The sequence below is a fragment of the Erigeron canadensis genome, chromosome 6 (assembly GCF_010389155.1).
Source record: "Erigeron canadensis isolate Cc75 chromosome 6, C_canadensis_v1, whole genome shotgun sequence".
In the NCBI taxonomy this organism is placed as follows: domain Eukaryota; kingdom Viridiplantae; phylum Streptophyta; class Magnoliopsida; order Asterales; family Asteraceae; genus Erigeron; species Erigeron canadensis.
The window spans coordinates 40688807-40749754 of NC_057766.1; the positions used below are offsets into that span (position 1 = coordinate 40688807).

At 33.0% G+C, this 60948-nt stretch overlaps 7 protein-coding genes across 8 annotated transcripts; 3 read left to right on the forward strand and 4 right to left on the reverse strand.

Moving 5' to 3' along the window:
* Positions 1 to 847: 847 nt before the first annotated feature.
* On the forward strand, positions 848 to 1582 carry LOC122604897 (zinc finger protein 10-like). Its single transcript, XM_043777756.1, has one exon. The coding sequence runs from the start codon at positions 848 to 850 to the stop codon at positions 1580 to 1582; it is 735 nt and encodes a 244-aa protein (XP_043633691.1).
* A 19024-nt stretch (positions 1583 to 20606) lies between these two features.
* LOC122604089 (protein phosphatase 2C 37-like) lies at positions 20607 to 22391 on the forward strand. Its single transcript, XM_043776989.1, has 4 exons — positions 20607 to 21191; positions 21295 to 21609; positions 21686 to 21791; positions 21914 to 22391. The coding sequence occupies exons 1-4, from the start codon at positions 20736 to 20738 to the stop codon at positions 22243 to 22245; spliced, it is 1209 nt and encodes a 402-aa protein (XP_043632924.1). The 5' UTR covers positions 20607 to 20735; the 3' UTR covers positions 22246 to 22391.
* Positions 22392 to 28118: 5727 nt separating this feature from the next.
* LOC122603909 (probable methyltransferase PMT11) lies at positions 28119 to 34318 on the reverse strand. Its single transcript, XM_043776763.1, has 9 exons — positions 33431 to 34318; positions 32944 to 33093; positions 32550 to 32820; positions 32286 to 32396; positions 31828 to 31987; positions 29101 to 29358; positions 28886 to 29008; positions 28723 to 28800; positions 28119 to 28621 (listed from the first exon to the last, which is right to left on the reverse strand). The coding sequence occupies exons 1-9, from the start codon at positions 34064 to 34066 to the stop codon at positions 28420 to 28422; spliced, it is 1989 nt and encodes a 662-aa protein (XP_043632698.1). The 5' UTR covers positions 34067 to 34318; the 3' UTR covers positions 28119 to 28419.
* A 579-nt stretch (positions 34319 to 34897) lies between these two features.
* LOC122604898 (wall-associated receptor kinase-like 20) lies at positions 34898 to 37327 on the reverse strand. Its single transcript, XM_043777757.1, has 3 exons — positions 37243 to 37327; positions 36083 to 36832; positions 34898 to 36006 (listed from the first exon to the last, which is right to left on the reverse strand). The coding sequence occupies exons 1-3, from the start codon at positions 37325 to 37327 to the stop codon at positions 34898 to 34900; spliced, it is 1944 nt and encodes a 647-aa protein (XP_043633692.1).
* A 101-nt stretch (positions 37328 to 37428) lies between these two features.
* On the reverse strand, positions 37429 to 39415 carry LOC122604899 (wall-associated receptor kinase-like 20). The gene is made up of 2 exons (XM_043777758.1): positions 38797 to 39415; positions 37429 to 38724 (listed from the first exon to the last, which is right to left on the reverse strand). The coding sequence occupies exons 1-2, from the start codon at positions 39413 to 39415 to the stop codon at positions 37637 to 37639; spliced, it is 1707 nt and encodes a 568-aa protein (XP_043633693.1). The 3' UTR covers positions 37429 to 37636.
* A 469-nt stretch (positions 39416 to 39884) lies between these two features.
* On the reverse strand, positions 39885 to 44326 carry LOC122603702 (ultraviolet-B receptor UVR8-like). Of its 2 annotated transcripts, none has more exons than XM_043776476.1 (10): positions 44017 to 44326; positions 42951 to 43024; positions 42772 to 42856; positions 42537 to 42668; positions 42227 to 42463; positions 41907 to 42146; positions 41738 to 41781; positions 41015 to 41197; positions 40410 to 40500; positions 39885 to 40291 (listed from the first exon to the last, which is right to left on the reverse strand). In XM_043776476.1, exons 1-10 carry the CDS (start codon positions 44231 to 44233, stop codon positions 40128 to 40130), a joined length of 1467 nt encoding a protein of 488 aa, XP_043632411.1. In that variant the 5' UTR covers positions 44234 to 44326; the 3' UTR covers positions 39885 to 40127. The 2 variants fall into 2 exon arrangements, with proteins under 2 accessions (XP_043632411.1, XP_043632410.1); XM_043776475.1 differs by having other exon boundaries at positions 41907 to 42152.
* A 10341-nt stretch (positions 44327 to 54667) lies between these two features.
* LOC122605947 (wall-associated receptor kinase-like 20) lies at positions 54668 to 59465 on the forward strand. Its single transcript, XM_043778915.1, has 3 exons — positions 54668 to 55491; positions 55595 to 55654; positions 58262 to 59465. The coding sequence occupies exons 1-3, from the start codon at positions 54708 to 54710 to the stop codon at positions 59308 to 59310; spliced, it is 1893 nt and encodes a 630-aa protein (XP_043634850.1). The 5' UTR covers positions 54668 to 54707; the 3' UTR covers positions 59311 to 59465.
* The last annotated feature ends 1483 nt before the right edge of the window (positions 59466 to 60948 follow it).

Consider the following 60948-nt stretch of genomic DNA (forward strand, 5'->3'; position numbering starts at 1 on the left):
TGATAGATTAAGGAATAAACATCATATTAATCTAATTAAATTAGTAAAATGTATTATAGAAAAATATAGATAGATGTTAATTAGATTAGGAATAAAACTAATTATTATAAAAGAAAACATTCTTTTTCTTATATTTGTATAACCATTTTTTAGATGTACACTCTTAAACATGTTTCAAGATGTTGTAGCTGTATTATATATACAATAATGCGAAATACGTACGTATGGTAGTGCACCGTTGAAAAAATATGGTATGCAGATCAAGTCCGGTCCCGTTGTAGAATAATGATGACCAGTAGTGACTTTATGAAACTAACCTTGATTTGGTACTTAATCTTTAGATCTGTGTAGAACTTCTTTTTGGTAAACTAGATCTATAGAATTAATGACTTGTAGCAGTAGTTCTATCTTTGCATGAGCTAGCTAGGAATATATATGATATATAGTTCCATGAGATGACCATAAATGCAGAACCCTATATATGATATGTAGAGGTGAAGGTTTTAAATTAGTTATTGGACAGTGACTGTTTATCAACCTTAACTAATTAATGTTAAAAAAGAAAAAAAGAACTCAAGTATAGTAGTATCATCCATTGAAACAGCCAAAGTATACTCGATCCATTTCTAAAATCCAACGTATTATGGCGTTTCCTTGACACCCTTATTCTTTTCCTTTTAGATTCTCTTGTAGCTTTCATGCATTCAATATATTATCCAGCACTATAATAAGTACACCACGATTATATATATACCAATTATATACCATCTTATTGACCAGTACGTCTCTGTATTGGTCTTTTTTCAAATCTCTTTGAACAAGTTTGAAAATTATAATATATTAATTAATGGAGCAATATTCTCAATACTTGATGTCGGTAAAGAGCAATAATAATAACAGCAATAATATTCTCCTCATGAATCCGTCATATTCCGCCAGCCAGTACTCATGGGAAGAGCAGGCGTTTGCAGAAGATATAGCTAAAGGGCCTCTCGGGGGTTTCTCATGGCCGCCGAGGTCTTATTCGTGTAGCTTTTGTAGAAGAGAGTTCAGGTCAGCTCAAGCACTTGGTGGTCACATGAATGTCCATAGGAGAGAAAAGGCCAAACTCAAGCAAACTCATCATCATCATCATAATGTAAATACTACTAGTAGTGATCATACTACGACTATTACCACAAATAATAATAATGATATTGCACCACAAAATAAACATCATAATAATAATAATAATAAGCTGAGTAGTAGTAGTAGTCTTTGTAAGAAGACTTCATCAGCTGGTCTCGGTCGTCGTTCACCACCTTCCAGGGTTTCTTCAATACCAACATTATTATTACCTCATCATCAAGAAAGTCTTGATAGCATTTCTGACACAAAGAGTTGTGTGTATGATGATGATTTTGCACTACTAGCTCATGGCAATAATGGCGATGCTGAAACAAAGTTGCTTATAGGATTTGACTTGGATTCATGTTCAAATGTAGCGGCCAGTCGTTCGTGTTGTAAGAAGCAGAAGACAGGTGCGAAACAACCGTCCAGCATGGTCGACGGGTTAGATCTTGAGTTGAGGTTGGCTAGCTAACTTGCATGGATCGGGAGTAGTAGTCATTATTCATCAATAATTAAGCCGGTTTTTAAAACTAGCTAGCTAGTAAACGTTTTCTAATTAATTACCTAAGAGATTTAAATCCGTGAAGTAGAAATTTGACATGTCTAATTAGCTTCAATATATTTCAGTCAATTTTCTTATTACGTATATGTTAACCATCTAATGTACGTTTTCAGATTACCAAGAGTACCTTTAATGATCAAAGCATTTGTGTTCACCATATTTAGTTCTTCAATTCTGGTGTCCGGCCACTTGATTAATTATTATATGAAATATAAAAAAAAAAAGTTACATTTATAAATTAGCTGTACATTTTCCTAATAAAGGCCTTTGACTCATGTGATCTAGCTAGGTACGAAACAACACGTTTTTGGTTTGACTCATGATCGATACTTTTTTGATGGTTGATTTGTTAATATCTCCTCAATATTCAACGGTACGTCAATTAATCTGCATTTTCTATATTGAGAGTGCTTTCATCGCCTTTCGGTCATTAATTTCCATGTAATTATACATAAGTTAATTCCCGGGATAGCAATCGCCTTTGTGCCATTTAATTACCATATTCTTAGACTATGGATCACGAATTCATTATGGGACGTACTTGACTATATCGTTTCCACAATGTTGCTCGTCTATTTAATTATTTCCCCATGTTTTTGGAAGAAAATTAAATTATCGATCATTCCATGATATGAATTTGTTTAGAAACAATGTCACTCTTTGACTTTGGAACAGTACGTAAATGTTGGCTTGATCGAGTTCATTGCACTTGGTTAGCAAGTAAAATAAAAAATAACACTACTCACTTAAGGAATTGTAGTTAATTAATTGCCATGATATTTGTGATATTTAAAAGGTGTGGATCGTTTGCTTGCAACAGGGTATCCAGTTTACATTGTTTTAACCGGGCTTGTGCTAGAGAGTCCCCTCACCCTCAATACTTAGTTGGAGAAGAAACTCACAACTAAACCGTCTGAAGACACGACATTTAATTGGAATAAAATATTGCCCTTCTGCAAGACTCAAACTTGCTTCATTAAAATACTTTATTGTGAAATTCCTTCAAATGTCATTCTCATATCTCGAAGTCAAAACATCAAATTGTTTGGTTTTAGCAATAAACGAATACTAGAGAGCAACGATTACAATTAAGATCCCCGGTGTACAACCAAGTCCAACATTGGAAATTAAATAAATCTAAGTGAGTGGAAATTAAATAAATCTACTTGGTTTTAAATTAAACCCATAACTGGACATGATGAATTAGCCTATCAACGCTCGTACTAACAAGTGGTTATTTTTTTATTAATCAATTTACATATTGTTAATTAAACTGTGGTAACTTTGAACAAACCTAATTAGTAGACAACGCAAGGTCTTACTTTTTAGTCATGTAAAAAAGTCCTAGCTTAGGTCAGCAGAATATTGTTTGAGTCGGTCATATATAGTTTTGTATCAAGGCTAGAATTCGGTATATTTCTCATCCTCACTATATATATATATATATATAATATATATATAATATATATAATATATAATATATATATATATATATTAAAACAATAGTTATCCTAGCATTTTAAAACCTTCTACAATTTAAAGCTATTTTTAAAAATTGTCACATAGGTCTTTATCCTATGTGGCATCTCTATATTTTTTTACAATATATAAATCTATAAAATTATATTATCTAAAACTATTAAATTAAATAAAATAAAAATAAAATCTATATATAAACAAAATCTTACAAAAATAAAAGTAAAAAATAACATTCTATATCATAATAAAAACCGTATGAATTTAAAATCTATTTTTAAAATTAGAAAATATTTTGTTTTTAAATTATTTATTTCTTAATTTTACTATCCAATATAACCAATATTATATATCACATTGTAATATAGTTTTTTATCCTTTTCGTGGTGGTGATTTTACGTTTTATAAAAACTATTATCAATTACTAGGTGAATTCAACGTAATTTGAATCATAGGTTTGTTCTTTGTAATCTAAATATAATTTGAATTTGGTTTCTAACTATATCTAATTAAAGCTTTTCAACTTTTACGAATTTTATTATTTGATGAAGTAAGTTTTATGAAACTATTTTCTTTAAAAGAGTGTGATGAAATTCTAATAAGTCACATATCACTTTGCAAAAAATAAAAGATCGTTATGATTTTACATTATATTTACATTTTAACGTCATTTTATGTTCATTAGTATTGCATGAAGTATAACATGTGATAGTTAATATGAATATTTGATAACGTATGTTTTATATAAATGCAAAGATTTTCATAAATAATAAGAGTTATATTGTGAATTTATCTATTTCAATAAATGTAAAAATTTTCATTTAATGATAATATAGATTTATATGTACATGCCTAAATAATGTATAGTTGTTAAAAGTTATTATAAATATTCATATAACTTAAACAACATTTTTAAATAACCGTACATCGTGCGGGTAAAAGACCTAATACTATATATATACAGAGGGCGTGGCTAGCATGCATATAAAAGGTATCCCGAAAAATCGCCAAGCAGATTAATATTCTCTTTTATAATTAATAAATGTTATTAATTTTGTTTGATTTTAGGCGGGAATAATATCACTAGTTGTCTAACAAAGATGTTGGACAGGATATATTAAGGCTAGAAGTCCATTTGAAGTTTGCCTTTTTTATTGCAGAGCCGGATTTCAGCATGTGCAACTCGTGCAAACGAGCAGTGCCTAACGTTTTATAAGGGCCTAAAATTTTGTTGGTTCAATTATATATATATGAATAAACAGAAAATGATATTACAAAAGTTATATTTAGCCTATTGATAATGTTTTTCTTCTTTCAATTTCTAAGTACATACTTTCGAACCTAGCATAACTAGTGTGATTTTTTTTAATTACATAGTCTTTTCATTTTGTTTCTAATAAAGTTTCTAATAAACTGTCAAGAGTGTTTTGTTATTATTTATTTATTTTTGTTTATTTATCATTATTATCTTTACTTTATTTTTAGTTTATCATTATTATGAAATGATTTCTTATCACTCTAAATAAAAAGAAGAGTATGAACAATCATGGCTTACGTTTTATAGATTGTTAAAATATGGGGCATATTTTAGTATAGAATAAATCCTTTGAAAATCATAATATGTACGTTGACTTGATAATTAATTAGAGAAATTTAGAGGGGGAAAATGTTTAGCAAAAAGTCCTAGATGAAGAGAAGGCGTGTCGATCTTATATTTGTTCACATATATATACTTTCTTTGTGTGTAATAAAAAAACTCAACACATAAAACTATTCTGGTTGAAAATTCTAAATATCGATGCCATTTATTTTTTCAAACTAATTAAGTGTAATTTCGATATTTTGTGTTTGTTTTCACGATATAAGTTTTAAGTTTTAACCTACACCCAGAATATTTATATGTGGCCGAGATTTGCAAACGATTAGCTAGTTCAATTCGAGAATGATTCACTCGATCGATAATTTTTTAAGTTTGTAAAACTGCCTAGATAATTTTGTGAACAATAATAGAATGCATGAGTTTCTAGTTGATAAAAAGGCACAATTTCACAACGTATTTTTTTTTTAGTTCAATGCTTACACAAACTCACATACAGAAGTAGTCTCTCTTAATTAAAGATTGATCTTCTCTCCTTTTTTCAGATTAAAAGAATTGAAAAAAGAAGAAGAGATGATATGCACTTAGGCAGATGATCCCAAATTAAGTTATGTTTTAGTATAAGTTTCATTTTCTTGGGAATATGCTATTTTGGTGATACATTATAGTGTTATAAGATCCTTTTTTGGACAATACTACATACAGCCAAGAAGACCATGGGTTATTTTAACTTTCTCACAGAGGATCATGAATGATTAAAAAAAGTGACGGTATGGTGAGCAACATACCATGGACCTTTAGTAGAATGCACAAATTAAAGTTATCTGTATAATCACTATTCTACCTTCATTCCTGTTCATCTTAATATTATCTTTAAATGTCCATCAGTTTTTCCACACATATCACTTGTAACCATACTAATATAAAACTGATTGAATAAAATACATAACACAAAGGTACCTTCGTATACCAATTAATATGCATCCAACAATTAAGATATATTAATTCTCCATGTTTGTTAGACATATACGAGTATATAACAACAATTTTTTTATAAAACATATTTCCAAATCTCCTCATTAGTACTTCAAAAAACATCCACTACTATCCACCAACTTGTAAAAGGATATTATATATAGTACATGCACAAATTCTATTAGCCTATAAACGAAATAGATAATGATAAAATAACAATATTCTTTTTTTAAGCAGCAAAATTTTATTTGCGCATGGCACATCCGCAAAACGCCGAAAAATTACTTCAAGTATTACGAGATAATAAGACAAAATTGCCACACAAATTGGTCTTTTAAAAGATTATATTATACAGAGGAAAAATTCATAAAAGGTACTAATTTACACAAATTTTTTATTAAAGATAATTTATTTTGTTTTCATCTATTTAAAGAACTGTATTTTCAAAAATTTCCTAATAGAGGGTATCTCGTTAGTTTTGACGGACGACGCCCGTTAAGTGTAAGGTCACCGATGCTACGTCATCATTTTTGCTGACGTGGAAGTTGAATTTGACTAACTTATATATATATATATATATATATATATATATATATATATATATATATAATCAGTTTTTATATATAAAATTTCCACATCAGCAAAACTGATAACGTGGCATCGATGACGTGACATTTAACAGGCATCGTCTGCCAAAAACTAATCAATTATAACTTTTTTGTCGACCGAGATCCGCAAATCATTAACAGCAGCAAGGATATCAGTAGGACCACTGCATGATATTGGAGGAATTTGCAACCAAGAAGAAGCCAAAGACCACACTTTAGAAGCTACGGAGCCAAAAACATGGTTGCAACATTCCACAAATTGAGAACACAACAGACATAAAAGAGACGAAATATCAATTCCTTTATTTTCCAAATTGCTCCTCGTTGGAAGTCTATCTAAAAGGATCGATACGGCAAGCGAGAATATTGACCTTGCGCGGAACTACTTTAACCCATCTGGTAGCATTGAGATTGACAGGAAGTCTATCATTATCAATCAAGTTTCGAACTCCTTTGACAGAAAACTCGTTTAGCCTTGTAGTCGAGAAGGTCCAGCCATCAGGTATGTCATTTAACTCAACATTTCCCAAGCAATTCATGAGGTTATTAAATTCGCACAATTCCGCCCCACCTCTAATCTCTCTTCTCCAGTTTGAGATGAAAACCTTGTCCTTCCAACGCTCAAGAACAGTAGCCATTTTCACAAGATCCAATCTAAAAAGTCGAGGAAATATAATTAGAAGCCAAACTTAACAAATGTTCTATCCAGCTTAACAAAGCTTTTCCATCTTTTTAGATATTCGATTATATGATAGTTAAAAAGATACAAATATTAAAAAATCGTTGATTAACTGAAGTAAAATAGAGTGATTATAAAAATAATGCAAAAATATGTAGTTACTTTAGATCATTTCCCTTAAACAAAACTGAAAAGGAATCAAATTTGACTCAAATGGAGCCAAACAACTACTAACGGTTGACACTTTTGTTTAATAATATGAACATCCAAATTTAAATCCAAAGATTAATTAGGTATTGATTAATGATCGAAATATGTTACTAGTTTAGTTAAAAGTGCGTTTTTGGAACTTCTTTAATATCATATTTCAAACCTTGCTAACATACATTACATATAATGTCCTCTGGCCAGAAACGGTAACTAAGTGAATCTAAATAAGCTATGTTATTTACCGACGGTTCTTGGTTAGTTGCAGATATGATAATGTGTCATGAAACCAATTATAGTTTCCTGATCTCGACAAGTTCAGTTCCGCCAAAGTGGAAAACAATTAAAGTGTAACACATGTTGTTCTTAATGGATATAGCAGAGATACTAATGAGAATATGTCCATTTATGGTGAGAATTTAATGATGTAAGGTGACCCATCAAATTTATTCCATTCTAGCAATCTTTTCTACATGGGTTTGTTAGGGATTGTGGTCTAGCTTCAGTTCTTAATATGTCTTCATATATATAGGTGATCTAGCTATGCGTTATTAACATCTTTTCATATCAAAGTTGTGTAAGAGATATACACAGTGGCATGTCATAGTAATTTAACTTTTACTTTAAAATAAGCCCTAGATATCCCAAGAAGCAACGCAACATTCTTTTATTTTTTTTAACGACCTACTATTAAACTAACTCGAATTGCCTATGATAAAACTTAAGACTTCTCGAAATACCCCCCTCCCTAAGACTTAAACTCAGGTGGAAAACCCCAAGGTATCCAACCCCATTGGCGCAACATTCTTCTTTTCAATTCTATTGTCAATTATTATATACTTGCCATATTAATAAAGTTAGGAAATCTAGAAATTTTTTAGATCAGTGGATTAAAAACAATCTTCTAACTTTGCGTTCGTCTTTAACTTCCATTTGAACCTTTATCAATTTGTTAATCGAATTTGCTGTTTTTAATAAAAGGCCCAGGTAACAACAAAAATAAATGTATAGACGATATATAATTGGTTTACATATATCTAGTTTAAAATAGCGAAGTTCCAACCACATGGGGCTCCTTATAAGGCCTAAAAGATACGCACCATCAATAATTAATTTGCCTCTTATGTCTAACTATATGACATGGGCCGACCTTATTAGCCCATGAATACAAGTTAATTGAGACATGTATGACACGGGCTTGGACCATAACAACCACCATAATTTTATCATTCGTAAACAATATAATTGGAAAATGCATTTTTTTTTACTACAAAAATCTACCAATATATATATATATATAACTAGATTAAACTCGCACGTTGTGCGGGACTGACTGAGAACGTAAACTAAATTAACTGATAATTACATTATTATTCATAGTTTATGATAATATAAAAAAATAATCAATTTACAACTGATGCAAATAATAAAGTTATAATCTATAAATATATAATATATATTTAGCAAATATGTTAAAGCATGAATAATGAAACGTAATAATTATTTTTTTATAATTATTTTAGAATGGCACACTGATAATCATCATTGAATTAATAATAAGACGCAATATAAAGCATATATAGACATCTTTGCGCTCGTATATTATCAAAATACGGAATCTTAGTTTTATGAAGATAAGTTACAAATATATATTTAAATATCAAAAATATATGTGTGAAATTGATAAAGTAAATATCCAATTTAACATTGATAATATAATCGGTTAGTAAAATATTAGATGTAATTGTCAATATAATCTAGTTTTATATTATATTAAAATATATTATATTTCACGTATAAAGATAATTAAATACAAAAGAAAATAGAAATAGATAAGTTCAAAGATTGACAATATATTATCAATATCTTTTAGTTAGTTTAATATTCAATGAATATCTACCATAGTTTGTAAAATATAAACAAATATTAAGTTAGATCAAGTGGTTTGTGCATAATATTAAAAGTTAGAGGTTATAAATTATAATCTTGTATTTCACTTTTTATTTGCTATTTAAGATTAATTATAAAAAAAAGTCCACATAAGCAAATGATGACGTGACAAATGAAGTACTACATAAGCATTAAAAAATAAAAATCTAAATGTCAATATATATAAGAAAAACATTAAAATTATTAGAGAATGACACCTAAGAAAAAAGCTTAGTTGGCACAAAAGGAAAAGTGACACCTAAGGAAAAATCTATCATCTCTGAGTTTTATAGAGAGACAAGGTCTTAAATTAATTCATAAACAAATAAGAACCCTTGAATAAATTCCATTTTTGATTTAGAACCATTAGATCAAATTAATTATTTCATCTTTTATCAAATGACAATATTAATACTTATACTTTATATGATTAGACAAAATGTATCACTTCTAGATAAATATTAGTGATAAAAAGTGTAAATTAGTAGTGGAAAACAAAAAAGCGTAAATTATGATTTTCAAAATACACCCTCTTAGTTATCTATAATATAACTAAAAGAGAAGGTTGGTGGTACACCTGACACCCCTAATCCCTATCATTTAGCCTAATACTCTCTCCTTATTAATCCTCTATTTGTTTAATATTTATTTAATAAAAAATGACCAACCTTTAATAATAAAAAAAAAATCTTATAAGCCAACACATGTTAACCATCATCTACGACTACGTGTTGTGAAAAACTCGAAAAAAATCAAAACGTTCGAGATGGTCTTTGTTGATAAATTGTTATGTATTTTTCAAATTATATATTATACACTTTTTGTTTATCTTTTTATTTAACTAAACTTGAAAAAAAAAGTAAACTGAAATTAATATTTATATGAAGTTAATTTTCATATGTTTGTTTTTTAATTTTCGTATTAATTAAATTGTTATATTGGCCATACAATTTTTGTTTTTCTTTTAATTTAATTAATGTTGAAAAAAGAATGGTAAATTATAATCAATATTTATATAGAGTTAATTTTCATATGTTTTTTCTTTAACTTTCGTATTCATTAAGTTGTGATATTGGTCATACATTTTTTGTTTCACAATTATTATAAGATTTATATATTTTTAAATTACCCGTCAAATAGACGGGTCGGGGCACTATTTAATGATACGGTAAAATGTTAAATTAGAAAAAGTTAACGGTGCAAATATATCATACCATAATTTGGATGCATTAATCAACGTATTTATGTAATATAAAATCATATCTGACCAATTGATCGTAGATCAATTATAGATTATTAGCATCGTCACTTTGTGATCATATGGACCCATAAAATAATGTTGCAACTCACATATTCAAATCTTATTAAAGATAAATTGATAACTATATTGTGATGAATATATGATAATGGTAAGTCATCGGACATGAGTTTTACGCGATGTGCGTTCTGAGTAACAAGACCGTACATAAGACAGAGGATTCCCATTCATTTACCATTTTTTTTTAATCATACTTGCTAAAAAAATTTTGTGAACCTGAAAACCATTTTCGTAACTTTCAAAACTATGTGGACTTAAAGTTAAACTTTCAGAAACCACAAGGTCCGTTTTGGTATGGAATCCAAGGTTGGGTGTGTACGTGTTATCGTTTGGTTCCTTTAGGCTTTCTTTTTCTACTTTTTGATGGGAAGAAGTCGTTTAGGTTGGAGACAGGTGAGTGTACTTTTCAATTTTGAAGCATCAATCACGTGTGGTGTTCGGTCACGCAGTAGGAGTGATGAATATTTATAAATGTTAAATTTTAACAAAAGGGTTGGGTGGACAGCACACACCAAAAGGCACCAACGTGTCACTTGGTAGATAAACGTGTTACCTAAAATTGGGTTGGGTAAAGGTAGGGTCCAAAACCTCTCGTTAAACATACAAGTGCCCGTCCTTTTAATCAACCATTAATCATTTACGGGTATTTAATTAATACCCAAAACAAAAACCATTGCCTTTTCCCCACCTTCCATACTTTGTACTTCTTAACTCGTCCTGCTTTCCGTAAATGATATTTAAACATGTAAGTTGTGCTAGGGTTGCATTTGTTACGGGACTTAACTCTATATTTAAAGACACGAGGCCGACGACAACCATGCACCCATCTGCGCAACGTTTCTGAAGGTGCCCTCCTTTTCAAAAGGAATCGCTGGACACTTTAAGATATATATGCAAAATCATTATTAGATTCAAACTAATTAGAATGTCTAAGTCAAAACCAAATAAATAATTGTAATCAACAGAAACCCCAAATTCCTTTACTTTTTACTCGTTTTCATTTGTGTCACATTGTTTAAAGTGTATATAATATACGGGTGCATATTTGATTATCAATCGATGGGATTATTTCTTGATCAAAGATTATTATATGGGAAATGATTAATCCTCCTAATCAAATAGCCTAAAAATTCTTCTAATCATGAGATGGTGACACGTGGAAAAATCAAGGGCAAGATTTGGAAAGAGAATTAGTTGATATCACATGTTACCTTCTTAATGTTTTAGGAAGATTATTAGGGCTATTTGGTTAAGATTATTTAACATTTTCCTTATTATATATATATTCTTCTAAGTCAAGGCATTAAGACAACGACAAATCATCAATATTAATATACTCTTATATAATATGCGCAAACCATAAGTCTAAACACGCCATCTGTGAAGCTGTTATGATGTAGTTAATGATAACTAAAGTTTACGTGGCTTGAAACTAATAATACCCCAATATGACTAATCATGTTCTTCCAAAATTATATTATTAGACTTGTATCATTGAATGATTATTATAATCTTAATCTAATTTTATTGTGATGACTTAGAGAAATTTATTTGGTGTTATCTTTCTATTTATTTATATTTATCAACAAGATATGTCACCCGGGCGTTGCTCCGGGAGACATTACGTTTGTAGGTGTCTTTCTTTTTAAAAAAATTATATAATTTATTAAGAAATTGTTATTAGGAGAAATGACGAAATATGATACAGAAATGACGCTCTTATAAGAATGACAAGATGTGTTGCGATCATAATACAAATAATAATAATAGAAAAAAGATGACGTTGATATATTAATTTCTTTCTATCATTTTATAACCAAAATATTACCAATTATAAAATAATTGACATGTGGGGCCTACAAAAAAATAAAAGAAAAAGTTACTATTCTTTACACAAATCCCAATACTCTCGGGCGTTGCCCCATGAGACATTACGTATGTGGATGATGTTTTAAAATAAAATTACTTAAATTTATTAAGATAATTACATTAAGAAAAATAACGAAATACATCTATAAATAAATATATTAATACCGAGACGACGCTCTTAAAATAATGACAAAATGTGTTACGAACATAATACAAACAATAACAGAAAAATGACATTGAAATATTTTTACATATAAATCCAAAGTTTTGAATTAACCTGACATACTCGAATGTCAGCACAAGGCCCAAAATTAAATATAAATAAGTAGCCTAAAAGTTTAAATATGGAATAGCAAAGTCCATTACTTAGCCCATCACTATTCCTTGCATCTGAAAAGACAGAGTTTACCCTTATTAAGCGTTGTGTCTTCGGACGGATTAGTAGGGGGTTTTCCCCTCATCGGCTATTTTGAAATAAACATTTCTATTTCAAGGAAATTCTCTAGCTCGGACCCGGTTAAGACAACGTACGCTAGACCTCCCGCTGTCAAATCGCGACACGAATAATTTTGCGTAAATGATTTTAAAAAAAAATAAAATTAAGAAAATTAAAAACAAAAGTCTTAAAAAATTATAAATATGTAGTGAAAAAAAAATAGAGAGATAAAAAAAACCAAAAATAAAGTTAGAGAAAAAAAATAGATATGTGGACCCATAAAAAAATTACCCCAATATAAATAATTATAAAACATTAAATATGTGGGACCCACCAAAAATTTTAAAAAAATTATTATCGGATTACGAGACTTTGTTTTTAATATATATATATATATAAGACAGAGGGTAACACCACCAGACAAAAGTCAACCCGACCAAGGTATTAGCGGCGACGTCGCCACTAATACTCTGACACTGACAGGGGTCCCGCTAATTTCTCGTTCAGACTTACCATTACAGTCATGGGGCTCGCAGTATATGCGGCGACATCACCGCTAATACCCTCTGTGGTGAAGTTACACATTTTCCCATGGTGGGTTACACATCCCGGTATATAATAGCCTACAAACTTACGTTAAAAAAGCAAGAATCTTATTAACTTTGGTTCTATTTTTGAGTGAGAACAATCACGCTTTATATCAACTACAACTGGGAGATTGATGAAAATTTGAAATCACTGAATTTCGACCTATAATATATTTAGGACATAATAAAGCTTTGTTTAAAATGTGTAACAAAACCATTTTAACTTCGATGCAAGATGCAACCAAAAATTTACTTCACGTATACCCGCATCCTTTCATGTGTATGGTGTGTGACATCGTAAAGAAATTGCAACCTCAAGTACAGTGGTTTCGTATACAAATCATAACAATAGCAATATACAGTATGTAAGATATAAGAGAAAAGTGAGTATGAGGTTATAATGTACTCAATTTTAGAGGTGCAAGGAAAAACCGATTAACCGAACCGAACCGATTTGTAACCGGTAACCGAAATCGGTTAGTAACCGGAATAGTAAAAACCGATTATAGGTTAACAGAAACCGTCGGTTACTAACCGATTACTCTTTTCAAAACGAAAACCGATTATTAACCGGTTAATTATTCCAAATAATAACCGACCGGTTAATCACATACTATATATACATATAATATATATATATATATATATATATCATACTATATACAAAAACTGATATATATAACCGGAAAGGTCGCACCAGATGATTTCGTAAGCTTTCAATATATCTATACTTTATATAAATGAATGCTTCTTTCATCAGATTCAACATCAATTTTTGGTTGTTTTTGAGATTTAGGATGATAAATTTTGTTTTGTGTTTAGAAACTGATGTTTATTTGGAATATGTTTTTTTTTGGAATATGGGTTCGTCGCTCAGACTTGTCGGAAATGATTGTTTTTCCAATTGTTCACCACTTTCTCAATATTATAATGGGCGGTTAAAAAAACAAATAGGCGGTTAACCGGTTATTATTAATCGAAATCGGTTAGATAAGTTCCACTTTTAAAACCTAAAAACCGGTAATTAACCCGTACAAGTTAACCGTAACCGGTTATTACTGTTTCAAAAAATAACCAAAACCGGTTAACCGATTCTTGCACCTCTACTCAACTTTGGTGAAAAAACCTTCGCATACCAATATTTTAATATTTTGAATAAGTGTTTGACCTCCCATGATTTTTATGGTTTAAAAAAAAAAGTATGTAAGGGGTTTTTTACCCAATATAGGTGCCTAACAGTCTCATATTCCCTTTCCCCCTATATATAAATCGAATACCAGTCTTACACAAACTCTAGAATAAATATTGTCGTACATTATTGGTTCATAAGACAATGCACAAATTCTCGTATTGTGATTCGGTAACGAGTGGAATACTTACAATGCCTCAACCATAACATCCCAAAATAACATCCCAAAGGTTATTATAGTTTATCATGTTATTAAGTTGGAGTATTACTTAACGATTTGTTAGATAAGTCGTTTCAGCTGAAATGCGACGGTACTCGTGCAATGCGACGATGGTTGTAACGACGACGATGGTGTTGGGGGACGACTGTTGGTGGTGGAAACGACGTCAAATAGTGTAGATAATTAATGTAAATGGTTAATAAAGATATTTTAAAAGATAAAGTAATGATGGTGTAATTAATTATTAAGGGTATTTGTATTTTAGACAATCTTCCCCACGTAACTTTTAATATGAACGGTTATTTTTATAAGATTATATGATAAGACCATGACAGTTATGTTATAGATGGAGGGAATAAATTGCGAAACTGCCCAAACATTGGGTTCGTGCCAACAAATATTTAGCAAGCAGTAGTGATAAATCTACAACAAAATTTTACCATCTACAACAAATATATAACTTTTATTGCACAGAGTACAACTGTATATTGTATGCATTGTTGTAGATGGATAAATATCGTTGTAGATTTATTAATTCTCTTTAGCAAGAGGCTAGAGTCTCGAAGCTAGTGTAGTGGATTCAGATGTTCAATTCTTCGATGTAAAAAAGATGTGTGTTTTTTTTTTTACTGAGAGAGACTAAAATGACAAATAATAAATAACTAAAATCATTATAAACTCATGATCCATCAACTTAAAACAAAAAAGAAAAAAAAACATAAATTTTGATATGATTGGTCCATCTCATTTTTCATGACATTTTATAAAATAAATATAACATTTCTCTTTAAAAAGAAAGACGTGTGTTTTTCTCTATCCGGAAAATGGTCAGAAATATCAAAAGAAAGAGTTGGAAATTAAGATAGATGATCAAAGTAACATGATGATAGCTTCAACTACTAAACCTTCCTTCCGTTTTTGATTTTGTAAATACCCAAAAGGTATAACATGACGTGTGGAATTGTGATTGGAGTGGGGTCATAAATTCCATTCTCATTGATCTAATGAATTTAAAATGTGCATGATTTAAACAATAGCGAAAGTTAAATCGTGACATGACAAAATCCAATTGCCACAGATAAAACCATAAATACGTCAGAATTTCATCAAACAACAGAATTAAACTCGATCGAAATTTGGGTATGAGCTTGTATTAGTTAGGATTTTATCCAATTCAAGCTCAAACTATAAAAATTGCGTTCAAAATTGCTGACAATTAACGGGTTTTTAATTACATTGTTAAAGATTTAGAGTCAAAGATTAATAATAGACACAAGTTTGTAAAACTCATAGATTAGGATCGGATCAATAAGATGGGAGATAGGAATTTTTGAAAAATTGAGAAAATATTGGAAATGTCGGATTGCAAAGTTTATATATAAAAATAATAGTTTAAGAATTTATATGTAATAGAATATTAAAAATATTTAGGAAACTTGAAACTTAATTGTCGAAAAACAAAATATAGTTATTCAAATTTAAAAATAATTGTCTCAAAACAAACATAATTCTTTAACCTTAAACATAGAGGGTTTGTTTAATTGAAAAAATGTTTCTTTTAAAGACCTTTGAAAAACAAAAACAAAAAAAACAATAATAAAATTGACTTTTGTTGACCTTTGCCGAATTTGACCGATATATGACCAATAATGACCGAGATTCTAGATATTTGGCTGATATTCGATGGTTGACTAACGTTGACCGATATTTGAGTAGACCCATTCATTTCGTCTCATTGAGCATCCAATCCCGATACTGATACCAATATCGAGATATCGGCCGATACAGTTGATATTTACAACACTGATAGTAGACAAGGATGGTATGGACCATCTAAACGTATCATAGTCTTTCAATCGTGTGTTTCTTCTCTTTCAACTATTCTCATATCGTCTGATAATAGTCATCCGAAATGTTTGGTTAAATTCTTTTGCAATTTTTTTTTTGAATTGTTTGGCTCACAACCAAATATCTATCTTTTTTTCATCCTTTTCATTGAACAATCATTGTTAGTTGCTTATATATTCGGTCTATAGAGCTTTCGACGTTAAATTAGAGGTGGTACCAATTGGGTAGCAAAAGGGGCCAATGCCCCATCAAAGTTTTTAAAAAAAAGGGGGGAGCAATATGTTTATTTAGGCTGCTTGTTACTAAATCATACAACATTTGACTTTTTATATTTGCTCTTTTTATTTTTTCAATTTTACTTCCTTATAAAAATATTTTTGGTATTGTCTCTGCTTATAGAAATATTTTTGGTATTGTCTCTGCATTAAATGATTGGATCCCATGTAACTATTGATCATTATTTTTAACATGTGTTGTATAAGCACATGTTAGTAAGTCAAATAAAAAATTTGGAAAAAAAGGTATTAATATTTTTTTTATCTAACTTTGAAGCAGTTTTTTTATATAGTTAGAAGTAAGATTGTTTACATCTCAACCTCCGTGATATACTATCGAGATAATTGGGTTCAAAACCAGTAAAAGACGAGATTAGATGTTACTTACGTACGTTGAATAATTTTCTTTTTTCGTTGTATCCAAAAATATTAGTCTCCTAACATGTATTCATGGGGCACACATTAGAAACCCGTGGTCGTAGTGCATTGATAATAAATCGGTCATGTATTTTGATATGGTTTCTATAGCTCATTAACCTAATTTCACTGTTTTAAGTCCTTAATGGATCTTGAAGCTGATATCGAGGGGTGTTGCTGGTATTCACAATCAATTATTATTATTTTCTTTCATTTAGTCTCAAATTTATTGTTTACTTTCCTATTTTGGTATGTTTTAAAATCTATATATAAATTTATATCATTAAATTATATTTTAAATGATAAGATGACGATGATCGTATAATTTCTATCACATAAACAATCTTGAGTGGCAGCAATGTTAAGATTATTTTATATTAGTATTATTTATTAATATTAATGTTGCGGTAATTAATATATGAAAATGGGAAGATGCATGTATGTATGGACAGTATGGTGTGTTTTTCTGTGTTATTGAGAAATGGACAGCAATATTTAAAATAATTGGAAAGAAGAAAAAGAATATATATTTTATTGTTTATAAAAGTGGAAACGTGTAGGGAGGAAGATGATGAAGGAAAGATCCACGTCAGAAGATAAAGCACGTGTCAAGGTACAGAAGCGTTTTAAAGCCCGTCTGATATTCCCAGAGGCCCTCCCTCAATCAAAACCTTGACATTTTGGTCCCACATGTGTCCCCACCTTCCAACTTGTTCAATTTCTGTACACTATACTACTTGCTTCTATAAACATTTCGTAATCGGAAAATATCATCGAATTTCAATACCCAGATTCTGTAAACATACTTTCAATATTTTATATTTTATTTTTAAATGATTAGTATATTTCGAGATAAATAAAATAAGGAAATGATTAATCTTTCTAACCAAATAACCTAATAATCCTCTTAATTAAGAGATGATATATAACATGTGAAAAAATTAATCAAAATTTTATCAATAATGATTTGCTTTCTACATATGAAACTTCAGTTTAATATCATCGTATTAATGGATCACTAAAAGATAAGAGAAAACTTATCTTTAGATATAATCTTATTTCAAAATTTATTAAAAATTCTAAATTATAAAATGTTAAATCATAAACTAAAAAATAATTGCATATGCTTACGAGCACTTATTGGATAATTAATAATAATAAAACTGAGACACAAATTTACAAAGTTTTAACATTCAATTAAATAAGAGTATTTATCTTGAAATTTTACCACGAAGTCAGTAAGATAGTCAATAAAAGAAAGCGAGTATGCAATATTTTATTTAAGGATATGCATTGTTAAGGTGTATCTTGAAATATATATAAAGTTTGAAGTACTAATACTATTCACAGGTCTTTAAGGGTATGCATTTGTATACCCTAACTTGTACGTAGGTATGCCACTGATTAGAGATTTATTAGACTATTTGGTTATAAAAATTTATCATTTTCCATAAAATAATTCAACTCAATTCAATATCTAATACTCATGGTATCTATTTTTTAATTGTTTATTTTATTTCGTCTCACTTTAATTTTTTTTTTTAGTATACGTTGTCGTAACTCATAATATGTATAATATTTTTGTGTACATCCGACAACCATTAAAATTGTAACTAAAATAATCTTTTTTCTAAAATATAATATATCTTCAAATATATTTATTTGATCAGATTATATCTTGATTAATTATGATCAATACTTTTTAGAATTAAAGTTGTCAGAAATATAACGTTGAGTGAGACAAAAAAATTATAATATAAAATTAATTTCATTTTATGTCTTAATATGTATTATACTTATTAATGGACCATTTCTATAAGTAAAAAGCAAAACATGCATTTGTTATACATTTTGATTTTCAGGCTGTGCGATGAAAGATTTCAAAATAGTAATAAGTTTAAGATGTTCATTTTATCTCTTATATAAATAAATAAAAATTATTATGACATAAGATTTTCTATAAATTCTCTTATGTAATACTTTCACACATTCTTTTGGTTTAATTATTACATCATCATACATTTTAAAATTAAAATATCCTTCCTTTTATATATATCATTATTAAAATTTTAATTAAATGCCTACATTATTATGTGAGATTTTAATCATCTTAACTATGTTGTCTTTCTGGATAACTTTTTTTATTTTTTTTGTTTTTATCAACCGTATGTGTTTCAACGTGTGTCTACAGTGGCGGAGCCAGAAGATATGCTCTAGATGAGCCAAAACAAGAGAATAACTAACTGCAAATATGACATTTCAAACGATGTTGTGATCTCTAACTAAAAATGATAGAGATTGTTAAAACTACCTTAATAATAATCGTAATATGCTAAATTGATGAGACGTGACTTTTGATTTTTTTTCTTTCGAAATAGGACGAGTTATATCTTGTAAATTACTACTCGTAAAATTCAACTAAACTTATAAATAATATATTATTGATATTAAGCTTCAGGATGGGCCTTGGCCCTCTCTAAACCCAAAGTGGCTTCGCTAGTGTTTGTCCACAACTACCAAATTTTTGTTTATGTTTAATTCATTTTTTACATAATAATTTAATTATCACAACTTTTTAATTTATTTAACGCTGTTATTATACATTTTATTATGACAATATATTTAAAGCTACCCAGGTAATATTCAGGTTATTTACAAAACGTGTATAAGTTAATCCAGGTTGATTAGCTATAAATTAAAATATAGAAATTGTTGATGGGTAATAATAAGTAAGTTTATACAATTATCATTCAGTTGGTAAAAAAGGCTTATCACATTAGTTCATCTAGCTGATGCATTTTTAGTTTTTATCGAAAGAAATTGGTTTATCTAAATAAATAATTTTGTAGGCGTGTATATATTGTTTCTATCATTAAAAAAATCTTATTCATTTATCTAACCAAATTTCAATTCAAAGAATCCATTATTTCTTGAAAAATATAGGGTCGGAGTACACAGTTTAGGCCTTTAGGCCGCCCCACATCCGTGTGATAATAGAAAACATATATATTTCCTAGAAACAAAATCGTGTTAGCATGTGATTGGGCCACGCAAAAGAAAGAGAAAAAGCATCCACGTGGTACCTTTGAGATATCAACAGCATGAAGATTTTATTTAGGAAATCAACGGCACAGATTCCATGTAATATAATGTTGAGATATCTACGTCACACCAACTACACATGTCGGATGAGTCTTCCCGTGACGGTGACGGGCAGCTGTCCGTCCCCACTTCCCCTCCTCTCTCCAACAGGTATAATATGGTCTCTTCTCCATTCCCCTTTTTCTATCAATCAATAACTTTGTATTTTTTTTTTCCTCCAAACATTTTTTCTGCACACACATATAAATATAGCTAAAGACACGTACATATCTGTCTCTCGTATTGGAATTGCAAATCCATCAAGATATTTTGGTATTGATATTTTATAGATATGGCTGGTATGTGTTGTGGTGTTGTGGGAGATACAAAGACGACGTCCACAGTTGAACCCAGCAGTGGACGTCAAGGCAGACGTCGCCGGATGGAAATCCATCAGCTACAATTCTTAGCTGATGCAGCTTCTAAGGTCGTCATGCCTTTGCCTGAAAGTAGCAATAGAAAAAGAAGAAAAGTTGAAATACTAGAAGCGATTCAAAATACTACTAGTACTGGTGGGGATGGTCACGATGTTGCTCCAAAACAGGCCGAGGAAGAAGTTGTTGGAACATCGTCGCAAACCTTGAACGAGGATGTGTTGCACAAAGAGATGTCTAGATTTGGTCTTACGGTTGTTTGCGGGAGAAGAAGAGATTTGGAAGATGCTGTTGCGGTTAAACCTTCTTTTTGTCAATCGGATTCTCAGGATCTTCACTTTTATGGCGTGTACGATGGCCACGGATGTTCACATGTAATTAATTACCTTTATCTTTATTCGATCTTATATATATTGGATAAACATATGTGTTTAATTGTGTATTGATCAAATTGTGTTTCTTCTAATATTGTCATAGGCGGCAATGAAATGCAAAGATAGAATGCATGAGATAGTGAAAGAAGAAGTTGAGAACAGCGAGAAACCAATAGAATGGAAAGATACAATGGTGAAATGCTTTTCAAAAATGGATAAAGATGTAACCGAGTGGAGCAATCGTGCTTCTAGCTCAAATTGTAGATGTGAGCTTCAAACTCCACAGTGTGATGCTGTTGGATCTACTTCCGTAGTTGCCCTTGTCGCTCCTGATAAAATTATCGTCTCTAATTGCGGCGATTCACGGGCTGTACTTTGTAGGAATGGTGTTGCCATCCCTCTCTCAACGGATCATAAGGTATCAACTACTATTTCTCGAGTATATTAATTATTTCGACATTCAAAACTAACATGTTTCGTTTTGGAATATATAGCCTGATCGACCCGACGAACTTGAACGAATTGAAAAGGCGGGTGGCCGTGTTATATATTGGGATGGTGCTAGAGTTCTTGGTGTGCTAGCCATGTCTAGAGCAATCGGTATGTTTAATTTTAACTATCAATAATTTCGTTAATGAATATAGACTTGTTGAAGATCTAATTAAGTACTTATGAATAAAAAATTTTGTTTACTAATAATTGTTTCATTACTATCTCCACAGGTGATAACTATTTGAAGCCATACGTGATACCGGAACCGGAAGTAACCGTAACGGAACGTACAGCTGAAGACGAGTGTCTTATCCTTGCGAGCGACGGCTTATGGGACGTAGTATCAAACGACGTAGCATGCAGCGTCGCTCGCATGTGTCTGAGCTCTCAGGAGGTCCCATCACCGCCGCGTTCGCCCGGAAGTGAGCTAAACGTGGCGCGTGGTGAGAGCTCAGACAAGGCATGTTCCGATGCTTCAATACTTTTAACCAAATTAGCCTTGGCTAGAAGAAGCACGGATAACGTTAGCGTTGTGGTGATTGATCTAAGAAGAAATCTATAACAATAATAATGACACTCTTTGTTTTTATTAAATAGAAATTTAAGCAATTTTTTTTTGTTTCTTTAACATTGTTTCATCAAAGATGGAAAGGTTTGATGTATTATTGTTAACGATAACGATATTAATTAATTTTATCATTATTATAAGTTGTATAGTTGAATTGAAGTATAATACTTGTATTTTATTTTGTCCTTTTGGATTGAATTAGTTAAGTGGATCAAAGTTAGTAATTATGTGGCCGATCTAGTCTAAGAACTAGGTGACTCATCGCAAGAGTGATAGCGACACGAATCAATTGGAAAATATTTTGAGGACCACGTAGATTTGCTCCAGCTGGATTGTTCGCATTGATGAAGCCATATACGCAAGTCGTAATATAAGTGTGTATTATAAAAGTTGTATTTGCTTCGTATTTTATAAGAAAGTTCTTATTCTTATACAAATTTGCATTTGATTAACTTTTGAGGAAACTAGAAGTTAGCTGAATCGATCGTATTTTCAAGTTCAAATCATTTATGAACTAAAACTATTAAAAGATTTGGGGAAAGGAAATGATTAATTTTTTAACTAAATAAACTAATAATTCTTTTAATAATGAGATAAAAAATGACATAAAAAATCAGGCCAGACTCTATGCCAATCAATTTTTGGTTTCAGTAGGCCAACGATTTTAACTTTTAACCAAGTGTCAAGATGGTTGTGTCGTGCTAAAGTAAAGCTTATTATATATTACATTTATTATAAATATTTATTATAAATTATAAATGGAGGGGGATAAATTTACAATACATTTACAACAATACATGTTTTATACAGTTGTAAACTGTACTGTATAATATGTTCATTTGTATAGATGGCCAAAATCTGTTATAGATATATCATTCTCCATTATAAATAGATGCAGTCATCTATACTTAGATTAATTTAAGACGTTCAAAAGTAAAAATAAATCATTTACTCGTATTAGTTTAAATAATACACGAGAAATTTTGTTAAGTTACAGTATGTTAGAATATACAACTATCTCGTGTTCTTTATGTTCACTAAAGCCCGTGTACGGAAGATATGGCGGTGTTATATGTTAATTTAAATTTTTGAAAGAAATAATAATAATCACCTTATTTTATATGCATAAAAAATAGACCTATAAAATTTTAATAATTTAACATGTGGATTCAATTAAATTTTTCTTGATTTTTATTTTTCTAATTTTATCTTTTGTTATTCCAAATTTCTATTATAACTACACCTTATAAAGAGTGACGACGGACAACTTTGCCAACAGTCGGTTTTTACCTTAGACTGTCTAGAACAAAAGTATGTAAGTTGTGTTAACTATTTATTGATGAATATTTAAATATATAAATGATTAAATTGATTAAATAAATAAATAATAAAAATATGAAAATGTTAAAATAATTCAAAAGTTATATATTTAAATAACTAAAGTTTTAAAAAGGTTTTGAAAATTAATACACCATTAGACTCAATTATAATGTATTATTGATATGATATAGTTTATGTAAGTTTTTATAAGTCTTATCGGATGGAGAGAAGCACTGAACGAGAATGCATGTGTGCCTTCATAACAAACAACAGTCAAGTTTTGGTTCAGGGTAATTTTGATGGTTTAGAACCAATTGATCATGGTTAATCTTGATGGTTTCTCATTTCTGCTTCCGTTTTCTCTCTTCCTTTTTGCGTTTGCGTGTATGAATTAGTGTTAGAAGGTTTGATCATTTAGATGCCTCTGAGCTTGGAATAAAATCTTTTTGCTTGTCGAAAGAAAGATAAAGAAGTCTTTATTAGTTTTTTCTATCATTCATATCTTGGAATGGAATATCAAATCATGATCACCGGTTTTCCTACGGTCTCTTCGCGTCTCGCAATAGGATTTATTTTTTTTAATATCTAATTCACTAGCATTGTGTACAAGGAATATATATGTTGTGAATTGCCGGATATGAAAAGACTCTGAAGTTCTACACATGCCGTATATAAAAACTATTTACCAAATTTAGAATACTAAGCTAAAGAATTAGAAACGTACACAACTTATAAAAATCTATTCCTTCCCAAACTTGAAACCACAAAACTAGTCGATTTGTACAACACAAAGTTTCCTTTTACAATCGTATTACTAGTCCTAATACCTATACGATATACGATAGTTATATAAGTTATATCATAAAGAAATTCGAATCTGCCTCATACATGATTCGTGAATATGAAATAAATTGTGGTTAAAGTAAATCGATGAGTGAAGCTAAATTACAATAAACATTAATGATAAATATAATATACGTTTAGTTAACGTTTTGGATTTACCTTAAATTTTTAAAACCACATCAAAATCGGAACTTGTAAGCATAGTGCATGATGACAAATAGCCTTGTGATTTCGGATCGTAAACTCAAAATTTTGAAGTCTTCATGTTAATCATGTTAATAAAGTATTATAATTAATATAAGTAGTAGGATTTGAACAATTGAAAAAGAAAAAGAGACAATTTATTAATAAAAAAAGATCAATCAAATAAGGTTATAATATCTTTTGTATTAATAAGCCAAGAGTTAGATTTTAGTTCTAAGTCTAATAAAAAAATTGAATTTATATACAACTAAAAAAGCTAATTTAATAAAATAAATAAATTAAATGGCCATTAAGAATTACGCTACGTGTCATTGTAAGAAAATATGAATCATGTTTTAGTTTATTGGTAGATACTTCACAGTTCCACATACAACGTGATGACGAAAAAGAAGATACCTCTAATTTGATGGCAGTATTATGAAAAAACACCCACGATGGCATGATGCATAACAATTGTCTGTGACTTTTGGCAAACTAGTATTACGGGGGTTTTGGTATTCACATGTGTAATGTGTTATCGGATTAAGTAAAAGTGTGCTCTTAAACATACAAAACTTGGATTGAACCGAAAACCATACTTTCAATTATTCCACATAATTAATTTACACAAAGATTACATATATGACAAGCCTAGCTACATACAAAAGCACTGATATAATAGTAAAATAAAGATAAAAATATTATTATTACTTGATCAAATATCAAATAGAGCACTGTAGATATAGGAGTCTCACTTTAACGTTCCTTTTGCATGATCTCGTTTAATTTGCGAAAAATCAAAGAGGTCCATTAATTTTCTTCCTCTTGCTATCAAGTATCAACTATAATGACATGTGTATGTATTAAACTTAACAAAATGTTGAGCAACGTGTATCGGTGTATATACGGTGGTCCATGAAGACGGCTGACATGGTGTCTCTGAGTGCGTATGTGGATGGATAACGGCGAACTCTTAATCAGAATATAGGCACAAGTCAACATCAGGTGCAGCCACGTCTACATTTGGTCCAACCCTACGGCGTCACTCTCTGTGTGCTGGATTCCAATTAAATAAATTAATCAATCATCCCAGTGGACTCCCAAGTCAATATTTATATTTATTTATTTAGCATATCCATCCCTATACAATGTATTTCGTTGCCATTTTAGAACCAAGGTTTTAAAACCTTGAACCCGGCAACCCGCCAGTTTACTGTAAACAACAGTTATAACCATCCCTATACAATAATACAAGTATTTCTTTTCTATCGATAAATTTTAGATTCAACAGGATACGTCTTTATATACTTAATTTTACTTTCAAGGGAAATTCACAATTAAAAAACTGTCGACTCCATACTAGAAAACATTTATTGCTCACACCGAGTACTTTAATTGGAGAAAATCCATTTAAATAGAAAAACCGTTCATGTGAAGACTTGAATGGTTGAACCTATACCAAAGGCTCCCAAGACCTCATTAACACCACTAATAATTTTACTTAGTTTTAGCTTAATGGTTGAAAGATTATTCTTCTTGAGGTCTTGTGTTCAAGCCTTAGGTAGGACATAAGAATTAAGTCCCTTTATGAGGACTTGACTTGGGGATACCTAGGTTCAAGTCTGAGGGGACAGAATTTACCCTTATTAATCGTTGTACTTTCGGGCGGATTAGTAGGGGTATCCCCCATCGGGTATTTGAAATAGACATTTCTACTTCGAGAGAGCTCTCCAGCGCAAACTCGGTTAAAACAACGTATGCTAGAGCTTCCGTTATCGAATCGTGACACGAAGTTTCCAACGAAATTCACCTTAAAAAAATAAACACCACTAATAATATAAAGTTACACATATAGCTTACAAATGTCAAATGGTGACCTTCCAATAAAATCAATTTTAAAATAAAAACAATGATAATACTTAAAATTAATGTTTTTACATTTCAGATTCATCAATATGATGTATTTGTATCTCTAAAATTTACTAATATATAGATGCATTGATGCGTATTATCATTATTTGTTGACAAATTAAGATTTATAAATTTGATGCACATATATCTAAGATGAATGAATGAAACAAAAAAGTGTGATATTTTTGGTTGTGAATATATATTATACATCTAAATATTAATGATAAGGTATGAAACATACATTTTATTTTATGTACTTTTAAAGTTTTATTGCATCCGAATGAAATCTTTTAAGTATTTTATCCATGATTATATGTTAAAGCCAGATGTAATTGATTGGAATTTTATATTGACACAAAAGTGTAGATTTTGGTACTATAAAACGTATATTTTGGTATTATAGACCCAGGATCCTTTTATATATATATAACTTGTAAAGACCAACGAGCCAACTACATATTAACTTTTGATTCTATGTTGCATTCATCTACTTCTATCGATCCACATAAATAACCAATCCTTTAACTTATTGTTCTGTAAATAAACACGAGCATATACGGTTGATTTTAGCTGGCTAGTAGCTAGATATTCTATTGTATCACGATTTGATGGTCTATAAAAAAGAAAATCATGAGAAAGTCTTTCATATGATCACGATTTAATCACTAACTCGTTATTGAAAAAAAATTTTGAGAGAAAAAAATTAGCTGCCAGGCTTTTAAAATTGTTAACTGGTTGGTTTTTTTTTTTTTGTTTTTTGTTTTTTTTACCATTTTTCATGAGGATTGTAACTTCAGTCATGAACCATAAAATTTATTTTTATCATACTTGTTTTTTTGGCAGTCTTGAAGCCGGCACTGTTGATATGCCTTTATAATCATTAAGATTCATGACAAAAACATGAAACTCACATATTTACTTAAATGTACTTGAACTCAGAACCTAAATTTACAACTTTACTTCGAATACAGATAGGCCAAAAGTTATTCTATGTAGTGTTTGTCACTTGGGACATATCTTTCTGGAGAATAAAATTTCTCTCCCCTGCTAATTCTTACCACAAAATCATATTCCTAGACAAAAATCCTCCTCCATGAAAGTTTGACGTGTCTTTTTGCAATGTTAAAAGACTTTGATATCCGTAGAATCTCATTTATTAGTGATGCTATAATCAAAGAATATGATCTTCCATGATATATTCGATATGTCTGGTTTGAAGACTGACAAAACAACGTTATCATATGGAAGCTTTGACTGGTTTCACATCAAAATGACTACTTTATGAATCGTATGTGGCATATATTCAGATTCAGTTTTGTGTTCTTTTGTGCTCATTGAATTAGTCACCAGAACAAATGGATTCATTTTTGTAAATCACAGCATTTCCGTAACACATATTTTACTCTTTCCAGTTGTCCAATGAAGCAATATGCTGGCAGTCGAGTATATAAGCATGTTAAGTTTCCTACTTTCCTGTGCAAGTTTGATATGCTAAATACACAATGCTCGACGGAAACATAACCGGCTCTTTTGATTACGAGGATTTTTGGATTAAAAAGAAAGAAATCAGATTTTCATCTGGTTTCCTACGACTCTTTCACAAAAAGTAGTTAACGAAATCATGTAAAAAGCCTAATGGATGAATACAAAAACTTACATAGAATGTTCTCAATGTAAAGTCCTGCACCTAATGTAACGATACACAACTAGTAACCACAAAACAAAAAAATCATACAGAATAAGTAACCACAAAATGACTATGATATACAAGACCTTGTTGTGCTACAACTATAGAACAGTAAAATTAAACTCGAACCTTTATCCTCTGTAGTTTTCTTTAGAGTAATAGGAAGCTGAAGCAGTTTGCTTTTAATGAATATAAAATAATCGAAAACTCTCATTATGAGTTGACTAGGGCAGGTTTTTGTCACACGTCAAAACTCTATAACTTGCGTGAGGTCCCTCAGCTGTATCACGCAGTGCTACACGCCACCCAATTGCCTTCCCTATCCCTACAAGCTCATCCATCACCGAAATGGAATCGCGAATGTACACACGTCCCCCAGGTCTCAGAATTCTATCCATCTCAAGCATGATGCTAGTAATGTTGCATCTGATAGTTTGACATTCACCCAAAAGAAGAGATTCAATAACTGAGCAAAAATTGGAGATTTTTACAGCTTGTCATTTCGCATATCTAATATTCATGATTACCTTTTTTGTTCAATTGAGAAGAGACCAGCTGCATGCAAGAGGTCATACGTTCTTGGGTACGTATCAAATGGCTCACACCTGTAATTTTGAGTGATCAAGACGAGATCATAAATATGAAATTGGCGACTACTAAGGTTCACTATAGCAAAGTAGTCAGTCATACCAATCATGCATAACTCCTAGAAGTCCACGATCATAGATGACAGGCAAGGTGTTAGGACCACTAACAGGAACAACGTTCATAACCCAGCAATCTAGTTGATTCTCAATTAAGGCTGCTGCAAAGCTGCCAAAGTAAAAAAAGAAAGGGTTGGTCTTATCAAGTTCTGATGATCTATAAAAGAGTCTTACGGTAGGAGATTAAAAAAATTCATTCACCCTCCATAGCCCGCTCTCATGTCCAGCACATTTCGAAGCTTGTAAGTTCCCCAGCGTAAAGCTCGCACGTAGCTATCTATTATTTCTTTCCAGTATTTGGATTCTGCTTTAAACAGATCCTTTCTAGAAACGTATGCGTCAAGCTTTATACTTTGAAGCCTCTCAGGAGGATTGTTCAGTCGTTCCGGCCACGAGGTAATATTTGCTCCAGACCCATCCTCAGGCAGTCGAGAAATACATGGCTTCAAATTAACATACCTGAAATCAAAGTAATTTGATATGACTGATTTTATTTCTGTCAAGCAAAAAAACAAAAAAAAAGGATCTATTGATATGACTGATTTGAGGTGGCGTCATTACAGAGGTCCATGGAGTGACAAATGTATCAAAAAACAAGGTTTTCATAAGAATTCAAGCCTTCAAGGTACAATTTTTCCTAGACTTATTCATGAGAGCATCAATGAAACAATACGAAATCGCCAAGACTGGCTTACCCTTAAAAAAGTTGGCGTGAAACCACGATGCCTAATCCCTATTGATGGGTTACCAAATTATGAATATAATTTCATTGCCTGACACTTTAACGAACCCTAAACGCAATCGTGCATGGACCTTGATATGAGTCTAGTATTCTCTTCATTTTTCCCTGCTCAGGTACTCGTTACTATGCTTATCAAATATTCAAAAGGGCTGGGTCAATTTGGTGCATAACTATACTCATTGAACATTCAAACTTTCAAAGAGCTGGGGAATTTTGGTGTGCAACTAGTTCTGGTATTTTCCCCGTTACTTCAGTTTATAATCACTTTTGGTTAATATGTCATCTTTATACTTTAAGGCGTAATAAAATATTTGTGATTATGCTCCATGCATAATATTTTAATACTGAATTAAATCACAGCTGTTCTGTCTCAATTCAGGTGCCCAAATAGGCTGCAAAAAGAAGGTTGGGTGCTTGTGGGGCAAGGACACCCGGCCTCGAATAGGAGGGGGCTTCGCTCTGGATCCTCCCTGCTTGCAGAAATGAATGGATCAGAAGGGGGCTGGATTCTATATTTCCGGGCCGGGCGGGAGGTGAAGGCCATAAGAGAAGATTGCCCTCCCGGTAAGGAAGAGGGGAAAAAGGAAAGATATTAAATGGGGGGATTTCGCCGATATTGAGTCGACTATAAACTATTCATCTTGCTTGGAACCGTCGTTGTGTATGGGGAAAGAGGGCTTCTACCTATGCTTGGTTGGGAAAAGGGTGATAGCACAATGGCGGTGCGGCTAGGCTTTGTGGGTTCGAATGCCGGTTTGAGATAACCAGCCAGACAAGGGAAAGAAGGAAGTCTTCCTGCGGAGGGGGAAGAAGCGGCCCGGTTTAATAGATTCAATGGTCGACTTGCATGAAATAAAATAGAGAAAAAGACCTTCAAGATAATAACCATTTTCAAGAGACAAACTCCAGTGAACCACTTTCCTCCTCTCTTCTTTTCTTCATTCCATTCATTCCCCTTTGAAAGAAGTAAAAAAAAAAAAAAAAAAGAGTTGCAGACAAGAAAGTAGCTGTGACGTGAACTGCGGTGTGCTCATCAAAGTGTTGGCTGCACTGTGCTGAATGAACAAATCCCATTCCCTTTTCCTTTTCCCTTTCCTTTGTGAGGAAAGCCCTCACCTTCTCTCTTCCAACCATCATGCTTTTAGGCGTTTTTGCTTATGCACACCGGGCTGCTTAGTCGGAATAGGATATACACAGACTAGATCATCAGTTAAATTCAATTAAATGGTTAGCCCGGGGAAAGTTGATGAGGATTGAAGTGGCCTTACTGTAACTAGTCAAAGCCCCTTATTTCTTTACTTGGGGTAACCTTCAGGCATACATTGATGACTAGAGACTAATCGTTTTCAAAGTACATGAACACAAGCAAACTCCCACTCTTAGTAATAAAGTTCACAGGGATTCATAATTTCATACTGAAATGCAGAGAGTAATTAAACAGACTAGATACAATAAGACCAAAAGCAAAAGTAAACATTCTACTTGACAATCTAGTATCTAGTACTGACAATAAGAAAGAAAAAAGGAGTTATAACAAGAAACTATCAGAGAAAAGCTCCAAGCAACACATTTTGACACTGTTAAAAGTAAACTGATGAGATTTTGCCTATTCAGGTTACCAGGGGAAGGCGAGTCGTTTTTAATCGGATGTAAGCAGCCTAAGCGGGGTATCCTGTGGCTGTTTCCAAGCCTATCCCTGTCCACCCCCAAAATTGTATATAGCAGGAATTTAAAACCTAACATCTCTTGTTAAAGGTCAAGATGTTATCCACTAGACCACCTTGGCAATGATTTGACATCGTTAAAACTTAAAAGTCTAAGCAAAATATGGTAGGTAAAACTGTAATCACACGTGAAACAAACATTTATAACAAAATGACCGAATGAAGTGTGAAAGCATATAGATTGATCGATATGGGACATCAGAGAAGAGCCACACTAATACCACAAGTGTTGCTGCCATGGTCAAGTATAAAAAAATTAGTTGAAAAAAAAATGGTGCTTGCAAAAGTTAGTCACATTATCTAAAATCCCCATCATATATAATCATATAATAAATCACCTTCTGCAAAATCTCCAAACTAACATTGAAGACTAAAGAACATTTGTAACTTGACCTTGTAAAGTAGACCATAGAGCACAAATGACCAAATGATCTATGTATCAGTGAGAGATTAGAAAAATACCAAACATCATCTGGGTCATCTCTCTCATCACACAATGGTGGTAGGGTCCCCAATTCACGATTTGAATAGCAACTGTTGTTTAGAGGTTTCTGCCATATTGCAATATATCCTTCTTTCTTCACAAGATTCCAGCAAAGATTAGTTGTAAGGTTCGTCATCTCTGAGAGAAAAGAAAAATTGCCCTAAGGTTGGTCATCTCTGAGACACATGCTTTTATGTTTTGCCAATGAGCATATTGCAATATATAAGCTAGCAAAAAATTCAAATTTCACAATTTGACCTCCATGGGGGAATGATACAACAATTTTCTTAGATTTACCTCTTCCTACTTTTCAAGGGGATTGAAATATGAAATTCAATCTACAAACTAGGGTTTGATAAATGAGTTTCCTTTCAGAAACTAAGTATTAAAAGATACAGATACATGCTCGGAAACACAACAATGCTTACAACATTACCTTCCCATTGTTCTTCCAGAAGTGGTTCATGCTTATAAACTGGTTGTGCCGCCCAAGCAAAATATCCTCCTGCCCTAAGCAATCTGTTAACCTCAAGTAGCAAAATCCCATCTTTATTGCAATACATGTAAAAAGGTGAAAGGAAATTAGAAAGTGCCTGATTTGGGATTCGGGACTGATGTTTACTAAATGAGCCAAGAATTGGATCTTATCAGTTTCCATGATAAGCATAAACTAAGATAGACAGGGGAGTAAGGGATTTACCATCACGAGTCCAATTGACTCTACATCTTGAGCAGTGAATCAAGTCAAAAGCCTGGCTGGGGTATAAAAGTCTTTTGGTTGCAAAAGCTGCCACCATTGCAGGCACACCACGCTCGAGTGCAAATTGAATCTGGTTCTCATGAACATCTTTTGGAGCTATAGACATTGTAAGTACATTCCTTGTATACAGATATGCACCAAAACTTGCCACACCACATCCAACATCTAATGCAACCCGAGTATGATTTCCGAATGCAATCTCAGGGATCATCTACCAATACGAATCAAGTATCATCAGAATAAAGTACCAGGCTGTTAACTCTCCATCAAAAAGAAAGTCAACTCCATTTTGGAAACGAAGAACATTATTACGAGAAATATTTAATGATTATACCTGTGAAATCTGATCTAAGTACTTGTCTGCCCCATGAATGAATTGCGTCCCACCTCCAGGGAACTTAAATTTATCCTTGTCTACGGTAATCCAATTTTGACCACCCTTATATTCAGCAAGCTGTGCATGTGGAACATTACTGTACCACACCTGTTTCATTGCAAAACAAACAAATTCATAGGAAAAGGATCCACAATACATCACTTATATCTAAAACATCATTGCCAGATTCAATGCGTTATTTCTGTATGAAACAAGCTTCAAGCTTTAGAGTTTATTGCTTTAAATTTGCACACAACCCTTATCTGTTTTTGTATACATTTCTACACTATTGCAACTCGAAACTAATCCAGTCTCATTTCGTTTGTCAGCATTAGTAGTATAATATCACATTACATATCATATAGTTCCTATATCATAACCCTATACACCACAACATTTAACGCATACAAAAATGAAAAAAACTTGACAAATTTTGTTCTTTTACCTCGTCACGACTTTGGGGCCAAGTAATAGGCGGTTTGTAACCTTTAGGAGGGGGCACCAAACAATCCAACCCCTTGCCTTTTGGGGGACAATGCCGTTCAAATCTCTCGCCTTTCTCAGTCGGATCCAACGCCTTGATCGCCTCGGCGTTATCCAAACACGGAATATACTCTCTCATACTCACCGGACACGTCTCGAACTTAAAAACCCGAACCTCCTTCTCACCATCTTCTCCCACCACATAACTATCACTATTATTCCTATTCTCAACAACATCAGGATCATACTCACCTACTTCAAACTCATCTCTCATCACTCCATTCTCATCCACCACACCTAACCTCTGCACCGCCGGCGGAGGCGGTGGCGGCATTGCCAATGTCTGATCTGAAACTTTGTCTACTACTTCTTGTTGAAGTTGTGTATCGTTGATTAAAGATTTAACATCAAATGATTTGTTGAAATTAGGTGAGACTGAAATTGTGGGGGTTTTGGAAACAGAATCAGAATTTGTACTGAAAAAAATCAACTGCTGGTAAGTATCATCTGACCAATGCTTACCCAGATAGAAAAAAGCAACCGCCACGAATGCAAATCCGGCGAATTTTATCAGAATTGGGGATTTGAATTCCTTCATGTTTGCAAATACTATCTCCAGATCTGATTTTAATACATGTGTTTTTACAGCTAACGCATTTATTTTTTTAACTGTAATCGAGAAATTGAGCCGTTAACTGTGGCAGCAATTCAGTCAAGTGTTCGTTGGTGTGTATTATATAGATATAAAATATACTCCGTATATGTATGAATTTGTGTGCAAATGGAGTGGCTTTTACGATATGTTGGATTTTATTTAAGAATCCGTTTTTCGGGTTGAAGATGATTCATTCATGTACATGTCACTATTTCTGTAGATTTACAAACAAATCATGATTCTTTGATTACTGACTTGAAACTTACGTTTAGGGTACTTTAAAACTTAGTTTATTTCATTTCAGGTCCTCAATAGTTTGTTGGTTAAATTTATACACTTGGCCAAATTGCAACAACTAAACTTTTACCTCATTTGCATGATGTTCTTTTAATATTGACTAATGTTAGTGTAATAATTGGTAGTATAATTCTACTTATGAACCAACTAACGTTGTAAATAAACATTACTAGCTAGCTATTTACTACTAGTTTTTAATTATATTTTTGAACCCACTTGAAAATTAAAATTGATATCGAAATCGTATGACTCTTGTTCAAGGATTAGATGTGTTGAGTCGAATACTTAGCTGAGTTAGTTGGTTACTTCGTATAGATATATATGTAACTATAACTAATATCTTTCATTATAATGCATCACATGATCATACAACGTCCAATGCGCGCATATATAGTTTAATTACAACTCCTAAATACATGATGTACGTATAGTGATAGTGATGATGATTATATGATGACGACACTGATTCAGGGATAATTATCTATCTTGAAGATGATCTTCTGAGGTGGTTGCAACGATACCCATGATGTACTCGATTTCTTCTGATGCTTCCTTCATAGAAGGCCGATTTTCTCTTTTTTCTTCCAAGCAACTCAGAGCAAGGTACCCAAATGATTTCATAGCATCAATGAGCAACGAACTTGCGTTGATCTTAAGAGTTGGGTCAATAGAATCCACTAATCGTTCCTCATTTACAATTCGTTTGATGTACGCGACCAAGTTCACATCTTCCACCGATCTACCAAAATCGATAGGTTTTTGAGCCGTTAGTATCTCCAATAATAGCACTCCAAAGCTATAAACGTCACTCTTATCTGTCAACTGATAGTTCCAATAGTAATCCGGATCTAGGTACCCCAACGTACCTTGTGCACAAGTCGTCACATGTGTTGCATCCGTTTGAGCTAGTCTTGACAAACCAAAATCCGCAACCTTTGCTTTCATCTTGTTATCGAGTAAAATGTTGCTAGACTTCACATCACGATGATAGATTGGCGGAGAGGCAGAGAAATGGAGGTATGCAAGCCCCTCTGCAGTGTCATGAGCAACACCTAGCCGTTGAATCCAGGTCAATGGCCGTTTATTTCGATCATGCAAGTGATCAAAGAGGCTCCCATTTGGAATGTACTCGTACACCAAATATGGCTGCTCAAGTTCTACACAACAACCAAGAAGATGTACGAGGTTCTTATGATTAACTTGACTTAGAATTCGAACCTCGTTCAAGACTTGGTTAATGCTTTTGGTGTTTCCAAGCTTAGCACATTTAACCGCTACCGTGGTGCCATCATCCATCAAACCTTTATACACTTCTCCGAAACCTCCAACACCTAGAAGCCCGGTTGATGAGAAATTGTTTGTTGCCCTTTTGATTTCTTTGTTTGTGAAGATCTTGGCAGATTTTCTAATACCACTAGCCCCTACTATTTCTTCACGCTCACGAGCAAGTTGTTGTCGTGCTGCTTTGATTCTTCGGCGTTTAATGCTCCTTGTAATCACAAATACAAGTGTTAAAAAAAGTACGGTGCTAGTGCAAGTTGTAGTTGTGACAAGTACTATTCGTCTTGATCTTTCCTTTCTGAGATCTGCAACATTTCAATTCAATAAATATAGGTTCATTTCATTATTTTCATCACTGTGAAAAAAAAACTATGATCATACCTTTAGCACATAGACCAGCAGCTGCATCCCAGCGGAATTTAGGCTTGCAGATGCACCTTCGTGTGCCATCCCTAGTGTCCCTGCAAGTGGAGGTCGAGTCACAGTGAGCTTGCACTGTACACGGTGGCTCTGGTGGTAAATCCCACATCAACTCCACAGCAGGGTCAGGCCACTTACTATACGGCAACAAGTTGTTTAGATTCACAAAGCTGTTGTATGCCCTGCATCGGTCCATAATGAGCAGAACAGAATAAAGGTTTGTTGAGCTGCCCTTTAGGTAGGAGCAACAACGTGGGGTCTGTCGACAAAGGGACATCTGAGGTAAGGCGTTCTGGTAGGCATAGCAAGGGCTTGTTGATGTACAATCTAAGGAATGCGTCCCCATTGTATCCGTACAGTTGAAGAAGTATATAGTGTTGTTTAAGGAAATAGTGAAGGGCATAGAGGTGTTCAGTTTTATGCCCAAGGTAGGAAGATCAGCCATGATGCAAGTGTTTGGTAAGAAGAGTGATTGCCCAATCACAAGGCGTTGGTTTTTTGGGGTTATCGATATGACAGGGTAAGTGTTATTGAGTGTGTCAAACTTTAACACACCCGCATCACACCGGATCTTATATGACTGGTGCCCACACGTGGGGGAAGTGCTGAGCGGATACGGAACTGGAACAGTCCCGCAATCCGGGCAACGAATAGCCACCACATAAGTGGCAAGGACTACCAAAACGGCAACCAGAACAAACATTATGAGTGCTGTTGGAATGAAGGCAGTAAGAATTGATGACAGATCATTCGAGTATTTATAGGATGGTGATTTCTTAATCCCAAAACTTCCTTTACTTTAAGATTCACGGTTCTGTTTTTCGATAGTACATTAGTACATATGCTTCAAGTGCACTCACACTTGTCCCCCACATACCCTCAAAATGGTCTTAACGATGGACGCAGGCCATAGAAGTTGCATGATGTCCTTTTTGGGATGGAAGCTTAGGATTAAAAAACCAACTAATAAGATGTTTAGGGATGGAGGCCCATTTTTATTTGAATATTATAGACTAAATTAAGTATGATACAAATTTAATAGATGATAATCTACTAATTTGCACATTCAGCTGTGCATTTTATTGGCGTGTTCTCTATAGATTTATTCATACATTATATACGTCCACGTTGCACCAGACCCTCTGGAACTGCCTGGCAGCAACAATACGCTATATTCAATAGTGATAGCGAGAGACAGACCCACATCAGATGGTTCAGTTAGTTTGACACTTAGATATAACTCGGGTGGAACTACACAATGAGATCGGGGCGGCTAAGTAAGTATCCAATGTTTGACTTTATGAAGATTTATTAGTCAAAGATATACATTCAACTCCTTAACAACTTTTATTGAAACTTATTTCCAAATTTCCAAAGATAGCGACCATATTTTCCTAGAATAAGATACAACACTTTATCATTTCCTCGCATACACTCTGACTCGAACACCGAATGAACAGTGTTGGAAATACTTATAATGATGCACAAATCCTGCTAGCCCTTGTTGCGACTTAGCTATTTCGTGGTGGTTACCGAGACACCCATGATATACTCGATCTCCTCGGATACTTCCTTCATGGAGGGTCTGTTTTCTTTTCGTTCTTCCAAGCAACTCATGGCAAGGAAACCTAATGCTTTCATACCATCAATCTCCAGCAACGTAGCATCTTCCTTGAGCATTGGGTCAATAACATCCACCAATTTTTCCTCATTCACCATTCGCTTGACATAAGCAACCAAGTTCACATCATCAGAAGGTCTGCCAAAGTCAATAGCTTTGTGACATGTTAATATTTCTAACAAAAGTACTCCAAAGCTATATACGTCACTCTTATCAGTCAACTGATAGTTCCAATAATAGTCAGGATCTAGATACCCCAAAGTACCTTGAGCACAAGTTGTCACATGGGTTAAATCTGCGTGAGCAAGTTTTGACAAACCAAAATCCGCCACCTTAGCTTTCATTTTGTTGTCAAGCAAAATGTTACTAGATTTCACGTCACGATGGTAGATTGGGTGTGATGCAGAGAAATGTAGGTATGTAAGCCCCTCAGCTATGTCACAAGCGATACCTAGTCGTTGAATCCAGCTTAAAGATTGTTTTCTTTGACCATGCAAGTGGTCAAAGAGGCTGCCGTTTGGAATGAACTCGTACACCAACAATGGTTGTTTTTCAACGCAACAACCAAGGAGCTGTACCAGGTTCTTGTGGTTGACTTGGCATAGGATTCTGACCTCATTCAGGACTTGATCGATGCTTTTGGTGTTTCCAAGCTTGGCACACTTAACAGCCACTGTTGTGCCACTATCCAAGACTCCTTTATATACTTCACCGAAACCTCCAACACCAAGAAGACCACTTGATGAGAAGTTGTTTGTTGCTCTTTTGATCTCTTTGCCGGTAAAGATCTTGGCTGACTTTCCACCACCACCTGATGCCACCATCTCTTCACGCTCTCGAGCAATACGTTTTTGCTCTGCTTTGATTCTTTTACAACGAATGAAGATTATGGTGGCAAATACAGCTGATAGAAGTATTGTTACACCACCACACATTGAAGTTGCCACAAGTACGATTCTTTTTGGTCCGACTCTCACAAGATCTGCAATACACTGATTGATTAATCATTTTATTTTACCTAATGCTAAAAGTCAATTCAGCCTAGAATCATTACCTGAAGCACACTGGCCAGAAAATGTGTCCCAATGAAGCTTAGGTTTACAAAAACACCTTAGTGTGCCATCATGGGCAACCTTACAAGTGGAGGTCGATTCGCAACAAGCCTGTGTTTTACACTGTGGCTCCGGAGGTGGTGCCCACATCAATTCCACGGCAGGATTGGTACAGTTGATGTGGGTGATGGTGAAGGGCGAAGAGCTATTCAGCAGGATACCATGGGTCACATTATCAGCTGTGACACAGGTGTTGCTGTTGCTTAAAGGATGTGAATTCTGGATCACTAGCTGTTGACTTTTTGGAGAGATTGATATAATTGGGTAAGTGTTATTGAGTGTAACAAAATTCAACACAAGACCAACACACTGGATCTTGTACGACTGTCGGCCACACGTAGGTCCAGTGCTGAGTGGAAACGGGATCATAGTAGTCCCACAATCCGGGCAACGGATAACCGGATAGCAAGTGGTGGGTACTAGCAAGATGGCCAAAATTATCAGCATTGTTAATGGTAAGTTAGCTGTCATTTGAATGGAAGTGATGATACCTAAAGGCTGGACCACTAAACTATTTGTAGCACGGTAATTTACAGTATTATATTTTGAGTAATCCTTCATGTTCACTCGTTCTTGTCCCCTACACCGAAAATAGCTAGGATGATGGACACAGGTCCAAAGAAATTGAATGATGTCTTTTTCGGGATGGAAGTTAAAAATTAAAATCCCTAGTAAGATTTTAGGGATGGGGCGTGTTAAGATCCCATAACAACTGGGGATCAGCCTCTATGTATATTGGTTTGTTATCATTTCTGTAACATCCCCCCTAAATCTTAAAAAAGGGGCTTCTTTTCTTAACTATATTTCACGGCCACCCATGCCCCCTTAGTCCAATACATATTGTGAATAGGATAGGAAGACTATATATAAAGTCCATGACCAGATCTCCATGTATTTCAAAATAAAGAATGATGAATAACTATGAACGGAACTGTTGGACTCCACATATAAATTTCAACTAATAAACTATCAAACCGTAGTGGTCTCTTAAAAATGAAAGAAATCAAAAGAACTGCCTGCAAATGTGAGATGAAAGAATCATGCACCAGGGAATACTTGGTTTACATTAAGTTTTATTGACATATATGTACAACAATGTAAGAATCAATTCCACTTCTACAATCAGGAAATCTTCAAGCTCTAAAGAATGATAATCACATGCATATATCAACTACTGTATGTACATATGCATATACATGCACTCTTCTTTTTAACAAAAGAGAGACATCTACTGACCTAACAAAACTGTTTCTTGCTGTATGACAGCAACCCATCAGGTAAGGGATTCGGCAAGAAGAAGTGTGTGCCACCAACCACATGCAACAACTCTCGGAACAAATCCTTCTAGCGCAACTTGAGTTGGAATGTTACGGTCTATTACATCTCCGAGACCAAGCTGACCATACTTGTTCCATCCCCAGCAGAACACCTTTCCGTCTTCAGCAATTCAAGGAAAACATGTTAATAATGAAAGATATTCGATACTCCAGTTATTCGATGGTATATAATAACTTGTATGTAAAAAAACAGAATGCCAACAGCCAAAAATACATACCCGTAACAACAGCACTGTGCCGTGCCCCACAAGATACAACTTTTGCACGTTCATTTTCCAGGCTAGGAGCATCCAAGAGCCTTGGCAATGTCTGACAAGATACCAGAAATCAACAAGTTAGAACATGCACGCCGTTATATATAGGGCTGTAAACAAACTAAACGTTCAATGAGTAGTTCATGACTTCATGACCCGTTCCGTAGCTAAACAAAAAAAAACACAAACAAGATTTTGTTTGTGTCTGTTCGGTTCATTTACAGCCCTAGTCTAGATAGATAGGCTTATGGCTACTACAACAAATAACTGAAGTCTACACAATGTTTTGGGAATATCCACACACTTAAAGATGTGTGAAATTGTGAACATGTGCAGGCATGTGGGCAATCTAATCCCAAATCTTCATACGTGAAAGAGCAGGGAAACCAGTTAAAATGGCCACACTTCAAATAATTTTTTAAATCTTGCATAAGAGAGTGTAAAATTTTTGGGATGGCCACATTTCTATTTTTACGCAGAGTGTTGAACTTCTAATGTTTCCTTAAACAGGTTTACACTGGGCTCTTAAGTTATAATTTGAAACTGCAAAAACTTATGAGGGTAAGTACCTCGGCTTGATCAGAGCCAGTACCCAATTGGCCAAATTGATTGCCACCAAAAGCATACACATCACCATCACCTGATATGCAGGTCGTATGCCAGAGACCTGCAGCAACGCTGTGTATTGGGATGCCCAGTAACGATGATACACATGTAGGGCTTAGCTCATCATCCGTACTTCCTTGCCCACACTACATCACAGAATACACTTACAGCTTTAAATTCCGATATGCAACTGCCAAATAACTTGTAAAAAATGGAAACCGAAGAACATAGATGTAAATTCGCAAAATTAATGTTTTAGCGCCTTTCAAATAGAACTTCATCTTGAACATTCAGTCTGCTTTTTCTTCATCATTTCTACCTTACCTACATGTCGATTGGGCAGAGTAAGTCAATATCAATGAATCTCCACTAGTTTGGGAACAAGAATACGTACAGCACATAATATAATGGCGATATGCATAACAAGCTAATAAGGATCCGGTACCACCATCATTTGCAGTTTTGCTCAATATCAACATACGAGTATACGACAAAAGTCTTACTAATGGCTATCTCCACCATTTCAAGTATTTCAAGAATCAAAAGACTGTGATGAGTATGTACTATCATATCATACTTTAAGTGCCATAAAAGGATAACAGATAGGGATATATAGAACTGTAAGCGCAAACACGGAAGGAACAGAAAAACAGAGAACAGATGTTTTCAGAACAAGGGAACGTCACCTGTCCATAAAGTCCCCAACCAAAAGTCATTAATGCCCCAGCATCTGTACATGCATATATACAGGGTTAAAATCTATGGGATGACACATATATACATATATAGCAAAACTCACACCTGTTTCCAGAAACGTAGACCAAAATATGTATGAATCCTAATAACAAAACTTACCTGTAATAACAGCACTGTGTCGTCCTCCGCAAGCAATCCCTTTAATATAATTTCCGGGGACTCTATACCCATGCCCTTCTGAGGCCAGAGTTCCTCTGGGAAGGCCTGCAGATCTATCTTTTGCTACAGCAGATGTAGCAATGCAAGGTATAGGATGTGGAGAAGATACCATTCGTATACGGGATCCTAAACCTAGCTGGCCCTCACCTCCATAACCCCAACCCCATACCTGTCCGATATCTGAAACTTCAATGAAGTTAGAATGCATTAAGAATATCAAAACTCATGAATGTCATATCAATACGTGGGATTAAAACTACCTGATAATGCCAATGTATGCCGGCCACCAGCTGCAACTGTGGCTATCCTTACTCCTGGGTTCAATGCCACCAAACAGGGCAAAGCAGAGAGCGGTTCATCACCTGATGACGAGCTTTCAGCCGCTTGTTTAGTCGATGAAACACGTCTCCTCTTTGCACCTTCATCCCCAACTGGTTTACCATCAACACCAGTCGCTAGCGCGACAGAGGATCTTGATCCTTGGGATCGAGAGCTCACTGTAAATAGACTTGAAGTTTTAATAATTAAACAGTTTCGGCAGTCATTAGTTTAGACTTGAAATGACACTACCTTGTTCAGTTAAAAACGGGTTCTGCCTCTCAAACAAGTCTTTATCTTGACTCTGAGCCGTGTTTGGGTCTCCAACAACTTTTCCAGAGGGTACACATTCTTTCCATCCCCATGTATAAACCTCTCCTGCCACTGCAGACAAAAAAAAAGTGATGCTTATTTCCAAGGTTTAAAATTTTTAGTCTCATTGTAATAATTCATATACAGATAAACCATAAATGTATGAAAGTAGTACCTGTTACACAAACACAATGTGCCCAACCAGCTGCAGCTCTCACTAAGGAAACGTCTTTCGGAAGAGGAAAAGGTTCTGGTGTTTCCTTAACATAAGCAAGTAAAGAAAACTGCACATTAGCTTCTTTCAAAATGAAACTTGATATATAAGAAGTACATATCAAAGCTACATTTCAATACCCCATGTTTTCCTGATGTCAGGTAGCTTTGACCGAGATCATCTGTTGAACCCCAAGTGACCAGCTTCCCTGTGTCTGAACAAAAGGATCATTGAGGGAAATGACAGTTAGAAACATATTCGAGTAATAAAACGTTTATTAGTAATAAACACATGGGCATTTAAACTCCTTTTTTGACAAGGTAGAGTAACTCAAGCCATGAGCTTCTTCAATTCCAACCTAATAAGCAACATTTCATAATTCGAGAATGTTTGATATGTTAAATCTAAGAATCGCTACTTAAAGTCTAAATACGAACACAATACACATATACAGTTGAATGATTAACAAAAGAAAACTATTTTATTTAGTAATGAAATAGCTCATTTGTTGTATTGAGCCAACGTTTTTCGTAAGACACCAAAACATCATTCAAAAAATCATAAATTTTAGTCCGTAAAACCTTCCAACCTTCCAAATTCCTATCAAGACCTTAACTTTTCAAATCTCAAGTAACTATACACAAGGAAGAAAAGATAACGGCTTGTTCAATAACACGAAGTATTTCAAATTTTAATCATAATTTTTCACTTAACAGTAACAATCTGCCACAAGATTTGCAAAAAAATATACAAAAAAAAAAACCAATATAATATGCATACATTATATCTAAGAAAAACCAATTTACTTCATTTCCTTTTCGATTCCAATTACTTGAAGTTCAAGATTTCATAAAAATTTGAACTTTTAAGATGCAAAGAGATGAAATAACAGTTATAAAAAATAATAATAATAATAACAATATTTTTTATAAAAAGAAGAAGAAAAAGGAGATAAGTAACCTGGAATAGCCAAATTTACTACTACATTTTAGCTATTTTTATTGCAAATTACTTCAGCCTAAAAATTTAAACTTTGAAGCTGCAAAATGATAACATAAAATATTAAGTTTATTTACATTTTGGCTCTTCCTCTTTATTTTTAAACTGCAGATTAGTTCAAAATAAAGATTCTAACTTTACACTTGCAATTAATAAATTTAAAACAATTGAAACTAAAAAAGATTATTAAAAAAAAAAGAGGAAAACCTGAAATAGCCATAGCAAAACCACAGCCGCCGCCACAAACATCGGTGAAGAATCTGCCGGCATCGATTGACGGCGGAAGCCTAACTTCAAACGGCGATAATAACGGCGAACGTTGCGGTAAGGCTCCAGGTAAATATCCCCACATATATACCATCATCTTATTTTCCTTTTCATCACTTTTTTTCTTCATTTTCACATCTTCATTTTCAACATTCATTTTCTTCTAACAAATTAAATTGAATTGAATTGATTGGTGAATTTAGTGTGTGTGTGTGTGTGAAATAATTAGTAAGCCACCCCTGAAAAAAATTAATTTTACTTATCAGAAAGAAAGGAAAGAAAGAAGAAAATTGGGGGCGTATCAATTTCATGGGGAAGAAGATGCCACGTTGGATGCTCATGTTCCACGTGGATTCATTATTAGCCACAGGATTGGTTAGGTTTATTCTCAGCCACGAATTCCTCAGAAGGTCCCAGAAGGTCGGTTTCTTTTACATTGCAACCCCCCATATTATACTAGCGTTGTTGGGTTTAGTTGGTGTGTCCACCTTCATTTACTGCCACGTGGTTATTTAAATATTATTAACCTCGACTCGAATAATAAATACCGACGTTGGTCACGTGTCAACCATACTCGTTAACTTGTCTCCGATTGTATTACATTGCTCGATTCATTGAAAAATATGATTAGTTGAGAGTGTTTAAGAAAATACATTTAAAGACTTTTTTTCGAGTCGGGTTCTAACTGTTATTCCGAAACAGGTTAACTTAGTAATCCGGGCACTATTTCAAATACGAGTATGTTATTTATATTCTAATTAACTTATAATATTATTTTTAAAGTTTATATATCATTTTAAGTTTTGTATTGCCAAAAATCAATATGATAAAATGCAAATCTAAAATGAATCAGAATTCACTAACCTACCCCATTAAGAACGGAGCTAGGATTTCTGGTTAAGGGAGACCGAACGAGGAAATATGTTGTCATGACGTTTTTAACGAAATTGGTTGTTTGTGGTTACAAAGTGTAGACTCTCTTTTTTATAAAATGTAATAAAAAAAATATAGTAACTTCATTTATAATCGTAATTGGGTATATGTAACTGAAGATGCAATCGACTTGTTCTAGATTTATATATCGTAAACCGGAAATTACATTTAAAAGAAAAACGAAGATACAAATATAAAGTTCAGAAAGATGTCATTTTCCTTCCTTTACTTTATATTCCCAAAAAAATAAACAATAACCTTAAATTTAGGGGTAAAGTTGACAACTTAAACATAGATAAAGGATTTAAATAAAAATGTTTAGGATTTTTTTTTCCTCTTGAAACAACAACCTGCAACTCATTCTTCATATCCACAAAACAATCTCCAACACAAATATACATAACTTTCATTCGACTATGGACGGACCATGTAAACAAAAATATGAAAACGGAGGGGGGGGGGGGACCAAGCACCCCCTAGTCCCCTATTGGTTCCGCCTCTGTACCTCATGTGTAGTGCTCACAATTGTAACACCCCAAAGATTTTAAGGTAAAAAAAATTAACCCCTATTATTAGTTTTGACATTAAATTAATTTCCTAGTATTTTATTTTTGGATATGGGGTTAATTTAGTTGAAATTTTAACGGATAGCGGGTAAAATACCCTAAAAATTGGAAATGGTGCCAGCCACACACTCATCTAATTCATATTTCCACTATTCTTCTTCTTCCTCACTTTCTCATGCAATCCACTCCATTTCCTTCAAAATCAAAGTCAAAATACCTTCAATTGCAAGACTAGAAATCACCCTAACAATCATCACCATCAATTTATTTTCTTTCAAGAATTCAAAAGTTAGGGTTTGTGGGTTTTGTGGTGGTGGCCGAAAATTGGGAGAGAAAGAGGAAGGAATTGTGAATTTAAAACCCTAAGTAATTGTCTTCATTGTTGAGGTAAAAAATTTTCCCAATTTAACTTTATCTTTTCTTGTAAAATTAGGGTTCATGGATGAACCAAATTGGGGGTTTTTACTAGAAAATGATTTATGGTTAATTTCCCCCAACTCCTTAGTTAACCTATTTGTCATTGAGTTAAATGATGTGTTTAATTATGAATTGATAAGTTCAAATGTGATAAGTTGAGTTTGTGAGAAAAGATGAATTATTGCTATATATTGAAATGTGGATGAAAATGATAGAATGAACTACCTAATGTTGTTGTTAAAGATGAAAGTAACTCAATGACAAATGAGTTGGGTTTTGGGTTTAGAAAGGCTAGTGATTGAGTGAGACTAGGTTGAGCTAGTCAAGTTGTGAATGTAAGCTTAATGCATTTTTATGATATGATTATAGGTTGAGCTTGTTGAGCATTATTGTTATAGCTTTATTGTCCTTGTTGCGGAGGAGGTGAGTATATTTGCATACCTTTATGTATACGTTGGGCCAATTACCATGAGATGTGAATGTTTCAAGCATGATAATTGGTTCGGTGTTAAGCCCATGTGAGGCATTGTCTATGAGGCCTAAGAACCTCCGGGGCCTAAGAATCCCGATAGTTGATGTGATTTGAGGCCTAAGAACCTCCGGGGCCTAAAAATCCCGATTGACATGATTGTTATGATTGTTTAGCTTATATGGATCCATATATGTGTTGTTAGAGTGCAAGGTGAGCATGTAAATGCGTCATGACGATGCCATATGTTACATGTAATAGTCCTTGTACATGCCCTCCTTCGTATTCGTAAATGTATGCAAATATATTCATTAAGCCTTTGCTTATATTTTAGTTGTTTACCCTTTTTATAGGTAGTTCCGGAAGAAGGAACTAGGATTTGAAAGTGTTGATTTAGAGCTTGAAGTGGTTGAAGTAAAGATTTGCAAGATTTGAAGGTATTTAGGTCATTCATGGATGAATGACAAGCTTTTGAGTTTAGAGGCTTAGTTATCCCTCTCCTTTTGGCTCTTGGTACATTTTGGTTGATGGTCATTTTTTGTTATATTATGTAAAAGATCAGGTGTAAAGCTTTTTAGAAAAGATGTAAAGTTGCACTTTGGGCGAAAATTGCGTCAAAATGGGTAAGATGACCCGTTTACTTGTAGAAACTTGGTTTGTATAAATGGATGGTATGGAGACTTTTGGAAATGTAGTGTTAGTTGATTTATGTCAAAACTAAGTTGCTAATCAGTTGTCGGAAGCTCGGTTTTGAGAAAAAGGGGTCGAAAGTTGTTCAAGGTGTCAAAAGTACGAAACCTGAAGAGGACGACTCTTGTGGACGGCCTCTGCAGGACACAAGAGCCGTGCTTATCTGTAATTTTTACCCTTTTTTTACCGAGGCTTCGTTTGATCTTTTCGGGTCCTGAAACTCGCATAGTAGTCTATTAACATCATTTTAAGAACATTCCAAGTGTCTTTTCTTGAATTGGAACATTTTGATTTTTCTAGTTGTTCAATGTGTTAAAAGTACGAAACCTGAAGAGGACGGCCTTTGTGCAAAGGACGGCTCTTGTGGACGACCTCTGCAGGACACAAGAGCCGTGCTCCTCTGTAATTTTTACACTTTTTTTTACCGAGGTTTCGTTTGATATTTTCGGGTCCTGAAACTCGCATAGTAGTCTATTAACATCATTTTAAGAACATTCCAAGTGTCTTTTCTTGAATTGGAACATTTTGATTTTTCGCGAAAATTTGCCGTATTTTTCTAAGTATAATTTAACTAATTTGCGTTTCTTTTCTTTTATGTTCATACTTTTGGGACTAAATTGAGTCGAGGCGTTTCAACAAATCATTTGTTTTTGCACTTCTTTTTTTCTTATTCTTTCGGAACTTACATTCTATAGGGAGCTGTTCACAGCTTATCGAGACACTCAAATCAAACCCAGCAAACGGCATTTTCTAAAATACTATTCAACAATAAGATCTCGCCTTTTCGTGATGCAATCAAATTACTCAAAATCATCCGTTTTCTATGGATAAGAACAGATCCTCCAACACAAATATTACATGGCAAAAGTGGTCCAGTTTTAATTTGTAATGTGTTTTTAAGAGTTACAGTAGCCGTTTATAATTACTTGATAACTCTAATTTTCTTTGCTCATGTACTCCTTTTAGCTCTAGACTGGATTTATGTTTTCAGTGAAATTTTGAATGTTAAAAAATTTACTATTAAATTTAGCAAATTAAATTTATAAACACTCGCCCGTTTTAGCAAATTAATCATGGCAATCTAGACTCCCATGCCCATCTTTTTAAGAAAGATTTGGCAAAGTTTGATATGAGTTAAGTAAACTTTTTAATTGATCGATAAGTTATTTAGAATTTTCATTTTAGCATATATAGTGAGTAAGATAAAACTCATACCCTGTTTAGGGATTCAGGTATTGGATCCTGTTATAGTGAGTGAGATAATAGCTTTAAGTAAGAATACAAAAAGATTAAAATATACTAATTTGCATTTAATCTAATTAATTTTGCGTCGATAGTCATTTCGTTCTCAAAAATAATTGCACTACTCATTACCGATGCCATCAATTTCAATTCTCAAATAAGCATTACCATAAGTAGAATTTTCTTTCTAAACGGCACCTACCATAAGTAGATCACACTAAAATAACTAACTTCCCGGCAGAAAAAGAAATTGTTGGAGCCACACAAGTGACACAACTCAAAAGGTCCACAAAGATGGTTGGACTATGACTAGTTAGCAATTAGACTATTAATGTCCTAACGGGCCTACTTTTGACAAGACCCCTTTTGGTACGAAAAGACCATTAATTTAGAATAAATAACTTAAATACTTAAAAGTTATTGAAAGTATACAATAATGTTTAATTTTTTAAAAAGAAATCACAATGTATGACTTACGATTTTAAAAATAGAAAACCACGAAAATATGTGCATTACTGTAAAATAAATATGTTAGAATATTACCCATTTTACATCACAATAGAACTCATAGCCAAGCCGACGAGTTGTTAAAATGAAAAATTAGAAATACGAGCCACTGTTAAGTGGTCCTCTGAGTTATGAACTTATGACTAATCCAGTCGTACAATCATTTTATGCCTATCTAACACAATTATTTGAAATAAATGTGTAGTTTGTCTAAGTTGTTGGCATTTCATTATTAAGATTATATGTACCAAGAAAAAACTTTGAATGAGGCAAAACTAAAAAATTTATGAAATATAAATATAAAAGGAGGCAGAATGTTGAAAACCTATAAAAAAAAATTTAAATCCATAAAAATGTTAAAAGTACATAACAAAATTTAAATTTTGAAGAGGACATTAGCCCCCCTTTAAGCACGCCCTTGATTATATTATATGTCTCAGTAAAATGTGTATATTTTTGATACAAACGGTTTATTAAATATTTGTCTTGCATTACAAATATAACAGCTCAAAGAATAATAATAATAATAATAATAAAATCTATTTATATGATGATAACAAGTTAGCATTAGAATTTAGAAAAAGAATCACAAGTCCACAACCCTTGCATGAACGATAATGACGAGAAACTATCTATAATACCTTATAAAGCAAACTGGATTCCTCCCTTAACTTAATTAAGAACCTGATAAGACAAAAATGTCCTTAAATAATCTTCCATGCTAAGCACCCTCTCACGTGATATACCAACTATGCCCTTCAACCATTTCGTCTCTAGCAAAGTAAAACCCTATCAACGCCACCATCAGATTATCTTCCCCACCACCGCCGCATTGTGCGGGTACTATGCTCGTATAATATAATTGACATGGATGTCATATTGTTAACCTTTGAAGATATTTAAACATTTTTGTGAGTGAATTAAATTTGCTAAACTTAATTCTAGATGCCATGGTTAATTTGGTTTTGGCAAGTGTTTGTATAGAACAATACACTCTAACACTCGTAGTACACATATTTAACTTAATCTATATCTATACTATGATAAAACAAATGACTTTTTTTTAAAAAAATTCGGTCTTTAAAATAACAAAAATATATTTTCTCATTTATTCATCCTTAATTTAAACATCTCTACCTAATATACATATAACACTCTTAATTAAATAATTACAATATAAATTCCTCAACTTTTAAAATAACTATATTACCACTTTAATTTAACATTAACTACTTTTACCACCATCACCGTCCACCACTATCACCACCATCGCTGCTAACACTACCGCTGCCACCTGTTGTCACTACATCCGCCACCCATCAACGCCACAACTACCTTACTACCGACGCATTGTTGTACAAAAATCTAGTACATGTTTATGCTAATTACTTTATATTTAATAAAATACTTTTTTAAATTTAACAAAATACTTTTTTTTCATTTTAAGAAAATTGCGTAGATATAACTAACACTTAAAAAGTTGTGACTTGGACAACATCGTTATTTTTATTGCGACAAACTACCATAAAAATAATCTTTTACACGGATGAAAAGTGTCTCTTTATATTGTTTTAGTGATGTGTAAAGAGTTAACACTTAAAAAGTTGTGACTTGGACAACATCATTGTTATTTTTTATTGCAACAAACTACCATAAAAATAATCTTTTATACGGATGAAAAGTGTTTCTTTATATTGTTTTAGTAATGTGTAAAGAGTTATATAACTGATGATATTTTTTAAACAGTTTCTAACTGTGTAAAATAATAATCTTTTCTATACACATATTAATACGCTTGTGTATATATATGTCTACTTTCAAACGTGACAAGACTGTCCGACTCGAGTTTTTTTTTAAAAAGTTTCAAATTCAAATATCTTTAGGTAAAGATTTTAAAGATGGTCAAGAAAAAATGCCTTCACAATAGTACCTTGACTAAATGACATACATCTCACTTAAAGATTCTCTTTTCTCTAGATAAGAAAACAAGAAAACCTCATTCAGTTGTCATTTATTATCGAGGTGCGTAATATCACCAGGCATAAAAGTGTAACACCACTAGGGAGAGTATTAACGGCGGCGCCGCCATTAATACTGCGGGCCCCCATGTCTGTTATGGTAAATCTGGCAGAGAAATTAGCGGGGGCCTTGTCAGTATCAGAGTATTAACGGTGACGTCGCCGCTAATGCCCTGGTCGGGTTGACTCTTTCTGATGGTGTTACCCTGTGTTTTTATTATATGAGATTTTAACAAAAGTAGGCCTTGGTATCATAAGTTTGACAAAATGATGATCTTTTAAAATTTTACAAAATATGGTTTACCACTCCCTTTATAACATATATTTTTCCAAGTTATCCTCGTAGATATTAGGGAGTGCTACATTTCAAAAGTATGTTCACCAACTTTTATAATTGATATATCTTTGGTTTAAATTTGTAGTAACCATCACGATCATCTGTTTATTTATAACGTGGAGAGCAAAATTATAGGGGTGTCCAAGCATGAACCCCGAGACTGTGTGCATTTAGTAACGAAGATGTCCAAATGAATTACCACCTGTGCAGCTGTGCTACACACCATCAACGTCTCGTTTAAAAACATTGAGCAAATCGCAACTTGTAAATGATAAACTCGATAAAGTAAATCATTATTGCAATTCATATTAGATTGGTACAAATAACAATTCTATATTGTGATAGAAAAAATGCTAGGTAATTAGTAGTTTAATTAGTTTGAAATTGTGGCCATATGTAATTTTTTTATTTTTTTTAAGATTAAGGCCTTGGAATTTTAGAAGGCCCGGGCGGTTGCAGCTTGTCCACGTTGTATATCATGAACGGCCCAAATTACTTTAAATTGAACGGATCTCGTACCTTGTAGATACCACACACATCACATATAACAACGCTAGTCACAACTCACAAGTGTGATTTTGACTAGGGCCCATGAACATTAATAACAGGTGGTTCGAGTTGCTCTGATTGAGTGGTATAGTATATTAGTACGGAATCAAATTGTTATTCGATGGTCGTGTTAGCCATATAATGGTGCATATCAAATGATATGATGGGTCGGATATGGTATATTGAAACGTGTGTTAAACTCGCCTTTTGTAATCCAATCATTGGATCATGCATGTTGACATTTGGTTCTTTGGTGTTAAATAATTATCATCCTAGCCATTCGATGACTTTTGGAGAGTAGAGATCATTCATTTAAGTGGAGTGGTTTGTTTAGAAAAAAAAAAATCTTGAGAATATTGAATACATATATAATTTTTAAAACTAATGTAAAATCATCACCAATGAAAAGATAAACGGTAACTAGTTTGGACGAAATAACATGCAAAAAGAAAACCACAATGAGTGCAGTGCTCTATAATGAAAAACCGTAATATATATCGACTCATTTACAAAGCATATTACCATTCTTTTGACTTTTAAAATTTTAAAAACAAAAAAGTTACTCCTTTCGTCCTATTACATTTTTAAATTTTCAAAGTTTTTTTTTACGAATTTGACATTAAATATTTTTGTTTATATTGTATAATATTTAATAAAAATTACATGAATTGATTGAGTTTAGATATATCTATACTATATTATAAAACAACTTCTCTCTATCTAAATCTTAAGTTTCAACATTTACTTTCCCAAAAAGCTCCCCTATCTATTCAATATTTATCTAAAGTAATTATATTATCATTTTTTCTCTCCTCAAATCTCAACCAATAATTTTTTTTTCTCTTTTCTTCATAAATCATTTAATTTTCCAATTTATTCATAATCTTTTATCTCAAAAACGTACATCGATAAATTATAAAAGTTATATGGGTATTCTTAAAATTTCATGCTCTTTCATTAGAGATGTCATTCGATATACTTTCAACGAATTTTTAAATCCGAGGGCGGAGCCCGTACGGTTAAGACATTTGGTTATCACACTCAATAACCTATCAACTTTATGACTTATCACTCCACTATCTCACCGCCGCAACGCGCGAGTATTTGCTCTCGTTTATATTGGTATAACTTTCATCAAGTATTATATAACAAAAAAAATATTTAAATTAAGTCAAAGTTTGAAAAGCAAAGACTTTGAAAATTCAAATTAGGAAAACTTTCGGTCACAAAATGGCAGTTAGGTTGTAGTGATTTATCCCTCCACCTAACCAATATCTATTGGTGTTTATCTTGACTAAGATTTTGTAGCTTATTTATAAAAGATAAAAGTTTGATTTAAACTTGAAATTAAAATATTAAAACCATCTATCGTTATGTATGGTACCGAAGCAATTTGCCAATTTGTACACCTATATACTTTCACATTCTCTAAAATTCTATGTTTCTTATGGGTTTCGATCATCACTTCTGTATTGATAAATGTTAGACAAAAATTAAAAGACATCTGATAGCCCATTGAAGTCTTTTAATTTGGTTAAGGAAAATATGAAAAAATATCATTAAAGATGTACATATTCCATAGCCTACTTTTTGTACCCAACATAAAATAAAATGCAGCCCACGATAAAAGCCCAACAAAGATTCTTCACTCTCTGTATATATTGTACGTATATTTTGAAGTAGGAAAATGTTCACCTAAAGGCTAAAGCTTCTGGTTATACATTCGATCTACCTTTTTCATGTTATACCCTTCGATCCGTCAACCGCAACAGCCAATGAAGTGTAACTAATTTAAAGTAACACCTTTGATTAAGTGTAACTTTATAACATAGGAAAATATATCCGAAGCAGTATATGGCATTAATGTAATTAAATGATGACTAAAATGAATATATATTTCATATGCTTTATTGGAGTTTTTTTTACGGATAGGAACAAAATTTAACCCATTGGTGTAACTAGGAACTTTACTCAAAACTTTTGTAAAACAAGGAAGTCCAGTGTTTAAGACACCGAACTTCGCCACATCCGCATAATTCCGGTGTCTAACACCGAACTTGGTTGTTTTTTTTTATTCTCCACACTTCTTTCTTTTCATTCTATTAACTATTTAGAATTAATGCATTAAAGTTGGTTGTAATTAATGCACTGCAGCAACATGTAGTTCATGAGAAAGCAAAGATCAAAAGAAGGACGGTATTGGGGCTACCAGACTTCACTTTTTTTTTTTAAGCTTTTCGATGCAGACGACAAGAAATTGAAAAAAGCGACCAAGTTTGATGTCTTAAACACCAGACTTATGTGGACGTGGCGAAGTTTGGTATGTTAGACACCGGACTTCCTTGTTGTGCAAAACTTTTGGATAAAGTTACTAGTTGCATGAATGATTTGAATTTTGTTCCTATCCATAAAAAAATCGCTTTATTGATTGTTTTGAATACACATAAAGTCGTCCATACATACAACTATCACAAAATACAATTATACAAAGGTAAATTGAAAAGTAAACGGTTAATGGCCAAAGTCCAAATATGTTATTGTATACTCTTTGACACTTTGGTTTAACGCACCAATCAATATATCATTATTTCTAGTGCAAATGTGAATATCACTATGTTAGATTTGATATGTTAAAAGCAAATAAGAAGCAACATGTTTAATGTTATGTATATATTCTAGAAATAATCATGAACATTATCCGCTGACATATGTAGAGCACAATAAATTTCAACGCAAGTAGTTGTGAAGGCAAATACTATTTTTGACCAGCAAATAGTCAAAGTCAACACCTTAAAATGCGTCCAAAAATTCAACAAAACGACATCAAACAGCACAAAGATAAATATAGAAATATCCTTTTCGCAATTCTTCAAAATCACACTAATCTATACTCATTTTCAACCATGGCGGCCAACGGCATTTTCACTATTATGCTCACGGTGACACTGATCCTAACTTGGTCTGGTTTCGCCACATCCGCCACCCGTTGCCCGGACTGTGGGGCAACCCAAGTCCCATACCCTCTAAGCACCGGACCTAGTTGTGGCGACCAGCTGTACAAGGTCCGGTGTGATGCATCAGCAGGTGCACTCTACTTCAACTCACTTAACAACACATATCCAATAACTTCCATCTCTAAAACCACACAAAGGTTCACAATCCAACCATCAAGATTCTTAAACGACAACACCACATGTGTCACGTCCGAAATTTCGACACAAGGTCTCCAACTAAACCCTGCCTTACCTTTTAATATCACTAGTGGCAATACTATCATGTACCTTAACTGCTCCGAGTCACTTTTAAGGTCACCTTTGAATTGTACCTCTACAAGTCTTTGTCATTCGTATATAAACAACTCGGTTGAAGCGTCATCATGCGGTCGAGCTCCGATATGTTGCACGTTTAGGTCGGGTGGGTCGAGTACGATGTATTCTATTCGGGTTAGGGATGGTGGGTGTCAAGCTTATAGGAGTTTTGTGAATTTGGATTATTCGTTGCCCGTGAGTCAGTGGCCTAATCCAGGAGTGGAGATACAATGGGTGTCCCCGCCCGAGCCATTGTGTAACAACCAGACCGATTGCGATTTGAGCTCGAGTTGCGGGTTATCTGGTTCTAGTGGTGTGCGTAGGTGTCTATGTAACACCGGGCTTCATTGGGATGCTATTGAAGGAGTTTGTGCCTTAGGTATATATTGTCATCAAGACCAAAAATTTCTACTTAATTTTTGTGATGCTTAGTGAATGATTTAAACTAGATGATTATGTGATTAAGTTAATTTGTTTGACAGATGATACTTGTGAGAACAGAGGAGATTGCGATGACTCAAAGCGGACCGCACTTATTGCAGGTAGCATAACGCTTCACTTTTGCTTATGCAATAGTCAAATTATACATATGTTATTTATTTGTTAATTTTTGTTTTTAGCTGATATAATATCAATGGGGTGTACGTACCGACGTACGTATCACTATAATATAAAAATAATGATTAATATGTCTCAACCTAGGATAACATTTGGGTCTCGAGGCAATTTCGTCCCTGGTTTAGCTCTTTAAAAGGCCTTAAACTAACATTTAACTTTTTGATGGATTTTATGTATGGGAAATTCAATCGAGGAAAGGTTTAGTTTTGCTTATAAGTGCAACATGTACTTAAACAATATAAACCATTTAGAAATTGAACAAACTTAATTTTGAATATACATCAAGGTTTTTTGAATAATATCCACTATTTATCTCCTTATGTAATAGAACTCCTACGAACTATATATCATACAAAATCGACGGTCGGTTGAGCCACACTTCGTTATCTCCAACCCAATTTGCCGTAGGAATGTATCCATTGACATGATTGTGCGCACACACATCTAATAGTCATATATGGATATACTTCTAAAAAAAACTAAAAAGATTTTTCTTTCAAACAAGGAGAGTTATATATATATATATATATACACTAGATATTTTACCTTGCGCGATACGCGGCTAGTTAAAAAGGTTATTTTATGCATTAATAAATAGTTATTCTATAGGCTTATTATGTTGAAATTGATAATGTTATAGTTAATGGTTAATTCCTGGATTACTCTGGTCATCTTTTGTCTTTTCTGACATGTCGATATCACAGTCACTAAACCTACTGTAGTGATTACACGCCAACATTTAACCTAAGATATTTTGATATCATCAACAAATCAAACGTAAATTGATAATGTAGCATGATATCTATATATTCATCAAACGAAATAATATATACAAAGTAAAAAAACTAAGCATGACAAAAATTTAGTCATATAAAATACGCATAAATACAATACGAATAAGTAAAAAACTAATAAGATAAATAAGAGAAAATCATTATAGTTTTTGCTTTCAGTTATGCTGAAAGATGGAGAAAAAATCTTATGTAGTGACGGAAAAAAATAATCCTAAACACAATTAGGAAATAAAGTATTTTATCTCCAACAATCAAGAAATTCATTCGTAAAACTCAAAATAACTATTATTATCATTATAAAATAGACATTTTTTGTGGTTAGAATAATCAATTTTGGTTAAGGTTTCGGTCAAGAGAACGAAAGAGAAACAACAAAATTGTTTGGTCGTGTATAACCTAATAATATTAGAAAAGGTAATAAAATATCATGGATTATGAGTCATGAATTATGAAGTGTTTATAACTAATATAAAAAAGCTAAAAAATGTCATGCAAGGTTAGTCGTGATTTTTTATATATGTTTGATTTATATAAATATAAATTATATATATATATGATTTTTCTATATGCCATATTTAAAATATATGTATAATTATATTATATTATTTAATGAAAATGTGAAAAAATATGGAGGTGCCACGTAGGATAAATCCTATGTGGCATGTTTAGAGATAATTTTAATTTGAGTTGGATGACTTTAAAAAGTCAAGATAACTATTTTTTTATTATGTATATGTATATGTATATGTATATGTGTATATATATATATATATATATATATATATATATAAAGAATTATAACTTTTAAAATAAAGGATGGTTTGGATGGTTGGGCACTTGGGCTTATGATACACTAGGCTGCTTAAGAAATTCATGGGTCTCTTGTGGGCCATCTAATAATTTTTCCAACATGGGCCCTCAATAAAATCATTCCTTACGTTCAATATCTTCCATCCTGGAGATACAAAGAATATCCCACGAAAGATAAGAGAAAGTTCTTCCAAATACTTGTGAAAGTAAAAGGTTAATGTATGAATCACCAGACCTAAATGTATCTATTGTTGGAAGTGACATGAAAGAATTATCTAAAATGTTATCAATTATTAAATTATATTATTAGTCTTTTATTTTTTTAAATATCTCAATTAACTCTTTATTTTTACAATAATTTTGTTTTTTTATTCTAATCTGAGGGCTTGACTTTTGTCCAAAATTAATCAACTTAAATATATACGGAGTGATTGAAAGATACAATTTTCTTCTAGAAAAGAAATTGAAGCTATTATTGTAGTAGAGAATTGGAGACGACTTTATATGCATGATTATCATGTAGGGACCAACAATATATTTCTAGGTGAAAGCCGTGTTATTTGGTCAAAGTTAGGCCCAAAGTGCAACTTTATATCCGGGTTGGCTTAATTTGGCCTTTTTCTCTAACACGCATTTACTATGTGTATACACAAATCAAAATTCACATGAAGATGACTAGCTCATCTCGACTATGACCAAAAATTAACGAAATAGTAGAATAATAAAATGTTAGATATAACCAATAGTTATGTAAGATGATAAACTTATGTCAGGCTGTAAATCCGTTTGAATAATTATTTATCTTATGACATATAGACATATATACCTAGATGATCCTACATATCATGATCCAAGTAGTTTTTTACGAGTAATATCTATAATAACTATTTGGGTAACCATATAACTTGTTGACATACAAATGTTTAGGATTGACATCCGGCCTAGGCTCAGCACTTGTGGCGGTTGTGATTGGATTCTTGCTATACAAACGTCACCGTCGCAACAAAGAAGCCCTAGCACGGCTTGCTCGTGAGCGAGAAGAGATATTAAACTCGGGTGGTGGAAAAACTGCTAAAGTCTTCACTGGGAAACAAATTAAAAAAGCCACAAACAACTTCTCCAAAGATCGCCTTCTTGGAACAGGAGGATTTGGGGAAGTGTATAAAGGCATTTTAGAAGATTCCACAGACGTCGCCGTCAAATGTGCTAAAGTTGGCAACACGAAAGGCACGGATCAGGTTTTAAACGAGGTCCGAATCCTTTGCCAAGTAAACCACAGGGGTCTTGTTCGCCTATTGGGTTGTTGTGTTGAACTCGAACAACCATTGCTTGTTTATGAGTACATCTCAAATGGTACTCTGTTGGACCATTTAAAAGGTCAACACAATGGTGGTTTGACTTGGGCCCAACGGCTAAATATAGCCCGAGACACGGCTGAAGGGCTAGCCTACCTCCATTTCTCCGCGGTTCCACCAATCTACCACCGTGACGTTAAATCAAGCAACATCTTGCTAGATGAGAAACTAAATGCAAAGGTTGCGGATTTTGGGTTGTCCCGTTTGGCAGAAGCGGATTTGAGCCATGTGACTACATGTGCTCAAGGCACGTTAGGGTATCTGGATCCTGAATATTACAGAAACTATCAATTGACTGATAAGAGTGATGTTTATAGCTTTGGAGTCGTTTTGTTGGAGTTATTGACGTCCCAGAAAGCGATAGATTTCAATAGACCACCAGATGATGTGAACTTGGCAATTTATGTGAAACGGGTTGTTGCAGAAGAGCGATTGTTGGACGCGGTCGATCCAAATCTCAAGAAGGGTGCAAGCAAGTTAGAGTTGGAGACGATGAAAGCATTGGGATTTCTCGCAGTTGGATGCTTGGAGGAACGTAGACAAGATCGGCCTTCGATGAAAGAAGTTACCGAGGAAATCGAGTACATCATTAGCATTGCAACAAGTAAAGCTGAAGAATAAAAAACATCCAAGTGTTTTTAGTATCACAAATGTACCAAAAAAACTAGAAACAATTAACGGTATTTTCCATTTAGGCATTCCGGGTACCATTGGTTCCAAGGTTTTGGTGCTAGCTTCTATATGGGATCATGAATATTACTAGTATATCTTATTTCTTTTCTTTTTTTTTTTTTTTAAGATTTCTTTGAAAATTTACATTAGTTGATGATGAATTTTCAATGTGTTTGTATAAACAGATTTCGTTGCATCATTAGTTTTCATGTACTGCTTTCTTAAATTTATTTAACATAATAATAATAATAATAATAATAATAATAATAATAATAATAATAATAATAATAATAATAATAATAAACGCTTGTGAATTGTCTTTTAGATTAATAGATGTATACAAGTATTAGGTCGCGTTTAGTTCACAGAATTTGATGGAATTTGAATTGAATTCTATTCCTTAACGTGTTTGGTTGGTTAAAGATGGAGGAATCACATTCCGTTGGAATGTAAACATTCCCTTATTTGATGTAATCTCCATTCCTTGTGGATGGAGGAAGAGATTTCATTCCGTCCCTCACTTGATTTTTCAAAAAATCAAAAACATTCTGTTAAATTTCATTCCTTCAAATTCTAATTTCTTTGACAGATTCCATTATTTTCCAAAACATTATGTGAACCAAACGCGCCCTTAGATGATTAGACGAAACCAAAGCCTCACTAACGACAACCCTTATTTACATGTTCCTTCTTTTTGACTTCCGTTTTCTTCATTGATTCCAAGTTTCCAACACTACTCCTTGTTATATTTTTCCATGAAAAGTGTGTAACTATGTATGAATTTATATCGATCTACTCTGAGTTTATCATCAAACGGAGAGAACTTGAATGATGTTAATATTATTTTGTTTGGATCATAGGGGGCTTTTTGACATGTGTAGAAAATGGTTTAAGTGAGTTTGTGAGAGCAACATCATTCAACAAAGATGATGTTAACATCATAAATCATTTTCCTTTATCAAATACTATCTTATAAAGCATTTTGTCATTTTTTTCAAATATCAATTAAGTAATTGAACTACCTAAATTATCTCTCTTCTTTATTCACTGATATAAACATTTCTATCTAATATACCTATAATACCCTTAAATCTCAATAATTTATTTTTCTCTCTACTCAAATGTCAACAACTCATTTTTTCTCTCTACTGCATAAATCATTTTATTCATCCAATTCATTCAAAATCTTTTATCTCAAAAACTGTACATCGACAAATTATAAAAATTGTATGGGTGTTCTTAAAATTTCATGTTCTTTCATTAGAGATGTCATTCGATATACTTTCGACGAATTTTAAATCCGAGGTCGGAACACGTACGGCTAAGGCATGCTATCATACTCTATGACTTGACCTATCACTCTACAATCTCACCGCCGCAACACGCGAATACTATCTCTCGTATATACAAATCGAGCATAGGCTTAATTTTTTTAAGAAAAAAAACTCACAGGCTAAGTAAACTACGTACTAAAGCCTAAGTAAACTATATAATGATTCGTGAATTATTGAATGTATTTGTTGGGGTCAATTACATTATTATTCATGTTAATTAAACTATATATAATGTGTATCTTATTATATATGC

Bases quoted from the DNA above. Each gene is read 5' to 3' on its own strand.
- LOC122603909 (XM_043776763.1), bottom strand. From the start codon at position 34,066: ATGAAGGAATTCAAATCCCCAATTCTGATAAAATTCGCCGGATTTGCA. The intron at 29,009-29,100 runs GTGAATGAATTT...TTACTTTGGCAG, and splicing joins ATGAGAGCGGGCTATGGAGG to CTTTGCAGCAGCCTTAATTG. The intron at 28,622-28,722 runs GTAATCATGAAT...TCAAACTATCAG, and splicing joins TTCTCAATTGAACAAAAAAG to ATGCAACATTACTAGCATCA.
- LOC122604899 (XM_043777758.1), bottom strand. From the start codon at position 39,415: ATGAAGGATTACTCAAAATATAATACTGTAAATTACCGTGCTACAAAT. The intron at 38,725-38,796 runs GTAATGATTCTA...AGTGTATTGCAG, and splicing joins TTCTGGCCAGTGTGCTTCAG to ATCTTGTGAGAGTCGGACCA.
- LOC122604897 (XM_043777756.1), top strand. From the start codon at position 848: ATGGAGCAATATTCTCAATACTTGATGTCGGTAAAGAGCAATAATAAT.
- LOC122603702 (XM_043776475.1), bottom strand. From the start codon at position 44,233: ATGAATGTTGAAAATGAAGATGTGAAAATGAAGAAAAAAAGTGATGAA. The intron at 43,025-44,016 runs GTTTTCCTCTTT...CCTTTTGTTCAG, and splicing joins TTTTGCTATGGCTATTTCAG to ACACAGGGAAGCTGGTCACT. The intron at 42,153-42,226 runs GTAGTTTTAATC...ACTTCATTGAAG, and splicing joins GCATACATTGGCATTATCAG to TTTCAGATATCGGACAGGTA.
- LOC122605947 (XM_043778915.1), top strand. From the start codon at position 54,708: ATGGCGGCCAACGGCATTTTCACTATTATGCTCACGGTGACACTGATC. The intron at 55,492-55,594 runs GTATATATTGTC...TTTGTTTGACAG, and splicing joins TGAAGGAGTTTGTGCCTTAG to ATGATACTTGTGAGAACAGA. The intron at 55,655-58,261 runs GTAGCATAACGC...ACAAATGTTTAG, and splicing joins GCGGACCGCACTTATTGCAG to GATTGACATCCGGCCTAGGC.
- LOC122604898 (XM_043777757.1), bottom strand. From the start codon at position 37,327: ATGTGGGTCTGTCTCTCGCTATCACTATTGAATATAGCGTATTGTTGC. The intron at 36,833-37,242 runs GTATATAATGTA...TCATTCCAACAG, and splicing joins GGGTCTGGTGCAACGTGGAC to CACTCATAATGTTTGTTCTG. The intron at 36,007-36,082 runs GTATGATCATAG...GAAATGTTGCAG, and splicing joins TGCTGGTCTATGTGCTAAAG to ATCTCAGAAAGGAAAGATCA.
- LOC122604089 (XM_043776989.1), top strand. From the start codon at position 20,736: ATGGCTGGTATGTGTTGTGGTGTTGTGGGAGATACAAAGACGACGTCC. The intron at 21,192-21,294 runs GTAATTAATTAC...ATATTGTCATAG, and splicing joins ATGGCCACGGATGTTCACAT to GCGGCAATGAAATGCAAAGA. The intron at 21,792-21,913 runs GTATGTTTAATT...CTATCTCCACAG, and splicing joins AGCCATGTCTAGAGCAATCG to GTGATAACTATTTGAAGCCA.